Source organism: Pinus tabuliformis, chromosome X, assembly GCF_031772625.1.
Source record: "Pinus tabuliformis cultivar Carrire ecotype Pingquan chromosome X, CPIR1, whole genome shotgun sequence".
Lineage (NCBI taxonomy): Eukaryota > Viridiplantae > Streptophyta > Pinopsida > Pinales > Pinaceae > Pinus > Pinus tabuliformis.
The window spans coordinates 579,827,620-579,899,708 of NC_142308.1; positions in this window are offsets into that span (position 1 = coordinate 579,827,620).

A 72,089-nucleotide genomic window follows, 5' to 3' on the forward strand; every position below is an offset into this window, starting at 1 on the left:
GATCTTGAAGTACTTGATAAAAAATTGTTAAAACAACATAAGGCCCCACAAGAATCACCTATGGAGTTTTTGGAGTGCTTCCGTCTATTCATGTTTGAAGCCCTGAAAAGTTAGATGAAATTTCAATATCTCATGGATAGATTTGAATATTGCCCTATACAATCTGTCAATCCCAAGAAGAAGTTCAAGGTTAAACCCCACTCAACATACTTCAATGATGGAGTTGTACAATCACATTTGGACACGCTCATTGTCAAAAGTGTCTATCTGCCATCCCCTCATCAAACAGCTCCACCATCGCAGAGTGATATGGGAGAGCATGCACACATATCTGTTCAACCATCACATCCTCCTGACATTGCTCCTTTTGATTTTTGCATAGACTTGATTGTGAGTCCCATACGTCATCACATGTATTTTGTACCTCAACCTCCATCCTTGTATTCTAATCATCCTTAGGATTACAGTATCTTGTGTTCTTCCGCTCTGGACTCTACACCTGTTTTGAACAAGGATCGATCTATCGATGGAGTTGGTGTTGCACAACTAACATGTGCTGGCATTCATGAGGAGTATGACTGGGAGCTTGAACAACCACCGGCATCAAAGGACCATCCCTATCTATCTGTACCTCCATTTCTTCCTGACCTCCTTGGTGATCTTGTCATCTCAGATTTTTCATGTGTATCTCTATCCATGGAAGCACCCATTGTTGACCATACGCAAGACACACTAGATGTCAGTCCATCATCCGACAACATAGAGGACCAATCATTCTTTCAACATCCACTTGATTTTTCATTCATTTTTTCTGGAAACATAGAGGATGAACATCCTTGCTTCTCATCTACCCCTCTATGCAATTCATCGAATCATGAGGATGCCGACCAACATCGTGGATTTTCTGATATTGGTTGTCATGATCTCTATACCTCATCATTCGATCATGATGTTGATTCACCCATTGTAAATATATCTAAGCCACTGGTTTATGATGATTCATATGTCAATGAAGATGAAACTGCCAAGACTATCGAGGCACTTCAACCTGAGTTGATGGTTATGTTAGGCCCTCGCTGTCCTGAGGTTGGTTTCACTTCTAATCAAGAAATTGTTCAAACATGAAAGGCTCCTCATCACTCATATGTATGCATTGAAGACCAATCTAGCACTCATATTTCACTTCCTCCAATCGAACTACATGATCCCATTTCTCATGCATTAGAGGAATCTTACCATGCAAGCACACTTGTGCAATGTAAGTGGACTACCTTCCTCACATGTACTTGCATATCATAGTCACAATTGTGCATATTCTTAACATATGCACATAGTGTCACACATGAAAGGCTCCTCATCACTCATTTTTATGCATTGAAGATCAATCTAACACTCATATTTCACTTCCTCCAATCGAACTACATGATCCCATTGCTCATTCATTGGAGGAATCTTACCCAACAAGCACACTTGTGAAACATAAGTGGAATACCTTCCTCACGTATGCTTGCATAACACAGTCACAAATGTGCATATGCTTAACATCTACATGTAATGGCACACAACATCATGGTATGTCAATGGACTGCATGTCGTGCACATTCGCTCATCTTTATTCTGTGGATGCTTGTAAGCTCAAAGCGTGTCTACCTTAATTGTTATATCTTTCACAATTGTTGGTCCACACAACCTTGTTTCTCGTGGAGCATGCCTTCACCAACATCTGCCAACCAATGCGCCAGTGGCTGCATTGGAAATATCACTTCACGTGATCCGGGCCATGCATCGTTAGCTTAGGAGTAGGAGCAGTGTTTTCTTTCATTTTGTTTGCTGGCATGCCTGTTTACTTTCTTGCTTTTCTTGTTTGTTTGTTTGCTTTCTTTTTTACTTACTCACTTTGCATGTATTTCTGCTTCCGCTTTGCTTTGTAATTTGTTTGCTTATTTTGTTCATAGGTTAGTTTCGCATGAAACCGTGTATGACCCTTGAAACAAGTTGGGTAAAGTACAAGAGGCCTTGTACAACTATCACTACTTGGTTATCTGTCATCCTGCCTCTGTATGAAGAACTTGTTACTTTTAGGCCATGATATTTCGATGGAAAATACGTATTGTTCAAAGTGAACCTTTGTGAAAACACAATGCTTGTGTGCGAACTAGTGTCACCTACTTTAGTCATTTGTTTTTGGGTTAACCCTTGTTAGTTCAGTCAAGTAGAGTAAGGTGAGGGGGAAAACCTTAAGAGGCACGTCAGAGGTATATAATAAACTAATTCTCTAAAGGAACAACCTCTTTTGCTCTCAATAATTCAGGACCCCTCTTCTGCCTCTGGAATGAATAAGTGTTATGCACAGTTATGAAAAAATTAAAAAAAATGAAAAGTGAAAAATGAAAAAAATAAAAATTGAATAAGGTGAAAGAAGATAAAGGCTTCCTGTGTAGAGAGGTGATGCAAGTAGCTCCACCAGGGTACTGACCAGGCTCGTAGGTAGTGGAGCGATGCTTGTGTTCCTGCGTGACTCCGTTGAGGTACTATCGAGGACTGTTGGCAGTGGAGCAACACCAAAGATGAAAATAAGGCTCTGACGACTATATTGTTTGTGCACCAATATACCCCTCAACCCTAATCAAAACTAATGTGTTGCCTTGGATTGGAATGTGTGTCAATCAACCAAGATCTTGGCAGATACTACATCTTACAATCAAGCTAGTGTGAAACCAAGATGAACTGAGAACTGAACAATACGTCCGGAGGTGTTAGACTCGCTTTTCATGAACAAGGTCCATTCAGAGAGCTGGAGTTCTACGAGTGTGTCACCAAGTGTTGTAGTAGCTACAACCACCCTCCGAAATTTTTCGTTAGCTTTCTTTTGAGCCTCCCTGCCAACCTTTCACAACAGCATGTATTGCTTTGTCAAGTACACAAGCTTTAGTGATTTTATTGTAGAATGATAGCCTGTCCATCAAAGTTTGTTGCATCCCCCTCAAAGGATGCTTCACCAGACTTGGTCCAACTGCAGGCTGAGCAGCTGCCTCAAGAAATTGTGTAATTATGGAGGGGAACCAACCTTCCCTCCAAAAATTGTGCAATTCTCTCTGGCAGTGTGCTGGGCTCTAAAATTAGGCAAATCTGCCTATCACTGTTCACTGGAAAAATTGCGCAATTCCTCCTAGCAGGATTACTCAGCCCAAAAATTGCGCAATTCTAGGTAACAGTTAGCTACTCTGCCCAGAAATTGTGCAATCCCTCTTGGTAGCCAACCCAGCTCCCTCCTAGAAATTTGCATTTTTTCCTCCCAGTTGAGTAGACTATTGCATGTGATGTTGATTTGACCGGGTCCCTCCAAGACCGAGAAAAACTGATTTGTATGCATGGGCTTCTTCTCCCAAGGCAGCATGCAAAGGCATCCCTTGATTCAGGGATCTACTTTTAGCAACTGGAGGTTGCATGCAAGGATCATTTTAGAAATCTCCCACCAAGTGTCTCTCTTCCTAGATTTGTGGCATGTGTGTCACATCTTCGATTTTATCAAAACTCATGAACCAGATGCTGTAGAGCTCATTCCTCACATTGACCTTGTAGCTCTGACATCCCACATTGCATCTAGGAGTCATCAGCACATTCAACTCAATAGTTTTGGGGTAAGCCTGACTTCCATGTCTTGTTTTGAATTTTTGTTGATTTTTGTGTTTTTCTTTGTGTGATTGATGTCTGCTGGATTTCAGTGAGTGCTTGCTGTCGTTTTGATGCATGTTAGTTTGAAGAAGCACTATTTCAGTTTTCCTTCACATCTCACTGTAGTCGCATGCATGACACTGTTTTGCAAGGAATGAGCTTTGCCTTCCCTCTATAAATTGTGCAAGTCTAGCCATGCACTAACCTCCAGGCATGCATTGTGTAATTCTTGGAGGAACTGTCCTATTGACCCGAGAAACTACACAATGCAGTTTGTTGGTTGCATGTCACTAATGACTGAAATTGTAAATTGTGTAGTTTCAGTCCTCAGCAAGTCAGGTTGGATTGTGCATTGCATAGTTCCAGCAGCCAGTCAGCCTCCTAATAGCTTGGACTATTCCTTGTGCAGTTTTGGCAGTCAGTTTCCCTCCCTCTCTGCGGAAATTGCGCAATCTTCACGATTAATTACATAGGTATGTTGCAAGTTAGTCCTCAAGTTTGTTTGGAATTTTGACTGATATATTGTTTTCCATGAGTGTTTCTATGTCTCTAGGCATCACACATGTTTGTTTGTCTCTCAGCCGCACAAGTACAATGGCCTTCAGGAGAGCAGAGTCAAAGACACTATTAAGAGTGCAATTGGGGATGAAGTCAACCAAGTATTAATGAACTTGCTTATCCATGAAGACATCAAGTTTTTCATGGACAAGTACATCAAGATAAATAGCAATGAAATCACAGCAAGGAGCAACATCAATAGCAAGAGGAAGGTTTGGCAGCATAGAGGCAGAGAAAAGTTGCAAGTTCAAAGCAGATCCACTCATGACAAGAGTAGCTTTGGAGATTGAGGCTATGAGGTGACGGTGCGACATGAAGGTCGCACGACGACAGAGAATGGAACAAAGAAGGAGTTTCATGTGATGAAGAAGCAACTCAAGGAAGAACATGAGCTGCACAAATGTGAGATGAGTTGTAGCAGGAACAGGTACAACAGGGGGCGCAACATGCACAGACGGATGAAATTGTGCTCGTACAAGTTATAGGTCCATCCCAGTAGTTGGCATGGAGCAAACAAGGTGAGAAGTGTTTTTGATTGCATGCAAGGGAACTCTATAGCATGCATGTCATTGTGCACACGCATGTGATCCCACCCACTCGGAACACACTAAGGTGAAGACAAGAAGCAAGTCCAACTGGAGCTGAAAATGTATTTTGACAGGTTGATGCACACGACCACCAACACATGCTTGGAGATCAGCACAAACACTATGCATCAACATGTTGCCGGTCCGGTCACACCCAGGATGACCATGTACATCCTATCAGACGAGTTGGATGGAGGATCCATATCATCATATCCAGATGCAATGGAGACAAGAGCTCGCTTCAACAAGATGTCACCATTGAGTGCACGAACACCATTACGGACGAACAATCTTGGCATCAGCTCACCACCTTTGACCATCACAAGCATGTCAAAGAGTTGGTCTCACCACAACGGTCTAAGTGTCAGTGATGTCTTGCATGGCTTTCTCAATCCATTTTGTCTCATAGGGGCACATGTGCATTATAATGTAACATCTTGTCAAGTGGAACTTCAAGTGTCGATAGTTGGATGTAACAATCATAGAGGATTAAGAGTCATGAGGGTAGATGAACTGTCACACAGGGGAATGTCAAGGGCCACCCAACCCTTTGCTATAAATATTCCCTCATAACTCATTGTAAATGCTTTTGGTCAGCCAAGCTTCGATAGGAGTATCTTAGAGAAAACTTGGACAATATTGTAACGTGCCTTGGCTTCTCCACTATGTAGAGCTAGTATATCTCTTTGGAGGAGCAAGTAGTTGTGGTTGTAACGTTCCACTATTGGAACTAGTGGTTGGACATGGATGTATTGTATGATTGGAACTTACACTTAATAATATAACATAGCCAACACATTTCATGCATATGCTATATTGTATTCTATGCTATCTATGCTATCTGGTTTACTCTAAATGATATATGTATTTGTTTGCTTACACATGCATGTATGTACTATTCTGTATAAATATGTATGAATATTTTTGAATTGTGTTGTTGGTTTAACCATCACTTTGGATTACTCGCTAACTTGATTTCCATCTTGTGATGCATCTTTGCCCGTGTGTTCCCTTCCAAGCTGAGTACTATTACTGGTTTCCAAGGGGCACACTCACCTCACCCTCATTGTGTTAGAACCTCTCATGTACCTTCCTTGACTTACTGTAGCTGTCATACCCTTGCTACTAATAAAGACATCTTACTTTCCTCTGTGTGAAACCACAGTCAAGGCATTACCGTACGACCCACTGTTGGGACTCCTACACCAAACGGTCTGAGGTATAATTGGGAATTCTTACCAGGGAGATCCCCTGACATGTTGGCGGTTCTAGCACCATCAACATAACTTATTCATCCCAAGAAACCATTCTTTTTCATCCAGTGACTTCTTCATTTCCCCATCAAATTTTGGTGACTTTTCTTTCTTGAACTCGTATGGAAAATATCCCGTATCACTCCTCCTATAAGGATGATAATGATGATGACCATGATACCTCTTTGAACTAGAACTAGAATAATTCCACGTCCACTACCTCTCCTATCAAGTGTATCCAAGAATATGTCATCTCTATCCAACTTGTGCCCACCATGTGACTTGCTACCATATTCTCCATTAGTCCTATCCTCCTTCCCATGATTGGTTCTAAATGTTCCTTGTGTTTGCAAGTCTAACCAGCTCTAAAGAATAATTGCATTGACTTCTACTTGTTTCTCCTATGCTCTAGAAATTCTCTCTTTTCATTGAATGATTTGGTCATTATCTTCTTTGCAGCTCCTTATTTCTGCCTTCAAACTTGTCATAGTGTTTGTTATGTTAGGAGAATATCCCTCACCACGCTTCTCATATGATATATAGGGAGAATCTCGTGAGTTGTAGTCTACCATCTTGCTAGTCATCTTTGATATTTTCTTCCAGCAATGTATATCATGTCAGATAAGCCAAATCATTAGCAAACCAACGTACTTAAATTTAGTTTAGGGAGGATATATTATCTGCAAGATCAATCAGATTAGCACAATACATGTATAATCATAATCATCACAATATACAGATGTAATCTTAATTTCCTTCCAGTTACCATGCATAATACCACAATTATAACACCAACTAGGTACTATTCATAACAAACATACACAATTGACATACATTCATGACAACACATCTTAAAAACAACATCATCAACTTATGTTAGGTCCCTATAATACTAGTGATTCCCCCATTACTATTGTCATTGTAGCACTTATAGTTATTATTGTGCCCCTATTGTCCCCATATTGTTATTAGTGTGGCCCATATAAACCCAGTATTGTTATTGTTGTGCCCTTATGTTATTACTATTATGTTGGCTTGATTATATTGTGACTCCCTTATACTCCTATATATAGAAGGGAGATTTAGTCATTTGTATCATCCAAGAATTTTTTGTTTGTGTAATGTAAAGGGGTTTTCCCCCTTGAAGAGGCTGAATTATAAGGCGTTGATCCATCTTTTCTATTTTTTTGTCAGTTGGTTTCATAACATTTGGTATTAGAGCTTTGGATTCTAGTGTTTCGCTATTCCAAATAGGTCATCGTGGAATTTGTGCTATAACATTTTTTTGCGATGTTTCATAAGCTAAAAAAAACCCATTTTAGCATAAATCGTTCTGAACTTTGGTCCTGGATTTTAGAGTTTGTCTCGCTATATTTTCGGAGATATGATTTGAGGAAGTTAAGGTTTTGCAGAATCCTGAATTACATTCCAAACAGGTGAGCTGGGAAAAATCATCATAACTTTCGTTCTGAGCATCAGATTGAATTTTCGTAAAATGTTTCAGAAAGAGGACGACATTTAGTTTTCTTTATATTAGTTTCCCATACTAAGGGACACGTGGCACTTCATACAAGTTCGCTCTACTGAACTAGTCTATAATCAGGTCACCGTGGGATATTTTGCATAACTCTTCCTTGGAGAATCCAATCTTGATTAGACTTGTGGGGTTAGAAAGAGGACTCAAAGGGCTACTGTAGGATGTGATTTAAAATATTCAAGATCTGTAGTTACAGAGATACAATAGATTCAATATTGAGCTCTTACAAAGTGAAAAAAAAGTGTGTAGTTTTTTTTAAATTTTGCATAAGATTGGTTTTAAAAATTAGTTTGAAGGAATTCAAAGGGAATAGTGAAGATTTATTAGCATTAATTGATGACCCGAAGAAAGGAAATGGAAACACCTAGTAAGCAACCTGAAATCTCTAGCATGACTTGTGAAGAAGAGGAAGAAATGCAACATGATATATCAAAATTACAAGACCAAGTACAACAAATTTCACTCTCACAAAAGGTAAATGAAGCCAAGATGAATGGCATGGAATATATAATATGGATGGCATGGAAGCTAAGATAAATGGCATGGATGCTAAGATGAATGTCATGGACGCTAAGATGGAAGAATTGAAGATAAATTTGAATAAGTTGCTACAAGAAATGGTTACTAAAGGTGAAAGGGTAGTAAAGGAAACTCATGATGAGAACAAAAGAAATGTTAATCATGATTTCATAGACTATAATGTTGGATTGAAGGCCCACCATGTTGAAAAATTCAATATGAGGAAGTTTGATGGCAAGGATCCTAGAACATGGATACTACATATGGAGCAAATTTTCGATCTCCATAATTTGAAAAACACACAAAAGGTACGTATTGCAGCTTTATATTTGGAACCAAATTTGTTTGTATGGTATCGATGGCTTTGATCTCATAAATAAAATGTCACTTGGGAAATTTTTAGGGAAGAAATGATAGCACATTATGAGGATACAAAAAGAAACACCTTTTTTAGCCAATTGATAAATCCCAAACAAAAGGGTTCAATGATGGAGCACATTGAGGACTTCCAAAAATTGAACAAAAGGGTAAAACATATTCTAGAGGAGCATAGGATTGATGTGTTCATAGGGACTTTAAATAATAATATCCAACATGAGGTTCACCTTTGGGAAACTGATTCATTGGAGAAGGCATTCAGGTTAGCAAGAAAAATGGAAGGCAAAATTATGGAAAACAGGAAGCCTACCACTCACAAATATAAAGATGGTATCAAGAAAAATGGAAGGCAAGATTATGGAAACCAGGAAGCCTACCACTCACAAATATAAAGATGGAAGTGTTTTTTCCCCTAGCCTTCCACAACCTACAAGGTTGACACCACAAAAATTGGGAGAAAAAAGAGCAAAAGGGCTTTGTTACAGTTGTGATAGAAAATACACTAAAGGTCATAAGTGTGTTGAGAAGAAATTATTCTATGTAGATTGTGAAGAGGAGGAAGAAAAGGAACAAGAAATGTCAAAAGAAGAGGATATACTCTAGGAACAAACCCTAGATAAAGAAGAAATGAATCTGATCATATCTTGTAATGCATTGGCTGGAATTACCACTCCTCAAACTATCAAGATAGAAGGACATATCAAAAAGAAAAAGGTAATAGTGTTGATTGATTCGGGAAGTACCCATAATGTTATTCATTATAATATAGGCAAGGAATTGAATTCCTTCCTATATCCAGCACCAAAGTGTCAAGTGATGGTTTCAAGTGGAGGAACCATAAATTGCTTTGGAAAGTTCCATAATATCAAGCTATCCATGGGAGAATATGTATTGAATAGCTCAATGCTTTCCACTCCAATGGGTGGTGCTGATGTTGTACTAGGAGTCCAATGGCTACAATCCTTAGGTACAATATCTTTTAATTTTCAAGAACTTTTCATGAAATTTTGTACGGAAAGAAAGGAAGTTGAATGAAGGGGTATTGCAGGGAAACCAGGAATGATAATCAGCTCTAACGGTATTGCAAAGCTTCTAAAGAAGCAAAAATGAGGCGTAATTGCACAATAATGTTCGCTAGAGGTTCCCACATCGAAATCATCTATTTCTCCAGATCTCCAAAAAGTCTTGGACAATCATTCCAAGGTATTTGAGACTCCCAAAGGCCTCCCACCTATTCATGATCATGATCATGCTATTCATTTGATTCCAGGAAGTGTTCCTCCAAACATCAGGTCATACAGATATCCCTATGCCCAAAAGAGTGAAATTGAACGTATGGTTGCAGAAATGCTAGAGGCTGGTATAATTCAACCTAGTCAAAGTTCTTTCTCTACTCCAGTAGCATTGGTGAACAAGAAGGATTGATCATGGCGCATGTCTTCGGATTATAGGGAGCTCAACAAGCTCACTATTAAAGATAAATTTCCCATTCCTGTCATTGATGAATTATTGGATGAATTGCATGGATCAATTTACTTCACCAAATTGGATCTTCGTTCAGGATATCATCAAATTAGAATGAAGATAGAAGACATTTTGAAAATGACATTTAGAACTCATGAGGGTCATTATGAATTTTTGGTCATGCCTTTTGGCCTTACCAATGCACCTTCTACATTTCAAGGTTTGATGAATTGCATTTTCAAACCCTTCCTTAGATTATTTGTGTTAGTATTTTTTTGATGATATAGTAATCTACAACAGGTCTTGGAAGGGTCATTTTCAACATGTTGACAGAGTGCTCAAACTATTAGAGGAGAAACAATTATATGCAAAAAGCTCCAAATGTTTCTTTGGAGTACAAGAGGTGGAATATCTGGGTCATATTGTATCTCATGAAGGTGTTAAGGTAGACCCTAGCAAAATTAAATCCATTAAGGAATGGAAAATCCCTACATCCATAAAGCATCTGTGAAGATTTCTAGGGTTGACAGGGTATTATCACAAGTTTGTTAAGAATTATGGGAGAATAGCAGCACCTCTAACAACATTATCGAAGAAAGATGCATTTTGATGGGCTCTAGAAGAAACAAAGGCCTTCAAACATCATAAAGAGGAAATGTTCCAAACACCGTCTTAGCTATGCCAGACTTCACAAAAACCTTTATTATGGAATGTGATGCTTCAGGAAATGGATTTGGTGCTATATTAATGCAAGATGAAAGACCAATTGCTTTTGAAAGTCATCGAATCAAAGGAAAGCATTTATATAAAGCTATTTATGAGAAGGAAATGTTGGCAATACTACATGCACTTAAGAAATAGCAACGTTGCCTAATGGGAAGACACTTCAAGGTAAAAACAGATCAAAAACAGATCATGATAGTCTTAAATACTTTTTAGAACAAAGATTATCCTTTGAAGAACAACAAAAATGGGTCACAAAAATGTTGGGTTATCAATTTGAAATCATCAACAAAAAAGGGAAGCAAAATGTTGTGGCAGATGCACTCTCAAGAAAGGATGAGGGTGTGGAAGCATTGTTGTGTTCCATTTCTATTATCCAACCAGATTGGATAAAAAAATCAAGGGATGAATGGAAGAATGAAGAAGAAGTGTGGGAACTCATTCAAAAGTTACAACAAGATCCCAATACATCTGATACATTAAACTAGAAAAATGATTCGTTATGGTACAAAGATCGCTTATACCTATGTAATAATTCCCAATTCAAACAAAAGATTCTTATGGAATTGCAAACTTCTCCCTTAGGAGGGCACTCAGGATTTTTAAAAGCTTACCATAGGGTTAAGAAGGAATTTTTTTGGATGGCCTTAAATCGGATATTTAAAAGTTTGTGGTGGAATTTTTAGGTTTTCCAACAAAATAAAGTTGAAACAATTAAGACCCCAGGTCTATTACAACCTTTATCCATTCCAAGCCAATGTTGGTAGGAGGTTTCAATGGATTTTATCAGAGGTTTACCCAAGTCTGAAGGAAAGAGCGTCATCATGGTGGTAATTGACATACTTACCAAGTATGCAGACTTTTGTGCATTATTGCATCCATTTAAAGCCAATACAAATTCTACTGCATTTATGGAAAAAATTCAAAATCTACATGGAAACCAAAACATTATTGTAAGCGATAGAGATCCCATTTTCCCTAAAAAAATTTGGACAAAATTATTTTCTTATCTCGGTACTTAGTTAGTTCATAGCTCAATGTCTTATCATCCTCAATAGGATGGGAAAACTGAGATATTAAACAAATGTATGGAAGGATATCTTCATTATTTTGTATATGATAAACAGACACAATGGGTCAAATGGTTTCCTTTGGCTGAATGGTGCTATATCACTTCCTTCCATACTGCAGAAAAAATGACCCCATTTATGGCACTTTATGGATATCATCCACCATCCATCACATCATATTTAAGAGAAAATTCTAAGGTTCAAGAAGTGGAACATCACATCGAGCATCAACAACAAGTTCTCCAACTCTTAAAGGATAACCTCATGTTGGCCCAAAATAGAATGAAACAACAGGGAGATCAACATCACAATGAAAGAAGTTTTGATGTAGGTGACTGGGTATTCCTACGGCTAGAACCATATAAACAAATGTACCTCAAGCAAGATAAGAAGGATAATAAATTATCACCAAAGTATTATGGTCCATAGAAGGTGTTGCAAAAGATTGGTACTATGGCATACAAATTGGAGCTTCCTGCAACTTCCCGAGTGCACCCAGTTTTCGACATTTCATGTTTAAAGAAGGTTATAGGTGACAAGATCCCAGTTCAAACAATATTGCCAGAACTTGACGAGGAAGGAAAAATCATATTGGAACCAGAAGCAGTCTCAGAAACAAGAACTTGACAGCTACAAAATCGATCAATTTCGGAGTATCTCATCAAGTGGAATAACTTATCGGTTGAAGATTCCACATGGGAGGATGAGAATTTTATATAGAAGCATCCTAAACTACTCAAGCATTGAGTACAACGATTTTCGGAAGGAGAGGGGCATGTTAGGTCTGTATAATACTAGTGATTCCCCCATTACTATTGTCATTGTAGCCCTTATTTTTATTATTGTGCCCCTATTGTCCCCATATTGTTATTAGTGTGCCCCATAGAAACCCACTATTGTTATTTTTGTGCCCTTATGTTATTACTGTTATGTTAGCTTGATTATATTGTGACCCCTTATAATCCTATATATAGAAGGAAGTTTTATTCATTTGTATCATCCAAGAATTGTTCATTTGTGTAATGTAAAGGAGGTTGACCCCTCTAAGACGCTGAATTCTAAGGCATTGATCTATATTTTCTATCTTTTTGTGAGCTGGTTTCATAACAACTTATGCATGACATCACAATGATAAATGTGAAAAACACCATGCATACAAAACAAGCATATAGGCTAAAAGCATAAGGGCATATATGAAATCGACATTTACACATGACAACACTTTCATCCAAGGAGAACAGAAACCAGACATCACCCAAGGAGAACAAAACCATGCTCTCTTACCACTCTGTAACACCCTCCTCCCACATTTACACAAGCTAACTGAACAACTAGGGTAAACATGTGATGAATAGTTACTATGATATGATTCAACTCCCTATTTATAGTTAAGTAAGTGGAACCAACAAAACAAAAACCAATCTTCCCTTCCTCGGGAGCTACAAAACTTTCAGGAGACAACCGACCCTTCCAGGTGCCCAACCCTCCAAACAACTTATCATTTTTCTAATCTAGAGCCCCAACCAGTCACATGACAAGCCATGCATGTGATTGAGACCATCCATTCACACCCATAGCAAGGTATGCATGTGACTGTGGCTTTTCTCAGGTAGTTTTGTGCCAATGACCCTGGATTCTCTGCCACTTTTTAGGGCCAAGACTGAGGCTACTTCCCAAAACTTCATGAAACTTATAGAAAATATAATTAACTCTGAGATAAGGTTAATAATGCAAACACTTGGCCAAGGAATTGATCTTACCCCTACTAGCCATGACATACATTTCTTCAAACATAACCCAAAGATGTAATCTATAGGTCATAACAACAGATATGAACATAGGGATCTCATACTTATCTGAGAATCGTCAAGGTGGATTGATATGTCCTCCCAATAGTTTCATTGTTATCTATTAGGTCATTCATTCATTATTATTTCATCAACTAACCAAAACATGATTAGAGCCATACATCGATGTTATCATAAAACATGCTCATAACTAACAAATAACTAGAGATATATCAATCATGAAATAACTATTAAAGCCACATAATGACAAGCACATTTACTCATGAAAAATACCAAAGGAAAAGGACATCTTATTAACATATGAAAATCCAACCAAGTGAGGGACATCCACATACCACCCGACCATATATTTGGCTGAACCAAATCTCTCTTCAGCCAATCACCCCCACGCTAAATTTTAAGAATGAATGTGGGCTATCATGGAATAAATCAAACAAAATCAAACTAGGGCTTTCAAAAGCCAAACCAACTCAATCTTAAAGTAGTGATTCCACTTCATGGTCGGATATCACTAACCATCACTAGATTGGTCTCTACCCAAACAGTCTAGGGCTCCAAAGCATTTGTACCAACCAAGTCTTCAAGGACTAGTAACTCAACCCACAACTCTTGTCGAGCTCTAGAGTGTTTGCCCAACCAGGGCTTCTAGGACTAGTATCTCAACCCACCAAGGGATCCAGAGCATTTTTCCAACCAAGGCTTCTATTATTAGTAACTCAACCCAAGTTGTTACAAGGCTTCCAAATCATTTTTGTAACCAAGGCTACAGGAACTAGTAACTCAAGCCATAGCCAAAGGAACATGAGCACCAACGAGAAAAAAGAAGAAGATAAAACCCACAAAACCATGGCTATCCAGGAAATGACAAGGCTAAGAAAAACCACTATCAATTCAGGAAATCCTCCATGCTAATGACAGATCATAACCAAGAAACCACATGCATGTGCAATTCATCCCAAAACTAGCAAGGAAAGCATACATACAATTTGGTACCTGCAAGCAAAACCCATTGTAGTTGCTAATCATGATGTCCTCTTACACTTTCCTACATTTCCTTTTCTTCCTTGCTCCAAATACCAAGCATGCCACACTCCTCCAAGAGTGCTCCAAGGAATTCTACGTGTCCAAGAGTATGAGAGAGAGAGAATAGAATAGAGATATCTCCAAGCTAAAACTGACAAAAATATTATCACACTGAAAAAAGGTTGTGCGCTAATCCTCAGAAGTCGCCTTTTTATCAATGAGGCCTCTATTTTATTCATTTTTCCATTATTTTCCTTCATTTTTTTCCTCACATGAAATTTGTGAACTTTCACCTTCCTTTCTCTTATTTCCATTATTTTTATAAATAAAATGGCAATTAATGCTTTATGCCTTTCCAAAGCTTTTTCCATTGCCTTTTCCAATTTCCATAGTCGTTAATTAATCACAAGTGATCCCCATTGCTATGCTTTTGCCCAACATTAAACTTGAAATATGTGTCCCATGACCTTGGTTATTATTTTGCCTTTATTAACTTTATTATATGGATTTTTTACTGGAGATGTTACAAAATATAGCTAAATTAAAGTAAAAATAAATAAATACATAAATAATTTATCAATAGTTTATATTAATTTAACAATACACTTCATTAATTAAACTAGACCTTTTCCCCACTCCCCAAACGTAGGGAAAATCTTTAAGACAAGCATGATGATCCCACATAAGAAAATAGTTGATCTAGTTTTGACCTCTGGAGCCCTAGAAAACCTAAAATCCTTATCCGCAAAGACCACCTTTATTATGAAAACTCTATGAAAAAATAATAAGGTATGATGCAAAGATCTATTCTTAGGGAACATTTTTTAAATAATTGGTAAATAATGAACTAATTCATGGTCAACCTTGGTTTCCATTGTGTTATCTCCATCGATTAATACAAATTTGTACAATTTTTATTTCTAGTAAAGTTATTAGTATGTCCCATTAGTACATCCACTACCAAATATATTAGCTAACATTAAGAGAGTAAGGAGAATTTTGCAAGATTGTAGTATCAAGAGAGTAATACATTGGTTGGTTTCCGGAATAAAGGAAATATAGGGTGAGAAATGTTGGGTTTGAAACCTCCAGAGGAAATTGTGTGAGAACCTATGTACCCAAAAACAAAAATTATTAGTTCCATAATAAAACCTTTGGAAGTAATAGGAGAAAACATAGAAATAAAACCCAGTGAGTTTGTTGTTTACCAATTAATTTTCTGTAGATAGTGTATGAATTCTTCACTATGAATTAGGAAACCCGTAAGGCTAATGGTATGAGAAAATTAGCAAAGAAAACTAGAGGAGTCGAGACAGAGAGGCAGGCTCTCCTTGGTCTCTAGCAGAGCCCAATGGCCAAAATAAAAATTGAGAAAAGAGGTAAATCTAGGGTAGTATATCCTAATCATATGACACCCCAACTCCTTTACACCATTTGATCTCCTTCTGTGATATCAACTGTTTAAAATTCAAGCCGATGTGATGGAAGTGAGGTGTAACAAATCATAAGGGACCACATGGTAGAATCATATGGCCAGAATGAGGTCTGAGTGTACCACCTTCAATTTCACAAGCCAACACTAAGGTAAGTCATATGATTTAATACAAAGGAGTAAAAGGGAGGATGTAAGTAATTATGAAACCCATGACATATATTAATTTGATGATACATTGAATGAACTAAACCAGATCATTACACACTAAGACCAAACCCAATAAAATGCATAAAAAATAATATTAAAACAATTTTAAAAATAAATTAATTTGTTTTTCTAATGTTAACTTTATACAATGCAATCCAATTTTTAAGGAAACATAAAAATAATTGATGGTCAAAGGGATCATCCATTTTTATTATGTAGGTAGAGATAATGAAATGGATCATCCCTTTGACTATCAATTATTTTTATGTTTTACTTAATATTAGATTGCATTGTATAAAGTTAACATTAGAAAAACAAATTAATTTATATTTTAAAATATTTTAGTTTTATATTTCATGCATTTGATTGGGTGTGGTCTTATTTTGTCATTATTTGGTTTCATTAATGCATTTTACCATCAAATTAATATATGCCACGGGTTTCACTGTTACTTTCGTCCTCCCATTTACTTCTTTGTATTAAATTATAAGATTGACCTTAGTTCTAGCTTATGATATTGATGGTGGTATGCTCGCACCTCATGATGGCCATGTGATTCCACCACGTTGTCCCTTACAAGTTTTTACACCTCACATCCGTCACATGGACCTAGAGTTTAAACGGCTGAGGTCGCACGAGGAAATCGAACAATATAAAGGAGTTGTGGCAGCATATCATTAGGGTAGAATACCATGACTCTATGTCTTTTCTCATTTTTTACTTTAGCCACCAGTTCTTTACTAGAGACTGAGGAGAGCCTACCTCTCTGTCCTGGCTCCTGTAGCTTGACTTTCTAAAGCTTTCATATCATTATCCTTATAGGTTTCCTAATTCATAGAGAATAATTTAGATGTTATCTAGAACGAATTAATTGGTAAGCAATGAACTTACTGGGTTTTCTTTATGTTTTTTATCCTCTTAGTTCTAGAGTTTTTATTATGGCCCTGGAAATTTTTATTTTTAGGTACATAGTTCCTCAGACAATTTCTTATGGAGGTTTCAAACCAAGTATTTCTCACCCTCTATTTCCTTTGTTCCAGTAACCAAAATGCATTACTCCCAGATACTACAATATTTTAAACTTCTCCTTACTCTCTTAATATTAGCTAATATCTATGTGTAGAAATTCCTTGTAGATTCAAACTGCTAATTGTAATTTACTAAAAAATAGACTTGAATCTACTCTACTCATCAATGGAAATGATTAAACGATTGTGAAATCATGAAGCATACAAGAGAAAGAATTCAATCAACACATTACACAATGATCTCTCGGGGAAAGCCACAACTAAAAACCCTTGCTATCTATATATTTCTTTAGTCAAAAAATATGAGAAGATGAGCAACATTTGCATTATCTCTATTTGTCTCACTACTTCCTAGACAAGCCTAGGACAATACTTAACCAAATTTTGGCTTTCCCAAGTCCCTATTTCCTTGTTGTATTTCCTTTGGAGTTAGCCTCTTATTAGTTAGGGAAATTTCTCAATATGAATTGCGCAATCCTCATAGGTCTTCCTCTGACTTCATACCCCACCTATACAATTCATACGATTACACAACTGATAGTACAGTGTCCCTGAACTTCAATCTCAACTGAGTAACTCTCATATCTGACATGCATGAGTTATTTATGAGTGAATCCTTAGTTAACTAGTTTAACACATGAATCAACACCCCATTGTCTGACCTCCTATTAGTTCCTCCATCAATTGGAACTAGTTTAACTGACTTTAACTCAGTTAAACTGAATTAATTAATTATAACTCAAAATAAACTCAACCAAGGATCCTATAATGTAGGAGACACTCTACATGGCTCTAGTTAAACCCTCAACTCAAATTAACTGAACGAACTATGTCAATTTTAACCCAGTTAACTCGTACAAGTTGTCTTGTGATGTGGAATTACAATTTTATTCGTAATTTAATTCAAGGACAAAATTAAATTAGGATTTTCTTGTGGCATTTTCAACACTTTGGAAGTGGATGTACTAACATCATTCATTCTATCAAGTATTCATTTCCTTGTAGCATATTTTCCCGTTCTTGATGATTATCTATGTATTGGATACATCTCTGACCATTGTTTGGTGAATGCAACAAATCTCAGGAAGTATCCCTATGATTAAGTTATACATCCAATTTCCACGAGTCTACACACTCAAAAATTCCTAAATAGCCACGCGAATGACCAATGATAAGTCTCATTACAGGTACGTTGGAGAGAATCTAGAATCTATGCCTTTGTGGAGAGTTATTTTCACTTAGTATATTTTGTTCAATTTTGAAGTGAATGATAGGGTAATTACAAGTTATTTAAAGCGGCGAGCTCCCAATGTTTAAGGGTTCCCTCTAATGCTAGTCCAGATTTTGTTTTGCTACAGAGGAGAAATTCCATTGTAATGCTTTTTGCATGTGAAATTGTCATTCATGTAAGTTAATTTTATTCGTAAGTTGGGTTTCCTTCTGATTCTTCTAGGTTATCCCTTATCTGGCTTTGGTTATTTGTATTTAGTAGTTTTAGCTCGTAGTCATTTCATTTTATAGAAAAATAACCTCCTTGTCATTCTTAGTCTTATTAACCTCTCATATATGGCCACCTATTAAATTGTTTAGTACTATGTTCCATATTTCTCTGTTTTACAATTGTATGCCACCAAATCCTATGGAAAGTTCAGGAAATCATATTTTACCTGCAAAATTCTCCAATATTTTACCTAGGATTTGAAGTCCAACACAAAATTAGTTATATTTCTTTACAAAATAAATGCCTATGTTAATCTTTTGTTTTCACCATAAAATATGTTATTTTTATCTGTATAATAAACTTTTAATTCATAGTCCATCTTTCATTGAGAAATTTTGTTGGAGAGTTTCATCCATATTGTCTTTTTTCTTCAAAATTTATTTGGCTTTTGAATTTAAAGTTTAAACATTTGTATTTGATTCCTCAAGGATCCTCAAGAAGAGAGTGATTCAAGCGATTCTAAAATCAAGGAATTCCACATTGATTCCTTGAGTGACTATAGTCATAATTGTAAAGTGTTTGGATATTTAATCAACATGAGTGATAAATTAGAAGGTTGACTCTGAAGATTCAGGGTTTCATCAAGAAAACTTCTATCAGTTCCTCCATAGGGATATGCTTGTCTATCTTTCTTTTGATTACTTTGAACAAGCATCGTTGTTGGGCATGGAATCCCCCCACAACATGTTTTGGGGCTTAAATCCCAAGTTTTGGTCAAAGGTTTTGTAAGACTCCGCAATTTGCGGGCGCGGAGCGCGAAGTATAGGATAAGTCATAGGGTTGTCTGCCCTAAAATATTGTAATATAATGTAAAGTCATGTTGGCCTACCCATGGTCTGTGGACCATGGGATTGTATAAATGGAGCGAGGCTCTAAGTTGTAAAGATGATGAATAAGAGAAAATAATACGAATGGTTCGAGCTTAGAGTAGGAGTTTAAGTGTATTGGGTCGTAGTAGTAGGAAGAGGCTCTATAACTGAGTGCACAGAGGCCTAGTAGAGTTCACAGCTGAGTGCGCAGGGCAGTGCCGAGTCTGTAATCCGGATCGAAGAATAATAAAGAGAAGTTGATTCACATTTCTATGTATCTGCTGTGCATTGCCTTCTTTACATTTGTACAGTTTTATTTATCGCGGGCACTGATATGATTGCTAAATATGTTGTAATAATCATTATTCTTACATAAATAAGTTGAGTAATCGGATAATAACAGATTAATTAGCAAGGAACTTGGGTATTATATGGGTTGTGCCCCGAGTAGGGCTGCGCAGAAGCGGCATCGCAGGTTGCAAAGGGATTGTAATTGTGCGTAGCAACGGGTCAAACCACGGACCTTCAGAAGCTCATTAGACATCCCCAGGGTGAGGAAACCTGGTTCTGGCACCCTCCCATACTACTTCAGGTGAGACCTCAGTCCGCAGTCCGCAGACTATTGACAAAAGGGCCAATAGTACTGGGATTTGCTTGGCTAAATCACCTCTAAAGCTGGGTTAGGCCCATACAAGCCAACAAATGGTTCTGTTGTTAGGACTGGGATCTGCATAAGGGATGTTTGATGTCGTGCTGCTGGAATCAACAAAGAAAGAAATTTAAGGGTGGTTGGACAAGAAGATTCAGGAGTTTGCGGCGCAGGAAAATAGAGATCTGTGAGTATCTAAGGAATAGTGGTTGGAGCACTACTTGTATACGGAAATCCACAAAATTTTCTTTACATCCTTTCCATCTGAGCTTTACAAGTGGATCGTGAAGTTAGCAGACAACCAGGGAAGGTGTAGGTTTGACAAACCAATAGTGTGGACTCCATAATTGGTGTGCAAAATAGAAGCGTCAAGAGATAAGATCGCATGAGCTGTGGACCATTGGCTCAACCGAATAATAGGAGGATTTATCACTGCGTTTGTGGTAGACACGACCGTCAGCTATAGTGAGTCGGAGTGACGTTTCCTCAAGGGACCATGAGGTAAGTATATTGAATCTTTGAACACTTGGATTAAGATGCTATTGTGTGAAAAGCAGGTTATGCGAATAAATTAATGTTTGGGACTACACAAAGCAGGAAGATCTACAAAAGCGAAAGTAGTGAAGAGTTGGAAACCATTCCCTTAATTTCACCCTCGCGGGAAAGTGAGGAAGAGCTCGCGAAAGTTTATCCGAGAAGCGTTGTCAATTTGATAAGGCAGCATATTCCACATTTACCAACTCTACCCACACTGCCACCCATCTCACCCCCCTCGCTTCCATATCCACCCACCCCACCTCCCCCACGACTGTAGTTCAATATGGCAAGTGCGATCAAGCTACTGGTATTCAGAGGAATGGGAAATGAAGATCTATACCGATTTTGGTTCGTGGTAAGAGCAGTATTGGAAGCACAAGGCATCAGGATGATAATATTAAAAAGGCTATGCAGGTGAGTGTGTTACAGGATCGAGAATTAACGTGGTATATCAAGCATTCTAATGACCACCCAAACGCAGGTATTGCGGAGATCCAAGCTGCGCTGAAAAATGAATTTAGCAAGCCAAAATCAGAAATACAATCAATCATCGGGTTTAAAGAGATCGCGATGCTCTCGGGTGAAACCCCCTAGATCCTAGACCAAAGGCTAAAGAGTACGATCTGCAAAGCCAATATGACATTAACAGATGCACAACATCGTGCATGGTTTGTGGCCTCACTTACGCCACACTTAAGGATGGAGCTGTCATAGCAAAAACTGTCCACCCAGGTCGAAGCGTTGGAAATCGAAATGAGATTACATGAGACCCCTATACAAGACCCTGGGTTAGGAGTCCAACAAATCCACATGCAATTGCAAAATTTGTGTCTGGAAATGTAAAGTTTGAAATAGGACAAGACACCTCGGTTGGAGGTGCACGAGGAAGTATGGTGCATAAAATGCAAAGGCCAAGGGCGTGATAAGGACCATTGTCCAGTGTTCACGAACTACTTGGCTAGAGGAGGGTCAATGTCGTTAAGACTAGAGGCACAGGTAGGCTGAGCGTGGCATCTTCACTATGGTGCGCGATCTTCCAGTTAGGAGGAAAACACACTACGGATAATTGTCATCTATTGCAGAAGTATATGTAGACGTCCCAGCAATTGTTTTGTAATTTCTGTAGGTCGATAGGCCATGATGAACATACTTGCCGAAGCTACGAACTAATGATGGATCGGAATCCTGCCTATAGGGCGCAAACCAAAACACAAGCCCTCAACCCAAATGCAGGGATGACGTGCACTAGATTTCAGGGATGTGGTCAAGGTCGAGGTGGAATGGGACCAGGAAGGGGTTGCAACCAACTAATTTGTTATAATTGCGGAGGGCGAGGGCACTATGCCCACGATTGTATGAGCCTAACACAGACATCATGTTGGTACTATACTTAGTTTGATCATGAGCCAGAAGATTGCCCTTCGTTGATAGTGAGGATGCAAAAGGGGGTACTCCAGCCCCCTCCAACTTAGAATGTACAAATGATGAGGTTTGAGCCGCGCGACGAAAACCCAAATGTAAACATGATGCTTAGGAGCAGTATGGCCATGGTAAATGATAAAGGAAAACAACCAGAACAAAGTGCATGGGTTCGCAAGGCTCTTACAAAGGAACCCAAGTTTGATTTAGAACACGCGAAGGAGACATTCATGGAAGCTAAGAAGAGCTTCACAGAGGCCTCCACTTCAAGTAGTAAGGATCAACTAGAACCAGGGATGGATTCTTCAATGCTCACTACCTTTTTGGAGACATGCATGAAACTGCTGTGGATAGTAAGGTAGTCAAAGGACTACAGGAACTTATCACTAGGTGCGTGGGGTCAGGAGAACTGTACATGGTCTGGAAACTTGGAAAGCATGCATTGTGCACAGGAAGGGAAATGAGGTTGACTGCGCAAATCGGTGGGTATGAAATGGATGAGGTAATCCTAGATTTGGGTTCGGATGCGAATGTACTACCAAAGAAAACATGGGAACACATGGGCAGACCCACACTACAATGGTCCCCTATTCAGTTACGAATGGTGAACCAACAGAATATTTTGCCCATGGGAAGATTGCAAGGGGTAACAGTCGATATTGAAGGTGCGAGCGTGCAGGCGGATTTTAAAGTAATAGAGATTGTTGATGACAGTAATCCCTATCTTGCGCTACTAGGAATATACTGGGCCACCGATATGAATGGAGTCATAAATATGAAGAAGTGAAAAATGATCTTTGAGAAAAAGTCACTATGCATAGTAGTACTGCTAGATCCAGCCGAAGGAGCGCGATACAATGAACCGGTGCACGATGATGATAGTGATGACAATCTCGATTGTATTTACAAGATAACTGCGTGAGAACAGGATTGGGTGAATCCGACTGCAGATGGAAGAATTTCGTGGGAGTGCGAAAGCTCCTGCACTTCATATTCAGATGAAGAGGTAGAGCGATGGCAGAACTAGCTGCATGAAATAACGACACTAAATTGCAACATGATGACTAGATCATTGTGTTGCATGACAACAGAGGCAAGGGAGCTGCCAACATATGACAGATTAACAGTGGTGGATGAATTTCTGAGAAAATTTGTAAACGTAGTACCAGAATAGCAATGGTTCGATGCGCTAAAGTGGGCACTGTGCGCAACACCTGCACGATGGTGGGGTACACATCAAGGAAAACTCTAGGACTGGAGTAGATGCAGAAGGATGATGCGCCTACGTTTTGGAAAACCCCAGCTCTAAACGAGGGCTAATCAATTGGGGTGGAACAACTTGCGTGCCAACCTTTCTCGATGGGTAGAGACATATGCTATACAGCCTGCACAAGCGCACACCATCCCCAAAATAGAGAAACGTAACAAACCATAGCAGCAGGAAAGGTGAAGCATGCTACCAATTCTCCACAACGAAGCCTTCGATAGGGTGTGCAGAGTACTGAGAAAGGTTCACCAAGCGAAACAAACTGATTGGGACCTACGCATGGCAATGGTTCAATGGGCCTATAGGACCATGTGTAAAACCCTGAATGCAAAGACGATTCCTAAGGTGCGAAACATAGTAGAGACCATAATTTATGAAGAGAGTACAAAAAGGAATCCGCACGTACTGGCTCCCACAGTAGTGATAGTGAGCGATGACCAGGGGGAAGAAATCACACATCTAAGCGAGGTTGATCATATAAGGATTGAGGAAGCCATCTAGCGAGAGAACCTTAGACTTCACAAACTCGAAAATGATCAGATATGCTTGAGGGAGAAAAGTATTCTGATGGACACTGAGATCAGGAGGCTGGAAAACAAGATCACACAAGCATGTCTCGTCGATAAACCAAGGATAACAAGGCAAGATACGGATGATCACACCACTACATTAGAAGAGTGTTGTCGAGAATTTATGACTCTGTTGCCATGAATACAACTATACCTCACCAAACGCAGTAACCAGGGAAGCGCATTACATGCAGTAGAATGTGCGGCGGCAGTGGTCACGCAGGCAATTGAGGTGTTTCCATGGACTATACTGGAAGATGAGTTGAAGTCTCGCATAGGTGGTGCAACCACCTGACTAGCCATAGGGAGCACAGTCTCGACACTCCAAGCAGTTGAAAGAGAGTGGGACTATAAAAGAGTCTATTTGGGAGCAGCGTGATGAGGGAGGTGTGCGCATAATCAACATGACACAAGGTTCACACCCACGCATAGGGGGCTGCACTGCCGCATGGGTAGGCTGGGAAGTAACCGTTGGTGTCACTATTCATGACGAGATGTCCAATTTAAGGCAAAAGGGAGCGAGCAGTGGGCATTTAAGATACGAATTAAGGGCAAGATTTGGGGCAATCTGCCACCAAGGAAGCATTGATGGCCCAGAATTGGGGGGAATAGTTGAATAAAAATACAATATGGATGAAACTCTCCTACAAAATTTCTCAATGAAATATGGAATATGAATTAAAATTTTATTTGGCTTTTGAATTTAAAGTTTAAACATTTGTATTTGATGCCTCAAGACTCCTCAAGAAGAGAGTGATTCAAGCGATTCTAAAATCAAGGAATTCCACATTGATTCCTTGAGTGACTATAGTGATAATCGTAAAGTGTTTGGACCTTTAATCAACATGAGTGATAGATTAGAAGGTTGACTCTGAATATTCATGGTTTGATCAAGAAAACTTCTATTAGTTCCTCCATAAGGATATGCTTGGCTATCTTTCTTTCAAGTACTTTGAACAAACATCGCCTTATGAAGGAGTGTCACTAGTCCTTGTTGCTTGGTTTAAATATAGCTAAATTAGAGTAAAAAACAATAAAGGCAAAATATTTCATCAATTTAACGGAAATTTTTGATGGTACAATGCATTATTACCATTAAATTAATATAAATTATTGATGAAATATTTATGGTTTTATTGTTTTCTACTTTAATTTAGCTATATTTAAACTAAGCAACAAGGATTGGTGGCACTCTATTATAACACGATCCCCACTCAAAGTTCTCAAAAGAAAGATAGCCAAGGCTATCTCTATGGCATAATTGAAAATAGTTTTCTTGATCAAGCCCTGAATCTTTAGAGACGACATCCTAACCTTTTGATGTCACACTCGTTTTGATTAAAGATACAAACATTTTTTCATTATCACTGAAGTCACTCTAGGAATCAATGTTGGATTCCTTGATTTAAAAACCACTTGAATCATTCTCTTCTCAAGGATTCCTGAGGCATAAGATACAGATGTTTAAAATTTAAATTCAAAATCCAAATAAATTTTAAATAAGAAAATCAACGTGGATCAAAATTTCTTGCAAAATTTCTCAATGAGAGATGAACTATGAACTAAAAGTTTTATTATGTAGATAACAAAAACAAAACAAATTTTATAGTGAAAACAAAATATCAACACATACATTTATTTTGCAAATAAACATAACATATTTTGTTTTGGACTTCAAATCCTAGGTAAAATATTAGTGAAATTTGTAGGGAAATATGATTAGGTAAACTTTCTATAGGATTCGGTGGTATACAATTGAAGAGGAGAGAGATATGGAACATAGTATTATACAATTTAATAGGTTACCATATTTGACAGGTTAATAAGCTTAATGTTTTGTAAAATAAAATGAACAAGAATTAAAACTACTAAATATAAAGAGCAAGAGACAGATAAGGGAAAACCTAGACGAATAAAAACGAACCATGACTTATGAAGAATATTTACTTACATGAATGATAATTTCACATGAAAAAAACTTTACAAAGGAATTTCCCACTTGTAGCAAAACAGAATCAAGAACAGGATTAGAGAGAACCCTTAAACAGTGAAAGGTAGTTCATTTCTTTAATTAACCCACAATTACCCTATCAATTGCTAGAAATTGAAGGAAGTAGAATGAGTGAAAAGAACTCTCAAAAAAGGAATAGATTCTCCCCAGTGTACATATAACGAGACTCATCTTTGGTCATTTGCATGGTCATTCATGCAGTTTTTAGTTTGTAGACTCATGGAAAAATGGATGTAGAACTTAATTGCAGGGATACTTCCTCAGAGCCACCACATTAAGTAAACCATGCTCAGATAGAGGAACATATCCAGTGCAATGATAATTGTAAAGAATAGGAAAATATGCTACAAAGAAATGAATACTTATCAGTATAAAGGTTGGGCTCTACATTATAGCTTCCATATCCTCGGAATGAAGACTTGAATGTGATCATTCTTCTTATTATTCTACTTCAAATATCTCAATGCACTTAGCTACCACTTCTTCTTTGCCTATTCAATGCATTATATAAAGATAATAAAATTATTAAAGATACTCAATAAAAAAATACAATATGTACCATGAAATTTACATTAACCAATGTCCATGATGGTTAACGCCAACTTATTGCAATTTGATGATGTTTTATTGCCATATCAGACAATAGTTTTATTAACTTTGCACCATGACAGTCAAGGATAGAGAAAGTTCTAGTGGAAAGAGTTGATGATTATACCAATGGGTTCTAGTGCCATAATTTCACACTTCATGCCTTGTTCCTACAAAGCTATGAACCCCAATATTACATACGAATCTAATTCTAGTTGTAACATTTCCTAGGAAATGTAGGAAACATTGTTGATGACTCAACTCATTCCTTTGTTGGCTTTGACACTCCTACTCTTGATGACCATGATATCATAGTCATTGTTGGCTCACATGGTGGTCTTTATCCAGATATTGGAGCTAGAACCTATGTCTTAGCTATCAAATTTCTTAAGCTCTAGTCTGCAAATATTGTTCTATTAATGGATAGAAAGTGTGTTATAGATTCCCTCAGCTTGGGCTGATTTTACGAGGCCATAATAATCACTATGCCCACCACAAAATTATTGCAACCACTAAATGGAAATGGAATCCAAGTTGGTAGTAGATATTAGTGGCATCCAAGTTGGTAGCAGATATTAATAAGTGGACAAGGTTATCCTTTCCTGACACTTTATTTTTTCCAGGTGTTTCATTGTTTAGTTTTCATATTATCGTTTTCATTATTTCACTATTTAAAGTCTAGTTTTATTCCACTGGAGTATGATTGTAAAATGGAATCAAAGTATGTTACATTTATGGCCACTAAATTGTACAAAATAGTTTATAACTCTTTATTTTTTTACATCATTCAAAAAATAGACACAAATTTGTGCCTTTTTTTTTGGATATTTAAAAGTTTTTTTTCTTTAGCATCATTCACATAATAAACACAAATTTATGTCTTATTTTGGATATTTGAAAGAAAAAAATGCCCCTTTCAATGTACCATTAATTTGTGATAATGGGATGTATAAATGCAATCTGTAGAACAAATATATGAGGCATGTCATTACTAGTTGGTCTTCATTGAAGGTATGAATTTAAAAGAGAGGTTTCAAGAAAGAGCCTTGTCATTACTAGTTGGTATGCATTGAAGGTACAAATATCATAGAGGGGTCTCAACAAAAAAGCCCTATATTGGAAATGCATGTCATCACAATAAGCTATATATGCACAATGCAAGTCAACAATTATTACTTTAAGATAACCCCTTTAAAGTTATTTCTCATTGCATTCTCTTAAGGAAGTGACTGGCTACCTGAATGGTGCATAATATCTTTTTTGGTTTGCTCTACAGTTACAAATATTAAAGAGAAGTCTCAACAAGGAGCCCTAGGGTAGTGAGGCTTGTCATTACAAGAAGTGATATTTATCTGGATTTATGAAGGAATGAAATCAAATATATATTTAAAATAAAAGCACAAATATACAACGAAACTAAACTTCAATTAATAAATAGCAAACATTGAAAATTGTTATCATACAAAATTAAAGCAAACTAGCTTGAGCGATGATAACTTATCTCCAAGAAGAGATGTGATGGATACATCCTTCTGAACTCTACTAAAATGAGTATTGGAGGCTTTTTTATCATTAAGAAACAATAATAATACCTAAACATAAAAAAAAAGTAACCTTAGGAGATGAAGTGCCAAAATCTATGGGCCTCGATGGGGTTAGCTAGAATGCCAACTACTCAGGATCGTAACTTTGTATATAATCTTTGTTTGGGGCACATGATAGCCCATTAGGATGATCTATCAAAGGAAAAAAAATAAACTGCAAACATGATCTTTGATACATGTTTTCCTATTTCGCCAAAAAATGTCGTTTAGGGAATCAAAATGGCTCCAGAAGTTCACGACCAAAAAACTGCCAAAAATAGGAAACTACCAAAATAGGAAATTGTGATGAAAAATAGGAAATTGATAGGAAAAAAATGTTGGGGGTACAAGTATAATAGGCGGGTAGCCACCAATATCCACCCATATGAGTCCTCCCCCTTAGGAAGTAATGGTCCCCACTACATTGAGTGCATACATGAGGTGAGGAAACTTTTGTTGAACTTGGTCCTTGGTGAGCCACTTTCCTTGGTGTAGGAGTTGACCGGATTTGACAAATTGATATAGTTGTAGCCTCTATTGGAAAGTGTTCTTAATTTGTGTTTCCATGATCTTATTAGCTGCGGCCTATTCAATTCAATTTTGGTTGAGCTCTATTGGTGTCAGTTGCTCGACAATGTCTGATGTATGCAACAATGGTGGAAAGTATGGCCAAATGTAGTCCACATTTAATACTTGGTGTAGGCAAGGGAAGGTGGGGGGGAGGGTACTTAGCTCAAAATCGTTGTCACCAAAACCTTGGCAACAGTGTAAGGCCTATATCAAAGTGTTCAAAGCTTCTGATGGGCACTAGCATGGCATTCCTCCAGTGAATGTAACCAATCCTTGTTGCCCACTTGAAACTTATGTGGCACTTGATGCTAGTAATGAAGTTGATTGTACTTAGTATTGGCTTTATCTAGGATATCATGAACCTACTAGTAGATGTGATAGGTGCATTCAATTAACTTGATGGATCTATCAACTTCAAATTGAACATGTACAAATTCTTCTTGTGTAGTTGCAAGAGGAATTGTGACATCAATGAGAAACAATAGTTGAAATCTAAGGCCCGCCTCAAAGGGGTCATGGCCACATGCTATGGAGAGCTATATTGCATCTATGTTTCACATAGGGGAGACTCTCATTTGATGTTCTTAGATTCTTAGAGTTGTACATGTGTAGTATGAGCACTATCATCCTTTTGATGACCTCTGTTTGACCATTAGTATGGGGTGGAATGCAGTCGACATGGTGAGCTTGGTGTCCAATAATGACTAGAGGCTCAACCAGAATGTGCTTAAGAACTTGATATCTTGATCTAATATAATGGTCTTATGGATCCAAAAATGTACCCACATGTGTTCTAATAAGATATTGGTAATGGATTCTACTATGATACTCTTCTTGGAGATAGCCAAAATGGCCATCTTAGAAAATCTATCAATGACCACAAACAGATAGTCATTACCATGGTTGGTAGAAGGAAGGTTAGATAGATAGTCCATGGATATGGATTCCCAAGGTCGGTTAGGAGTAGGAAGAAGGGTGTACAAGCCTTGTGTCTTAATGTTTGTCTTGGCGATGGCATAGGCAATGTAGGATCTGAAATATTTTCCAACATCCTGCCAGATTTTTGGCGAATAAAAATACTTTTTTCATATTTCCACTGTCTTCTCCGCATCAAATTTCCCCGTTACCCGACTATAATGTGCCTCTAAAATCATCTTGGAACGATCCCTTGAAGGAACACAAAGGTGTCCTAGATAGCACAATAGTGCATCGTGAAGGTTAATGTTTAGAATTTTTTTTCCATCCATCAACATCTTGTATGTGGTGAGGAATTATGGATCATTTTTGTATAGTTGCGACCATCTAGAGTTCTCATGCACACAAGAGTTGATAACTATGCTAAGTTCCACAATTGGGGGCCAATTGAGGTAGTTTGCAATGTGATTGGTGCTACCCTTCTTGTATTTAATTTCTAAATTGAATTGTTACATATATGTGGACCATTTCTGATGGTGGTCATTCTGCAAAATCCCTCGTGTCTACATAAATTGAAGATTTTGGTGATTCATGTGTATGATCTTCTCCTTCCCTAGAATATGATGTTTCCGTTTCTGACATGCCTGCATGATAGGATACATTTCCCTATCATAGGTGGGATACCCTCAAGTAGTATCAGAGTGTCTCACTGTGATGGGCGACTTGGTTCCCTTGCTAAGTGAGTATTGCACTAATAGCATAATTGAAGGAATATGTCTCAATCTCAAATGGTTATTTCAGGTTTGGAAATATGAGTACTCGTGCAGAGAAAAGGCGATGTTTTATTTCAATTAATGCCTTCTATTATGACTCGGATTGAAAAATTACCTTTTTCTCCACCCCTTGTAACTTTACTTAAGGGCCAAGTGATATGAGAGAACCAAACATGGATCTTCAATAAAAATTAGCAAGGCCCAAAAAATTGTGAAGCTCTATTAGAGTTGTCAGGGCTGGCCAATACTGAATGAATTTGATCTTAGCTGGATCCACATGCACACCTTGATTATCAATTATGTAGCTCAAATATTGGCTCTAATCCATACCAAAGGATAAATTATCCATGTTGGCACATATATTGTGCTGCCACAGGGGTTGAAGGACATGTCGAATATGTTGCAAGTGCTCTTCCAAAATTTTGTTGAACATGAGGATATCATCCAAATATACAACCATGAATGAGTTGGTGAAAGGTTGCAAGATGTTATCCATCAATCTCATAAAAGTTGTGGGGGAATTTTTCAACTCTAATGGCATGACCAACCACTCAAAGATACCCTCATTGGACTTGAAGGTGGTCTTCCATAAGTCCATGGGTTCTATGGAACTTGGTGATAGATGAACTTCAAATCAATCTTGCTAAACTACTTAACCCCCTTGAGCTGGTTAGGAAGGTCATCAATCTGTGGGATTGGGTATTTGTTCCTCACTATGATTTAGTTCAGTGTGTGATAATTAATGTAGAGTCTCTAGGTCCCATCATTCTTCTGTATGAGTACAATTGGCCTCCCATAAGGAGAGGAACTTGGTTGGATGTGCCCTTTCTGTAAAAAGTCCTAGATGTACAACTTGATTTCCTCATTTTCTAGAAGAGAGAAGTGATAGATTGGCCCAATACGTCGAGGTGCACTGGGGTCATATTGATCGAATACTTAATCTGATAGTTTAAAGGTAACCCATGGGTGAGGAGAAGATGTCCTTGTACTCTTCCGTGACCTTATCCACATGCTTCTACTATGGGGAGGAGCCATTTATGGAGGGGATGGATGTGACCACGATCTTCCCCTTACTTTGATAGTGAATTAGGAAGAAAACAAATTTGCAAGTCTAGGAGATGATCTTTCCACATTACTTAACAGTTATAAGATAAATGGTAGTAGGAAAAACTACCTCCACTATCTTCTATAGTTTTTTATCGAAATTAATAATAATAGTACAAGGTCTTGACTCACACATGACATGATGCTTCCATAAGTATTGTTGGCCTAATAAAACATCACAAACTTCAAGGGGAGAAACATCACACAATACATCATCAGTGAAAGGTTTGAGGTTGTAGGGTAGGCGACACTCATGGCCGACGTGAAGATCTTGCCCTTAGTGGAGCCACCTGATGGTGTATGGCTATGAGTGTGGTGTTTTTAACAGGCCCAATTGCTTAATGCCCTTTATTGATATGTGGTTATTTTGACTCCCACTATCAATAATGAACTACAATAGAGCATCCTTCACCCACATCTATGAGCGGAAGAGATGCTCAACCTCTTCTAGATCTTCTGGATCACTTTCCTTGGCCTTAGTGATGGAAACGATGGTGCTTGGTTCTGCATCATTGATTTTTTCCCCTTCTTAGGTTTTGGTTCAAAGTATGAACATGCATCTGACTCTAAAGATTTTAGCTCAACCACAGTGACTTCTTTGCACGACATTCATTTTTTTTGGGAGTGGGGATCTTGTGGAGTTCACATGACTTCCCTGCTTTTCTTCCTCTTCCCATTTCTATTATCTATTTGCAACTTTGATTGGTTGTCCTAGGATGTTCCACCGTGGATGTATCCTTTTATCTATGCTTTGCGGGTTCCCTTTCCTTGCTTCAAATTTGTCAATCCAAATCCTCACTCTGTTTAATATTCTGCTCGATATTGACAACATATTGGTATGTTTCACCAAGGGAGAATATATCCAGGAACTTTTTTTATGCCTGTATGTATTTGTGTAGAAGGCCATGATACTTGAGTACCAAATGTAACTCATAGTTTGTTGTAGATCTAACCCAAAATATATGAGAATAGAAATAAACCCAAGAATAACAAGATAGCTCTGATCCCAATTTTTATAGCTCTGATACCACTTGTTGTAGCTCTGATACCACTTGTTATAGATCTAATACCAAAATATAAATATACCCAAGAATAACAAGATAGAAATATATAGAAATGCTTCTTTATTGATCAAACCCTTAAGGTAGGGCAACACCATACATCCACTCCTTAAGGAAGGAGAACACTCCACAAGCCATATGCCTGTTCATACAATAATCCTTTACTATCCTCCAAGTGGAGTCTCTAGCCTCTATATAGGCCCCATACATACAATACCATGGGTCATTACCATGGTTCCCTCATACCATCAAACTAATACCATGGGCCCATTACATTATTATTAACTACTTGTGGTCCCTTACATTACATGGGTTAACCACCTTATTTATTACTGTGGCCCATCCCATTATTACATTATTACCTTGGGTACCTCCCTTGGTACCCCATATTATCCCCCCTAGGTATATAACATTCCACCCCCCTAAGCATGTTTCGTCCCCGAAACATGGGAAGAACACAAATAATAAGATCTACTCAAAAGAGTAGTCCACTAATACCATGCACGTGCATCTAGCCATCCAAGAGAAAGGTGAATCCTCAATCTCGCTAGTGCCTCGCTCGCTTGAGATGGAAGTTGACCGTGGCAGCTCTTCTGTGTTGATGTGTAGTAGGTGGATCTTCTCTCCTCACTATCCATCATGTGACTACATGGTTTCCATCTTGATGGTTGTCTTGCGGGGTGATGTGGGTGATGATATGTTGAAGTTTTAACCCACGATGTCTTTTTCTTTAATTCACCCTGCTGTGGTGCCTGTTTTGGTGTCTTCTTTTCCAATATGACTTCAACGACTGAACCCTCATCAGATGTGTCAGTACCTGTAACATGTTCTGCTTCAGCCTTTGTTTGTGTTTGATTGTCGACCATCAACTGCTCATCATCTGATATGTCAGTCCCTGGAACATCTTCTGCGTCAACCTCCTTGGACTCTACCTGCTTATTAATGGAAATATCCTCTAATGTAATTTTCTTCTTTTTATACCATAGCTTCAGGAATTTCTTCTGCACATTAATATTGTGTACCCACAAATTCCATCCAAGGATATCCCAAAACCACATCCATATTATCCATCTCTGAAGCATAAAAATCACCATGCAACACATACTTATCCATAAAAAGCTGCAAATCCTTATAAATTTGAACAACCTCATCATCAACCTGTGTACTTTCAATTTGTTTAGCTTGAACTTGCAATTTGTTTGCCAAATTAACATTGATGAAATTATGCTTGCAACTAGGATTTATAGAAACAATGATTTTCTCTTTCTGAATCGATCCATGAACCTGCAATAAGGATATACCAGTAGGAAATAACCCCACATGTTTCCCCTTATCTTGTTTTCTAGTCTGAGACCATTTGTCCATAAGGAGTTTTTCGATTTCTTCATTCGATATTTTGGTCAAGGCTATATAGCCCAGTGAGTTCCACCATATGGCGGCCTCTTCTGTCAAAAAAACTGGTACCATAAACTTCCACCTCTCCTCAAATATTTTATTTAGGTTGTGTATGAATTCTTCAATAGTAGGGCTATCATCTTTTCCAGTAAAAGTTTCCATGAAGAGGGTTTGAAAAAAAATTCACTTACTTTGCCGAAAATTTGAAATTGTCACAGTTTCGTCAATATTGCTCAGAATCTCTATTATAACTTGTTTTTAGAAATGGAACAATCATTCTGCATCTGCTCGTGTGGTAGAAATCTTGATCCAGGCACTTGAGATTTCAGATCTGTGCTGCAACTCTTCCGCCGTCACCAAAATTTCTGCAAAAAAGAGCTGATTTTAAATCAGCGATATCTGCCTCATCCGGACTCCGATTCGACTGATTTGTTTTTTGAAATTGGGTATTTTTTCCCAAAGAATCCAGATCTGTGATTAGATTTTGTAGATCTTGTACCAGAACGTCTATATCTGCGCCGCAAAATCGCTTCCCTGAAAATTGTCTGCAACCCCACTGATTTTTAGATCAGTGATATCTCCTTCCTCCGGACTTCGATTCAACTGATTTTTTTTTTGAATTTGACTATTTTTGCACAAAGAATCCAGATATGTAATTATATTTTATAGATCTTGCACCAAAATGTATAGATCTGACCTGCAAAGTCACCGCCCCGAAACCCTGCAAAAAAAAAAAAGAAAAAAATTCTCCACTTTTGTGCCCAAGAAAGAGCTCTGATACCAATTGTTGTAGATCTAACCCAAAATATATGAGAATAGAAATAAACCCAAGAATAACAAGATAGCTTTGATCCCAATTGTTATAGCTCTGATACCACTTATTGTAGCTCTGATACCACTTGTTATAGATCTAATACCAAAATATAAATATAACCAAGAATAACAAGATAGAAATATATAGAAATGCTTCTTTATTAATCAAACCCTTAAGGTAGGGCAACACCATACATTCACTCCTTAAGGAAGGAGAACACTCCACAAGCCATATGCCTGTTCATACAATAATCCTTTACTATCCTCCAAGTGGAGTCTCTAGCCTCTATATAGGCCCCATACATACAATACCATGGGTCATTACCATGGTTCCCTCATACCATCAAACTAATACCATGGGCCCATTACATTATTATTAACTACTTGTGGTCCCTTACATTACATGGGTTAACCACCTTATTTATTACTATGGCCCATCCCATTATTACATTATTACCTTGGGTACCTCCCTTGGTACCCCATATTATCCCCCCTAGGTATATAACATAGTCCTTGATACCTAATTTCGTCTATAGGGTATGAAAGATATTCATGAGCTTCAGCACTTCTGGGTCCCTTTCCTACCATAGAGTGTTCCATTTTATGTATTTTTCTTCATAGCTCCCAATAGTGTAATACTATTCCTTAACAACATCTAAAAAAGAGTCCCATGATGGTGCAGCTAAAAATAGTGAGGATTCCTCCTCAACCCTTTGCTCCCAGTAAGCTTCCCATCAGCCCTTGACATGCGGGCAACCTTGTGGAGTGCAAAAGTAATATTTTCTTTGTTAGAAAAATTATGGACCAAGAAATATACTCCCAACATATTTAACCATTTATCTAGAACATTTGCATTTATTTGGCCTTCAAATATAGGAATGCAAAAATTAACTTGTACCTTAAAGGGGTTGGTGCCTTTGAAGTGACTATTGGATGAAGATGCATCACCCATTGGTATCTATCGAAGGATATTGGAGAAATTATCCATCATCTCGTTCCTTTGTCACTCAAGGGTTTCTTCAATCAACAATTTGACTATCTCTTTCTCCCTCATCTTTCTTTTCTTCTTCCATGGGAAGTTGTCGGGGTGAGTGAGGTTGGCCTTGCAAGGACTCAAGTAGTTTGAGTCCCAACTCCTTACACCCCGACATTGTTGGGGACATGCATAGAAAAATAGAGAAAGAGTAGACCAATCTGATACCACTAATACATATTTAGGAACGAATGAAATTAAATACAAATTTAAAAGATAAACATAGACATACAACGAAACTGAACTGCAATTAATAAATAACAAATGTTGAAAGTTTTTTATATCCAGAATGAAGGAAAACTAGCTCCAGTGGTGGTAGCTTATCCTTTAGAAGAGATGTGAAGGATAGAGACCTTCTGAAATCTATTACAATGAGGCTCAAATAAATTTTTTATCATGAAGAAACAATGAGAAACCCTAAACATTAAAAAAATTAACCCTAAGAGATGAATCACCAAAAGCTATGGGCCCTGATGAGGTTAGTTGGAAGTTCAAACTCTCATAGTCATAATTTTTGCATGGGACCTTTGTTTGGAATGCATGATATCCCATTAGAAATTTCTATCTGAGGACAACAAATTTTGACTACAAACATTGATATTCAAACCATGTTTACACGTTTCCCCAAAAAATGTCATTTAGGGCCTCAAAATACCTCCAGAAGTTCAAGACCCAAAAAATCAGAAAAAAGAACAATGTCAAAATAAGAAACTATGCTAAAAAATAGTAAAGTGATAGAAAATAGTGTTAGTGGTCCAAGTGGAATAGGTGGGTGACCACCAATGTCCACTTGGATCAATTATGCACCATACAACTTGTCAATCATTGCCTTAAGAAAACACATTGAGCAAGAAATTTTAAAGGGGTTTTCTTAAGGCTTGTCATTACAGTAGGCTGTATATGCACAATGCAACTCACCAATAATTTCTTTGAGAGAACCCCTTCAAAAGTGTATTCTCATTGCATTCTCTTAAGGGAATGATTGGCTACATGTATGGTGCATTATTATCAGCATGTCATGATTAGTTGTTCTACATGGAAGGTACAAATATCAACGAGAGATCTCAACTAAAGAAACTAAAGAAAATATTAAGAGCCCTGTAGATTTTTAATGTTTTCTTGTTTAATACATAAATATGTAGATAATCATTTCTTGCACAAAACCATAAATGCCCAAGTTGGAACCATGAATAAAGTTCCTTATTAACCTAGTAGAGGAGCAAGAAAAAACATTATACATGTAAAACCATGAAGTAAAAATGAGAAATAGCAATCATTACACATTTAATACCATGAAAGTAAAAATGAGAACTATATGGTTTATAGGAGCAAGAAAAAACATTATACATGTAAAACCATGAAGGAAAAATGAGAAATAGCAATCATTACACATTTAAAACCATGAAAGTAAAAATGAGAATTATATGGTTGATATCTTTGCACCCTATATAAGTGGGCTTATTCATGATTCTATCCCACCCAACCATGGTTTCCCGGAGGAAATGATTATGAACCAATGATGTTCTTAAGCTTTTTTCATGATAAAGTTGTCAAAGTTCTTAGAATATTTTTAAGGAAAAGAATATAGTTTCCTAGATTCACATTGATTTTTGACGGCCAAGACTCAAGCCAACTTATGCTTTATCACACCCCAATTAGTTGAGCCTAATTGTCCTTAAAAATACTTCTTGAGATATGAGTCAGAACCATGCTTTCATGCATATAATTTTGGATTCCATTCATACAATTATATTGGAAATGACATGCATTTAATTTTGATACATCTATTTTATAATTTTGGATTCCATTCATACAATTATATTAGAAATGACATGCATTTAATTTTGATAAATCTATTTTAGTATACATACATATAGGAGATGATAATTTTCATTTGATCCATTATGACATTGAATGCTTGAAAATGGAAAGGTTATGGTGAGAGCTCTTGTGGAATTTGGAGTCACTTCCACATGGAAACAAGTGAGTAGAGATGTATGTATGATTCCATGACATAAATAACATTTCCTTGCACCTGGAGCACCTAAAGTGGTTCTAGCTATGCTTGTATGACATATACATACATATAGGAGATGATAATTTTCATTTTATCCATTATGACATTGAATGCTTGAAAATGGAAAGGTTATGGTGAGAGCTCTTGTGGAATTTGGAGTCACTTCCACATGGAAACAAGTGAGTAGAGATGTATGTATGATTCCATGACATAAATAACATTTCCTTCCACCTGGAGCACCTAAAGTGGTTCTGTCTATGCTTGTATGACATATGATTGCACAACACCTTCCATGTAGCTTCATATATCTAATCAATTTTGTTTATCCTATGGTTAGCAATCCATACATATATTTAATTATTTCCAAGAAAATAAAAATGAATATTGGTTTAGATATGACCATATGACTATGTATATTTATCAAGAATAAAATTCTTTGAACAAGGGAAGGAATTTGTGTGAGGCTAATTTGTGGTTGCATGTCATCCATACATAAGTATCATTTCTTTAGTGCACAATATGTAGGGGAAGGTGGCACCCCCTTGGAATATTTTCATGCATCTCCAAACACTTGATTCTATCATATATTGATGTTAAATACCGTTCCCACCACATACTTATTATTATACAACATGCAAATTGGTTTGATGTGGATATGCAATTCATAACATTTATCCTCTATCCTATCACGTATCAATTCACATATACTTGAAATCAATGTTTCCAAAACATATATTAAATAGCATAAACTTTTTCATGTTACAAGATTCATTTATCAATGTGTGAGTGTGTACATGGAAATTTTGTTTGAACTAATTGATATTAACTTGGCTAACATTGCTAATTGTCAGGGATTTTCGTCTAAAAATGGTTTGATCTCAATAGAAATTATATCTATATCTATATATATCTATATATATATATATATATATATATATATATATATATATATATATATATATATATATATAAGTGGATCAATACCCACCCCCATGTTATATATATATATATATATATATATAGATAACACAAGTGGATCAATACCCACCCCCATGTCCTCCTAGAGAGTCACAATAATAATGCTTTCCACCTCAATTTGAATATTGGCTAGCATTGCTCAATATGGTTTACAGGCTATTGAGTTTTTCTTGGAAATAAATTTATGTGATCCTCACTAACAACAATATTTATGTTTTAATTAACAATCTCTCTCTCTCTCTCTCTCTCTCTATATATATATATATATATATATATATATATATATATCTGTGTGTTTGTGTGGAAGCCCCATTACTGTGCTTTCAAAACAATGTTGTAGCAACAAGGTTTGGAGGACTTAGATGTCTCTTATTTTAGAGTGACAGGTGCAAGCAAATGCTAAATATGTCATGTGTGGGTGTCGAGAAAAAAATTTGTGAGTACTAGAGATAGTCAAAATTCCTCAAGGGGGTATTTATTTGTAGGTTATCCAACATGGATGGAGGATGGAATTAGAGACATAAAGTATTTTGCAAGGAGCATGATAGAAAAACAACTAGTGGATTGTGAGGCTGACATATCAGATATGGAGGTAATATTTGGACCTTAGTCTGACTTTACTACATTTTCTAATCTTAGTGATTTTGGAGAAGTATCATTAGATGGATCAAAGAGTCTAGGTGATGAGCTCATTAAGGTGGTAGTGCAAAGAGGAAAGGTGGTGAATTAAGATTCTAGAGTGGTGTCCCATCCTTGCGTAGAGGAAACCTTGTAGGTTTTCCTATCTTCCATTGAAGCTTCTAAGTTGGGGTTCAAACAAATGCCTCAAGAGTCCAGAAAAACAAAGGGGTGAAGATAAAGAAAGGTAAGGTGAAAATGGTGGTGGGAAGAGATTTATCCATAGAAGACATCCTAGAAGATTTTGAAAAAGAAGTAGTGGGGAGGTTTTGTGATATATTTATTTCGGCAAAATTTTGGGAATAGTTGATAGATAATTAGGAGGCTCTCTTAGAGAATTCCTCATCCTCTTAGGTTTGATATAGGGGGGTGATTTTTACTTTTTCACTCTTAAGTGGGTGTAGATAAGGTATTAGGATTATAATGTGCTTAGGGTTGTTCAAGGTTGATATTTTATCAGTGATATATAAATTTGGAGCTTTTAAAATATTCAATCACAAAGTATCAGTTTTGGGCCATCTTGCTTGGTTTACCCTTGCTTCTTTTGGGAGTTGAGATTCCAAAATCATTTGGGAATAAGTTAGAGTGATTCATTGGGCTATAATAAAATTGGAATCAAAGGAGAGAAAATGGGATAAGTTTTGTTAAACCGGGTCCCTAGACAATCATAAGTCTGAGACCACATATACATGAGTTGTAAATCTTATCCTTGATGAGGTATTGTAATGATCCAATTGATGTACTATAAATTCAAATCATGAGATTAATACAATGGATGAAAGAATGGATTAACGATTTTTCTACCACTTTGCTTGTTTAATTCTTAACATGTTATTATAGAAAGGCTAAGAAAAGTTGATGATAATAGAGAACCTTAAGCCTTAAGAGTCTGATAGGTTCACTAGGGTAGTTTTCCATGCGAGGTGGGATTCAACAAGATCATGTAATTAAATAGGAACAATTTAGTGCACATCAACTACATTCTCAAAGCAAGCAAGAAAATCTATTTAAATTTTGGTTTATAGATTTGACCTTAAATCTTCTTTTTCAAAGTGTTTTTTGTTTGTTTGTTTGATTATATAGCTACATAATCTAAATGAGTTTCTAAGTGTGAGTGAGGGCACTAGTATTTGAGATCTATTGACTATCCTTGCATGAGATTGTGATTGCCAAGAAAATAGGATACCCTAGCAAATGAAAAAGAAGGTCAAGATTATGAGTTTATTGTGATTTCGAATATGCCAAACTACCCCCATGTGTGGGATTTATATCTATGATCAAATATTCATTTTAGATCTTTTGTATATATCCAAAATAAGGGACAAGTTATAAACTACATTTATTTTGAGTCTAGCCACTTCAATTTCTTTTAAACACAACACAAACAACCCTATTATTTGTTTCTTGTTATTTATCTTGCACTATTTTTTCACATGTTTATGATTTACAGTGAATAAGAGAATGGCTTAAGGATTTTTCTGCCAGATTTCTTGTTTAATTCTTAACATGGTATTATAGAAAGGTTAAGAAAAGTTGATAAACATTGATAATAATATAGCACCTTGAGCCTTAAGAGATTGATAAGTTCAATAAGGTAGTTTTCCATGGGAGGTGATATTCAACAAGACCATGTAATTCAATAGGAACAATTTCAGTGCACATCAACTACATCCTGAAAGCAAGCAAGCAATTATGTTCAAACATTGGTTTACATATTTGACCTTAAATTTTCTTTCGTAAAGTTTCTATTTGTTTGTTTGTTTGATTATATAGCTACATAATACAAATGAGTTTCTCAAATGTGAGAAAATTCACTAGTATTTGAGATCTATTGACATCCATTGCATGAGATTGTGATTGTCAAGAAAAGATGATATGCTAACAAATGACAAAGAAGGTCAAGATTATGAGGTTCTTTTGATTTCAAATATGCTAAACTACCCCCATGTGTGGGATTGATCTCCATGTTCAAATATTCATTTCAAATCTTTGCTATATATCCAAAATTGGGGAAAAATTCTAAACCACATTTGTTTTGAGTCTAGTCACTCTAATATCTTTTAAACACGACCCCAAAAACCCTATTATTTGTTTCATCTGCTTTCTCTTGCACTATTTTTTGACATGTTTATGATTTCTTGAATGATATTCAATGCTACATCTATTCTACTTGTTCAATTTCTTATTTAGGTTTTCCATATTCTTACCTCACTCAACACTTTATTCTTGGGATTAACCTAATCTTCTATTTAGTCTTTGTATTTCCTATTATTACCCTTGGTATTTTTGTCTTCTCAATTACAGATATATAAATTCTATCATTTGTGATTTTTTTTTATTGGTGACATTTTTCCCATGGGATCTATTATTTTTAAACAATGCTATAATTTTGTGATAAGAAAAGGTAGGGTGTTGTCGAAGTATCTGAACTATAAATATCAAATTTTTTTGTTAATCACTTCGCCTCTTCGTGAGTTATTTTTCTCCAACCATTATTGCCAATGTATTTCCATTACATTGATTTTCCAAGTTACAAACCCGTAAGATTACATGAAATTAAAGGTTCTAGATGTTTTCTTATTGAAGGAGTTCAATACACCCATCAAACATACAATATGGATGTGAGAGTGATGTTTGATATAGATCTACAACGAATTATTTTGACCCTCTATATCGTGTTCTTGTTTTTGAAGAATAGCAATGTTGACTTGCGAGAATTTAATCCACATAGGTATAAAGAGTAAATTGGTATGTTAGTTGGCCGCATTCATAGATCTAATGGATACATTGACACATCTGAGAAAAATCAGTGCCCATGTCCATGCCTAGCTGAAGACATCCTTTGCTATTCCATTTTCACAAAAAAATGTTCTCAACATTATAGCACACAATAGTGTAGTCTCTCCCATGGATTTTTACACTAGTTGGAGGATCTCACATTCAATAAAATTTCAATTTTTTCTTTCCATCTGAAACATGCTACAATGTGTTTTCATATCTACTCAATGATCAACACATACACAAAACATAGAAAATAAGCCCCAAGCATAATAAAGATCACTTAGAAATCAATTGAAATGACTTTTATTAGAGGTAGTTAGTTTACTCATTGGTCTTTGTTTATCCAACATGGGAAAAATACTAAAGTCTTATTACTTTATATTTGAAAATTTTTGTCTTCTATAAAATAGAAAAGACCCATGTGATTTACTCCATAAGGGCATTGTAAGATTTGTGTGAAAGGGGTTCCTACTTCATACATGAATGCATGGAGGATAGTTTTTTGAAAAAGGTGCATGGAGGAGACATTCATTTTTTTAAATGAGCTTTAAGACTATTTTATGAAGAGGGGGAAATATATGACAACTTTAAAGGCTAGATCACCCAATTTTTATCATTCTAAAATCCAAAGAGATCATTTTATTCAATATAATAATGAGATATTTTTTTTGTGGTGATCATATCTTAGAATCATCCTTAAATCAAATAAGGGGGTCTAAGGATTGTTGTTCTTTTGTACAATTTTCTAATATCTTGCATGCATGACACTTTATTTTGTGTTTAGTTTTGGAGGTCAAGTGAGTCAATCATTTTCATCAAAATTCAATTCATTGTATTCACACTTTAGGGTACATGATTAGTAGTATCTGACACCCTAAGGTGACTCAAAATAAAATGAGCATGACAAATAAGCATATAATCAAGTGAGTGAGCACAAGCAAGCATGAGAAAAATGGGTAAATGAGGAAAACATTTACACATATCCGGAAATAAAAAATTTACAAGATAAATAACAAACAAAACATAATTGATCGCATCGTTTATACACTACAATCTACAAATGAAGTTAAAATTGAGCTAGATATGAAGGATCAATTACTTCATGCTCTAAAAAAATTAGGTGAAAACCAAGATCAAATTGATAACATTCTTCATGCAATATCTATAGCCAAGGTCAATGAAATTTGTGACATAAAGGATACCATACAAAAAAATAATGCAATTTGTGATACAAATGAACTCATCTAGAATGTTGATGCAAGTTGTGACACATAGGAGATACTAGAAATGATTGATGTGACAAATGATATAAAGCATCTTATCCAAACATTTCATGCAACATATGAAATATATGAAATCGTACAAATGGTATGCACTTGTGACACATACAACATAATGTGATTGGTTGATGCTCATTGCAATACAGAATATGAGATGCATATAGAATCATACAATGAATATTAATCAAAAGAACAAACAAAAAATGACAATAATAGAAAATGTGAAGAAGAAAAAGAAAATATCAAAAAATTTCCAAGTATGTTTGTTACACCTTGAGATGAGTATTCATTCAATAGAAATTGACAAGGCTTGGAATATTAAAAAGAAGCAACTTGCATATTTTGAATTACTCCAAACCAATTCATTTTGTAGGCACAAATTGTTTTGAAGATGTCTAGAATGTTGAAAACAAATGCCAACATTATCAAAGAGCTGGTCACATTAACAGTTAATGTTTTGATCCCCATTCTTGGTGTCATTGTGGAAAGATAAATCACTTACAAGAAAATTGTCGAAAGTAGAAGCATGCTATGAAGATAGTTAATTATTGATGGATAAATTCTTGGATATGGAATCTAAAAGTAGAGAAGTTGCATTGATCTTACCACCTAGTTAAGATAGAGGTAAAGAAACAAGAAAAAATAAGAAAAGGAAAAAGTAAGAAAATATGTAGAAATTGTTCCATATGAATTTGGGCATGCCCCAAATCCAATTATATATGTTCTCCAAAGTCAAATATGGTACTCTTCACACCTCAAAGGGGGAGAACAATGATAAAAGAAACTCTCCTACACTTTTAACTGGGGGGAGTAAATTGATGAAGTGATGAAGGTTAGTCGTAAACTAGAACCCATCACTCTATTCAAATAAAATTGGTTAATGGTCATCCAAAAAAACCAAATCGTTCAAGTGAATATGGTTAATGTTAAACGAAAAACCACCCTTCAAATCAAATTGGCTAGTATTCATCCAAAACCACTACATTGTTTAAGTGAAAATGGCTAATGGTAAACCATAAACCACTTGTATCCATGGAAAATGGTTAGTGGCCAGCCAAAAAAACCACCAAATGAATTAAATACTGTTAGAATTCAACCAAAAAATCCACCACATAAAGAATCCAAATTTCTAGCTTGGATCCTTTCAAGAATGAAATATCGAAAAAATTCTCACCCTACACATGATAGGGGTGAATATTAGATATTAGGATTCAGTATTTGAAGTCTAATCAATCAATCAAGCTTCAGTCAACATTTAGAAATTCCAATATCACAATAGTCTTCTCAAAAATAATCATTTCAGTTATTCATTCAAAATATTCAGACATAACAACCTTTCACTTCTAACTATTGGTTTTTTTCATGCATATATTCATCAAATCTCAGTTCAGTACTTTCGAATTGAATATGAAAAAATATGGGACTTGTGATTGAGGTATGGAATGTTAGGCTATTAATCCTTACAAAATTACAAAGATTGAGAGCACATTGACACGAGTTATAAACCCTATCATTGATGAGGTATTGTCATGATCCATTGACAAGTTGTCATTGAGGTCTAGATCTAGAATGGTCCAATTGATGTATTATAAATTCAAAGCATGAGATAAATACACAAGCTAAGAAAATGGATTAAGGCCTTTTTCTCCATTTTTCTTGTGTTATCTTTCTTTCTTAATTATTAATAGGGTTCATGTCTAGTTGGAATTGCATGGAGGCTTGGTAGAAAATATTCAACCTTAAGATGTTGTAGTTTCATGGTGCCATGAGATTGATTACTGATGATTTCCATTATGATGCTATGGTTTTCATGAGATAAGACATTTCATTAGCTCATGTAGTATGATAACGTCTGGAACTAAAAGGAAATGTTAGGTCGAGAAAGAGGTTGGTAATCAATTGGTTGAGAGCAATGTGAAAGTACCACCTCTAGTATCAAAAAATGATGCTAAGTAGGTCAAGGGTTTGAATAAGGTAGACAGGGAGCGAGAAAACGAGGGTTAGTGCTAAAAATAAATCTTCCTTAGTCATCCTAGTGGACATGTATTTTGGTAAGGATTTATCCTCGTCTTCTAATACTACATCTAATTCTTCAAAAATAATAATTAAAATATTCTTTTTGTATTACTTTACATGAGAATAATAATGAAATTAAATTGGACGCTTCGATTTTTTTTTAATCCCTTAAGCCTCCCTCTTTTTTGGGGGGCCTATGCTCATATGTGGGAAGTGGTTGGAGTTTGGGTTTTCTTATCATGTGTCAAAGGTTGAAGGTCCTTCTCCTAACCTAGAATGTCATGTATTGAGGTACAATCCACCTCTAGTCTCTGTTAATCCCTCCTCAACCAATCTTCTTTTATGAATAAGAGTTATGAAGTGCATTTGAATTTTAAAAAAAAAAAAATGGAAGGTCATCCTTCCTGGTGAGGTGTGGGGAACGAAGGTTCCTTCCCCCATAGTTGAGTGGAAATCCCATTTTTCTATAGCTCAACAAAAAGTAGCTTTGGAGATTAAAAGAGGTAAAAAATCCACCATTCATAGGGTTCCTAGAAGAATATTGGCCCTAGGCTCAAATCCCTCATGAAGTGCCTCTCTTTTAGTTCTAGAGGGGTACGGGGTACACAAAATATTTTTTCCCTTGAATAACCCGTAAAAGAGAAAGGTATAGATTTTGTTTTAATTCAAGAGACAATGATTGCAAGTGGTAAATTTAGAGTTGTAATTGAAGGTTGGATTAGCGTTTGGTCGTGGGTTGGTATTTTATTATTTTGGAAGATGAAGGTATTTTTGGTGGTCTTCTCACACCTTTGAGTTAAAAATTGCAAGCTATTTACTTTGAACATTTACATTCATCCTTATCTATGGTTTTAAAGGTTAAAGAGTTAGATATTTACCTAAAATTATTAAAATTTCATGGTCCATATGGGGATCAATTTTTTTTTCAGGGATTCAGTGATGGAATGACAAATTATGGAAAGTGAACACATTCTAATTAGTGGGGATTTAAAATTTACTCCTTCCTTATGAAATTTTTGGAAATTTAACCAAGAAAAGGTCTATTGGAGAATTATTTCCATCATTTAATGGAAATGCACAAACTGGTGCAAAAGGAGCCAATAAAGATGGTTCTAACTTGGAGGAATTTCAGGGAAAATGAGGATTCAATTTCTAAGAGGATTGATTTTTTTTAATCTCAAAAGTTATGGTGGAGGGTACTTTATTAACAAAATATTTTGTATATATAGGAGGAATATAATATAATTGTTTGAAAATGTTCAAAATGGCTAAGGAAGATCCGATACCAAGTATCCCGGCTAAATTCAATCCTCAATTGTTATTGGAATCTAAATATAAGAAGTTAGTGGAATAAAATTGGAGACATATTTCTGAGGATGATACCTCCTCTTATATGTAGCAATTTTCATATAACACTGGTTAGATTAAATCCAAGTCTAGGGAATGGAAAAACAATATAATCTTATGCAAAAGTAATATACTCTTAAGTAACTGGCTCAAGCAAGAGAGGTTGGATTAAAAATAAACACATTGTATTATGGACATTAGTTTGATATGTTTTTAGATGAGAACATATCCAATATTTGTAATTTATAAGTTGTGCATCACAATGTTCTCTCGAAACTTGAGGTGTCTCAGATGCTAAAAGGCTATGTGATCTGGATTACAAAAGGGGATATCAATACAATTTTCTTTTATCACATTTCTAACAATAGGAAAGATGTTTAAAAAAACATGGGAGATGAGGAATGTGGAATGAAGAAGATGGGGTGGAAGAATATTTCAACGAAAAATGGAGTTAGGGGTGAATTATTTCAGGGCTTCATTTCAAGAACCTAGAGGATGCCCTATTAAGGAAATAATGCAAATTTCGAGGCTCATATTGAGATCCATTTTAGAAGAGATTAATAATAGTATGGAGGAGGTAATAAACGTGCTTCTCCCTCTTAAAAAGGGAAAACATTTGGTGTCATATGTACTCATAGTAGAATTTTATGTGGAATTTTACAATCTAGTTAAAGATGATATGATAAAGACTATTTTTGAATATCAAAGATTAGGGAAAATGTTGATTTATCTCAACTCAACATATTTGGATCTCATTTTGAAAAAAGTGGGAAGCGATCTGCTAAACATTATTTGTGAATCCCAAAAATTAGCGAAAATGTTAATGTTAGTCTATTTCTTGAATAGGGGTTAGAAAAAATCCTTTCCCTATGGTGGTTCTAGTAGGCTAACAACAATGTGAAGGTTAAAAAAATAAAATTGGTAATAATGATTATGCTTAGAATATATTTGTGTAATTCTAAAAAACATAACATAAAATGTGTAGTGAAAAACATAATATGGAAACTTAATAATATTACTACACATCCATACCTAATGAACAAGCTTTCTCTTAATGAAAATATATCACTTGTGGATAAAGGTACATTAATGTGGATCACAATATCATCCTCCTTGGGAGGGTTATTTCTATCCACTTTCAATCACTATACTCGTTCCTTCCTTTAGAATTATGTAGAGATACTTTTAGACCAAAAAACCTTCTCATAGCATGAACCACTAGTGGCCTTCACCCCTCTGCATGGGCTATCAAAACTTATCAGATAATTCTCTCCCCTTTTGACATCAATGGAAAAGGGCTACAAGCTGATTCTTCCCCCCCATACAATCATGAACTGTCAATGATGAGGGCTTAGATGTTGATGTGCATTCTGATCTACATACATCTCTTCAAGGACTTATCATTGTTGCTTCTCTATAAATTGGACATATGTGATATGCTCCCCCTGAAAATATATTGCCTCTGATTTGAATGCCTCCAGTTTTTAAAACCTTGTTATTGTTGGCTGAAAACTTCTCTTTCCTATGCATATTTTGTATCAATTAAAAACAAAATTGATACCAATTAAACTGCTCATGGTATTACTTCTATTGCAAATACCAATCAATGATAATGCATTTCGACTTGCTCTTCACTGCTACTGATGCTTCATCCCTATGCTCATTTCTTTTAAGCATCTTAAACACTTCTCCCCTTGAGATCATACTTCTACAATAGGGATTGTTTCTTCAATAATACTAATTGCACCAAACATTTGATAAAAATTGGACAATGTACCAGGCAAACTCTTATATCCTCTTTTTTTCTCAAAATAAATGTTCATGTTGGGTCCCTATAATACTAGTGATTACCCCATTACTATTATAGTTATACCCCTTATTTATATTTTTGTGCCCTTATTACCCCCTTATTGTTATTTTTGTGCCCCATAGAATCCCTCTATTGTTATTTGTGTGGCTTTATATTATTATTGTTAGGTCGGCTGGATTATATTGTGACTCCTTAGACTCTTATATATAGAAAGGAGGTTTTGTCATTTGAATCATCCAAGAATTGTTAATTTATGTAATGTAAAGGAGGCTTCCCCCTCGAAGAGGCTGAATTCTAAGGCGTTGATCTATCTTTTCTTGAGCTGGTTTCATAACATTTGGTATCAGAGCTTTGGATTCTACGGTTTCGCTGCTCCAAACAGGTCATCGTGGAATTTTCGCTATAACGTTTTTTTTGTAACGTTTCAGAAGTCTCAAAAAAACCCATTTGAGAAGAAATTACGCTGAACAGTGGGTCCGAATTTTAGATCTTTTCGTGCGATATGTTCGGAGATATGATCTGAGGAATTTGGTCTTTTTGCAGACTCCTGAATTACATTCAAAACAGGTGACCTGGGGAAAATTGTCATAACTTTCTCTCTGGAAATCAGATTAAAATTTCATAAGAAGGTATAGAAAGAGGACGGACTGTAGTTTCTTGTATATTATGTTCAAAACTAAATATCAAAAATTGTACACGTGGCACTTCATACAACTTCGCTCTTCTGGAAAGGTCTATAATAAGGTCATCTTGGGAGATTGTGCATAACTCTTCCTTGGAGAATCCAATTTGGATCAGACTGGTGGCATTGGAAAGAGGACACAGAGAGCTACTACAGGTCACAAATTTAGAACTAGATGATTGGAAAGTACAGAGATACATTAGAGGCAATATCGAGCTCCTACAAAGTAAAAAAAGGTGTGTAGATTTTTTTAAATTTTTGCTTAAGCTTGGTTTGAAAATTTATTTTGAAGGAATTCAAAGGGCATAGTAGAGCATTATTATCGGTAACTGATGCCCCGAAGAAAGAAAATGCAAACACCTAGTAAGGAACCTTAAAGCTCTAGCATGACTCATGAAGAAGAGGAAGAAATGCTACATGATATATCAAAATTACAAGAACAAGTGCAACAAATGTCACGCTCACAAAAGTTACCAGATGCTAAGATAAATGGTGTGGAAGCTAAGATAAATGGTGTGGAAGCTAAGATGGACAATTTGAAGATAGATTTGAACACAAATTTGAAGACAGGCATGGCAGATTTGAAGACAGATTTGACAAATTTTCTACAAGAAATACTTACTAATGGTGAAAAGGTAGTAAAGGAAACTCATGATGAGAACAAAAGAAATGTTAATCATGATTCCATAGACGCTAATGTTGGATCGAAGAATCGCCATATTCCAAAAATTGATATGAGGAAGTTTGATGGCAAGGATCTTGCCACATGGATATTACAGATGGAGCAATTCTTCGATCTCAATAATGTGCAAAACGCACAAAAGGTACGTATGGCAACTGTATATTTGGAACCAAATCAGTTTGTATGGTATCAATGGCTTTGTTCTCGTAAACAATTTATCACTTGGGCAATTTTTACGGAAGAATTGATAGCACATTATGAGGACACAAAAAGCAACACTTTTTTTAGCCAATTGATAAGTCTCAAACAAAAGGGTTCAATAATGGAGCACATTGAGGAGTTCCAAAAATTGAACATAAGGGTAAAAGATATTCCAGAGGAGCATAGGATTGATGTGTTCATAGGGTCTTTAAAGGATAATATCCAACATGATGTTCGCCTTTGGGAACCTGATTCATTAGAGAAGGCATTCAGGTTAGCAAGAAAAATGGAAAGCAAAATTATGGCAACTAGGAAGCATACCACTCACAACTATAAAGATGGAAGTGTTGTTGCCCCTAGTCTTCCACAACCTACAAGGTTGACACCACAACAATTGGAAGAAAAAAGAGCAAAAGGGCTTTGTTACAATTGTGATAGCAAATACACAAAAGGTCATAAGTGTGCTGAGAAGAAATTATTCTACATAGATTGTGAAGAGGAAGAAGAAAAGGAGCAAGAAAGGTCAAAAGAAGAGGATATATTCCAGGAACAAAGCCTAGATGAAGAACAAATAAATCCGACCATATCTTGTAATGCATTGGTAGGAATTACCACTCCTCAAACCATCAAGATAGAATGACAAATCAAGAAGAAAAAGGTAATAGTGTTGATTGATTCAAGAAGCACCCACAATTTTATTCCTTGTAGGGTAGCAAAAGAATTGAACTGCTTCCTATATCCAGCACCAGAGTGTCAAGTGATGATTGCAAATGGACGAACAATAAATTTCTCTGGAAAGTGCCATAATATCAAGCTATCCATGGGAGAATATGTATTGACTAGCCCAATGCTTTCCATTCCAATGGGAGGTGCCGATGTTGTACTAGGAGTCCAATGGCTACAATCCTTGGGTACAATAGCTTTTGATTTTCAAGAACTTTTCATGAAATTTTCTGTGGAAGGAAAGGAAGTTGAATTAAGGGGTATTGCAGGGAAACCAGGAAATATAATCAGCTCTAATGGCATGACTAAGCTTCTAAAAAGGGAGAAAAGAGGTGTAATTTCACAATTATGTTCGCTAGATGTTTCCACATTGGAATCATCTATTGCTCCAGATCTCCAAAAAGTCATGGACAATCATTCCAAGGTATTTGAGACTCCCAAAGGTCTCCCACCTATGCGTGATCATGATCATGCTATTCATCTGATTCCAGGAAGTGTTCCTCCAAACATTAGGCCGTATAGATATCCCTATGTCCAAAAAAGTGAAATTGAACGTATGGTTGCAGAAATGCTAGAGGCTAGTATAATTCAACCGAGTCAAAGTTCTTTCTCAGCTCCAGTAGTATTGGTACACAAGAAGGATGGATCATGGCGCATGTTTCCAGATTATAGGGAGCTCAACAAGCTCACTATTAAAGATAAGTTCCCCATTCCTGTCATTGATGAATTACTGGATGAATTGCATGGATCAATTTACTTCACCAATTTGGATCTTCGTTCGGGATATCATCAAATTAGAATGAAGATTGAAGACATTCCGAAAACAGCATTTAGAACTCATGAGGGTCATTATGAATTTTTGGTCATGCCTTTTGGCCTTACCAATGTACCTTCAACATTTCAAGGTTTGATGAATTCAATTTTCAAACCATTCCTTAGAAAATTTGTGTTAGTATTTTTTGACGATATACTAATCTACAACAAGTCTTGGAAGGATCATGTTGAACATGTTGACAGGGTGCTACAACTATTGGAGGAGAAACAATTATATGCAAAAAGATCCAAATGTTTCTTTGGAGTCCAGGAGGTGGAATATTTGGGTCATATTGTATCTCATGAAGGAGTTAAGGTAGACCCTAGAAAAATTAAAGCCATTAAGGAATGGAAAATCCCCACATCCGTGAAGCATCTACGAGGATTTCTTGGGTTGACAGGGTATTATCGCAAGTTTGTTAAGAATTATGGGAGAATAACAGCACCTCTAACAACATTATTGAAGAAAGATTCATTTTCATGGACTCCGGAAGCACCAGTCTTAGCTACACCGGACTTCACAAAAACCTTTATTATGGAATGTGATGCTTCAGGAAATGGAATTGGTGCTGTTCTAATGCAAGATGAAAGACCCATTACTTTTGAAAGTCGTCCAATCAAGGGAATGTTTTTAAGCAAAGCTATTTATGAGAAGGAAATGTTGGCAATACTCCATGCACTTAAGAAATGGCGACCCTACCTAATGGGAAGACACTTCAATGTAAAAACGGCTCATGATAGCCTTAAATACTTTTTAGAACAAAGATTATCCTCTGAAGAGCAAGAAAAGTGGGTCACAAAGATGATGGGTTATGACGTTGAAATCATCTACAAAAAAGGGAAGCAAAATGTGGTGGCAGATGCACTCTCAAGAAAGGATGAGGATGTGGAAGCATTGTTGTGTGCCATTTCTATTATCCAACCATATTGGATAAACGAAGCAAGGGAGGAATGGAAGAATGACGAAGAAGTGTGGGCACTTATTCGAAAGCTACAACAAGATTCCAGTACTTCTGATACATTTAGCTGGAAAAATGATTCGTTATGGTACAAAGATCGCTTATACCTCTGTAAGAATTCCCAGCTAAAACAAAATATTCTTATGGAATTGCACACTTCTCCCTTAGGAGGGCACTCAGGATTTTTAAAAACTTACCACAGGGTTAAGAAGGAATTTTTTTGGGATGGCCTTAAATCAGATATTCAAAAGTTTGTGGCGGAATGTTTGCTTTGCCAACAAAATAAAGTTGAAACAATTAAGACACCGGGTCTATTACAACCTTTATCCATTCCAAGCCAACATTGGGAGGAGGTTTCAATGGATTTTATCACAGGTTTACCCAAGTTTGAGGGAAAGAGTGTCATCATGGTGGTAGTTGACAGACTTACCAAGTATGCACACTTTTGTGCATTATCACACCCATTTAAAGCCAGTACAGTTTCTACTGCATTTATGGAAACAGTTCAAAAGCTACATGGAAACCCAAAGATTATTGTAAGTGACAGAGATCCCATTTTCACTGGAAATTTTTGGACAGAATTATTTTCTTGTCTTGGTACTCAGTTAGCTCATAGCTCATATTATCATCCTCAATCTGATGGGCAAACTGAGATAGTAAATAAATGTTTGGAAGGATATCTTCGTTGCTTTGTATGTGATAAACAGACACAATGGGTTAAAGGGTTGCCTATGGCTAAATGGTGGTATAACACTTCCTTCCATACAACAACAAAAATGACCCCATTTATGGCACTTTATGGGTATCAAACACCATCCATCACATCATATTTAAGAGAAAATTCTAAGGTTCAGGAAGTGGAACATCACATCGAACATCAACAAAGGGTCCTCCAACTCTTAAAGGATAACCTCGTGTTGGCACAAAATAGAATGAAACAATAGGCAGATCAACATCGCAATGAAAGAAGTTTTGATGTAGGTGATTGGGTATTCCTATGGCTACAACCATATAAGCAAATATCCCTAAAGCAAGCTAAGAAGGATAATAAACTATCACCAAAGTATTATGGTCTGTACAAGGTGTTGCAAAAGATTGGTACTATGGCATACAAATTGGAGCTTCCTGCAGCTTCTCGATTGCACCCAGTTTTCCATGTTTCATGTTTAAAGAAGGTTATAGGCGACAAGCTCCCAATTCAAACAATATTGCCAGAACTTGACAAGGAGGAAAAATTATATTAGAACCGGAAGCAGTCACAGAAACAAGAACTCGACAGCTATGAAATCGATCAATTTCAGAGTATCTTATCAAGTGGAAGAACTTATCCACTGAAGATTCCACATGGGAGGATGAGAATTTTATGCAGAAGTATCCAGAATTACTTAAGCGTTGAGGACAACACTTTTTTGAAGGAGAGGGGCATGTTGGGTCCCTATAATACTAGTGATTACCCCATTACTATTATAGTTATACCCCTTATTTATATTGTTGTGCCCCTATTACCCCCTTATTGTTATTTCTGTGCCCCATAGAATCTCTCTATTGTTATTTTTGTGGCTTTATATTATTATTGTTAGGTCGGCTAGATTATATTGTGACTCCTTAGACTCCTATATATAGAAAGGAGGTTTTGTCATTTGAATCATCCAAGAATTGTTCATTTATGTAATGTAAAGGAGGTTGCCCCCTCGAAGAGGCTGAATTCTAAGGCATTGATCTATCGTTTCTATCTTTTCTTGAGCTGGTTTCATAACAGTTCATTTGCACAAACATATTTTCTCCATATCAACCCAAGACTACCAATTTACATAGAGATACCAATTGAAGGTTAAAGGACATGCAAAGCTTGAACCAATTGTGTTTCATGAACAAAAGACTGCTAGGCATAGTCAAACTCATAACTTAAATGAAATAAGGGTATTTCACCCAAGATGGAAACCTTTCATTTCCTTAGAAATCTCTCTTCTTGAGGTTGATGATCATTTCCTGTTAATGATTACTAAATCATCTCCCCTTGAGCCAATTCTTTTTTATCTCTTTCATCTGTTTCCTCTCTTTTGCATGGGGACTGATCCCGTGGACTTGATTTCACTGTGGGCTTCCTATCATTCCACACTTATGCTGCATCCCATATTCTTCTTCCCACAACATAAGCTATCATTGTGTACTCCCCCTGAACTCATGTCGGCTGCACTTCTCCTCTCTCTTTCAATTCTAATACATTTTGAATAAACAAATACATCACGGTAATTAGCATGGGGCTCAGTGATACCTTCATTGTTCAGATTCTTCTCAGTTGTATGATATATTCTGCTTGTATTTAACTTATTTTCTCCCTTGAGACCATTCTCTTCCTTTACTGAAGAGAAACAGAGGATATACTCCCCCTAAGAAGATCATTCTCCTTCTTCTTCCAAACTTTCAAAGGCCGAGTCCTAGTAGAATAATTAACATCTAGCTTCTTATTTTCCCATATCCAGGCTTTCTCTTGGCCACTGATGGTTGGAGGGAACTCCAAATTTTTTTTCCTCTTTATTCACCCAATTCCTCTTGCTTCCTTTTTTCTTTGTTTACAAGGATATATTTACTAGGTTGTTGTTGCCCCCTTTCCTTACTTTATTTAGAAAGTCATTTTGACATAGAGCACTGAATAAAAACTTGGCTCCCTTTTCTCTCTTATCTCTTCTCAACTTCACTGGCTGACTTGCTTCCTTTTGTTGCATTATCTGTGATATGAGCTTCATTCCGTTATGTTTAAAATTCACTACCTTGTGCCCAAAATTTCCATAGATGTAGAATTTGATTTGGCCTAGGAATGGGGCAAAGGAATTGCTATCATTAACAAAAATATTATCAAGGTCACTACTCCTACCAACATGCATCCTCCTAGCCACTTTACACATTCTTGGGTTGTTTCTACCCAACATATCTTGTTGTGTTGCATGCCATCTACAGTCTATGGCTTTATGTCCAAAAGTATCGCAAGAAGAACAATAACCATAAAAAGGATTTTGAGGACTGAAGATATCTTTTATTTGAGGGATTTTTCCTTGAGGAGTAAAGGACCTATGCTGGTTCTTCATGTTCCTTCCATGGTAGTTTTCATTACTTCCTTGCATTCTATCTTGTTGTTGCATGGCTCTCTTTTACTGCTTAGCATTTTGTTGTTGTTTCTTTCCTTGTTGTTGGAGTTCAAAAAATTATTTTCCTTTGTTGTTCTTAGAACCTCAAGCTTCCTTTACCTGGGAATTTAAACCTTTAGCCTTTGAAATCTTGGAGGTTGTTCTTTCTTTGAAATCCAAACCATCCTTGATGAGAGGGGATATTTTCTTGGAAATCATCTCATCCAAGACTTTCTTTTCTCTCTTCAAGATTTTGATATTGAGACAACTCTTTATTTGACTTTTCTAAGTTGTGTCTCAATGGGACTACTTCAATATATAGTGTCTCGCAATAAGCTTCTTTCTTACTTAGTTGATTGGTCAACATGCCACTCAACGTGCTAGTTGTTCGAATAAAGAATTACTAAGGGGGGGGGGGGGGGGGTGAATCAGTAATAGTGAGATTCTTAAATATTTTTCCTAAATATGCTTTTAGTCCTTTTTATTTTTTGTTGATTATAAGTACATTCATTCATAAAGAGAGTGAGCACCAAGTTTAAGAATTCATATGTTCATACAAACAATCACATGAGAAACATGCACATTTGGACACTGATGTTTTCACATGGAAAACCAGAGGGAAAAAACCACCAAATTATTGTTTGTTTATGATGTAAATTAAGCACCAACTTAATTACATCAATTTGTTTGTGAGAACTAACTCATAGGAGGCACCGACCCCCTTAGGTTAGCAATCACCAACTTTCCAAGAGGCACCAACCTCTTCTTAATGTAGGCTGCTCTTTTCGTTGTTCTATTTTTTTATACAATTTTCAAACTTAAAACAAAGGCATATACAATTATGGAAAATACCAATCAGGTTGGTTACAGAAACAACTTCTGCTCTTGGTCCACTATTGTTCCACAGAATCCCTTTGGTCTCATACAACTTCTCTTCACATGTTTCTCACAATGACATATCCTCAACACTCTTCCTTCTCTGGCACAAGCTCTCTACTGCACACTATTTAGCTCTGCTTTCACTGTTCTTCTAACATCACTCACTCTGCTCTAATTGTTCTTCTCACAACACTCACTCTTCTCTCGCTATTCTTCTCTCATCACTCACTCTTCTCTCATTGTTCTTATCACAACACTCACTTTTCTCATGTTTTTCTTCTCATAATACTCACTCTGCTCTCACTACTCAGCACAACTACAATACACTCTACTCCACCATTTCTAGATGGAAATCGACAATTTTGATCCTCTAATGCACACTCCACAATGTTTTCTATGTTTCCTATGTCCATAATACCTGAGTGAACCTCAGTATGGCTCCTTCTGTTGTTATTGTGTCTGCTGGTTGAAATTTGTCATGGCATTAAACATAAAAATGGGCTTTCAATTTCCTCACCGAATCCCTATGTAATCCACCATACTCGGATCTTAATCTCAATCCACCTGCACACTCTACCATGAGTTCCCATGCTTATTAATTTCTCCACAGATATTGAAAGTACTCAAGAATGGCCACTCTGTTCCTCATTTAAATATACTAGACATGCACACGAAGCAACCGATTGATTTGTCCATTTATTCAGTTCTTATCTATGAATTGTTGTCCTCATTTCCTTGTCTCAACGATTTTTGTAGATCTAGTTGACTTCACAAACCAACTCCATCGATATGCATTTAATATTCATCTATCGGCCATTCATCCATTTAACTCACTATATTGTTTCACCGGAGACCCAACATACCGTAACTCAAACAAAAGAAATGTTATGATATTACACAACTTTGATACCCTTAGCTCCCTTGGCGCTTAGCTCCCTATGCATATTCTTTCTCATAAGACTGAGACTATGACTGTCAGCTTACATTACCACTCTAGTGATATATCAAATCCCCTTTGTATTGTTACTTATGCAAAGTGTCAATTGCATCTGAGCTCCCTCTGTTTAGCCCTTGGTTCCTTTGATCTCCATGCGACAATGTTCTAGATAATATAGGAGACCCCCTTTATTGTAGCTTTTTCAAATTCCATTTTCACAGGAGTTATGATCACCTCATCCTTTGATATGCTCACCTCCAAGATGACATCATGCCTATGTCATTTCACCACGTGGCACCTTCTGAGTGGTGAAACTTTGCACCTTGATTTTCCCCAATGGGCCACTGAAAATGCAAAAACAAGTTGCCATGTGTCCACTTCACTGCCACATCATGCTGACATCAGGTGCCATTATAGCTTCTCAGAGCCAATAACATGTCACCATGTGTCCTACCAGAGGAGAGAGAAGGGGTCCCGACATGCCTTGGTTTTTCAATGAAAAACTTTGTATTTCTACACCTTTGCAAACCTCGACACTTTCAAAGAGTTGCAATCTATAAGGACTTACGAAGTTATAGTATTTTTCTATCCTCCAAACTCTGATATCAACCCTTTGATGCTCCTATGGCCCTATGCTTTGGGGTTTTCATATTCTCCAACCTTCGATACAACGTACTTCATTGTTCTAATATTGGGCCCCAATGTGTTCCAAGGTTCTGATATTCCAATCTCTAATATAGCCTGCTCTGATCTACTGACTTATGATATTTCGGCTTGCATAGGACTTTAAGACCCTAACTTCAGCAATTCATAAATTTTGATCTGGGAGGCCATTCTCAAAATTCCACACATCGTTGGAAATCTCGTTTAGAGCACTCACAAATGGAGAGGTTCTGATGTAGGCTTTGAGCCCATCTTCTACCTATGAAACAACTTAAAACTCTATGTCATTATTTTCTCATGAAATCTTGAACTCCCAACCACCATATTCATTATTTTATGGGTTCTCTAGTAAGCCTGCTACTATGATGATTCTCTACAGAGCACCGTAGCAACCATGGGATTCCTCCTGGACTCCCAATAACCATAGTTATCATTTTATGGCTTTTTAATAAGCCTGCATCTACCATAGGATTCCTCCTAGACTCCCAATCACCATGCCAATCCAGTTGACATCAATTCCAACACAATCATAACCACTAGCCATCTAGTCACTGCCAATTGTCCAAAACTCTTCCCCTTTGGGATTGATGGCAACACCACAAGCTCCCTCTTAATCTAGGCATGGTATTTTCTGATGCCCGAGTAATATTCTCCCCCTTTGGAATCAATGGAAAAGAAATATTTTTGAATACTCCCACTAAACCACTACAACCTACTCCTCCATTGATCCCACATGTTGAGTGGCTGCCAAGACCTACCAAAATGAAGTCATTTGGAAGGAGGAGCCGTAACTCTTATCTATTGGCTGAGATATTCAAAGGATTCTCTTGCCAGTGGCTTAGTAAAAATATCCGCCTTGATCTTTAGTGGCCATGTATTCAAGTCTATCAACATTGGCTACAACTTGTTCCCTTAAGAAATGGATCTTGATAGGAATATGCTTAGTCTTTGAATGCATGACTGGAATTTTGGAGATGTTGATGGAACTTGTTTTATCACACATAATTGGTATAGGATCAGTTATCTCTACCTAAATATCCTTTAAATTCTACATCATCCATAGACACCAAACATTTCCCCAAGAAGGAAGCTACAAGAGAGGTGATTTTATTTTCATCAAGATTGTCATGCTAATCAGCTTTAGTGTAGGCCTTCAACTTAAATTATTTTCTCTTAGCATACCAGAATCCATATTTTGTTGTTCCTTGAATATATTTGAAAATCATTTTGACAACAACAACATGAATTTCACGCAGGAACATCTAAAATATGGCTACAAGATTCACAACTTACATTATGTCTGGCCTCGAATTTATAAGATATCACAAGCTTCCTATCATGGATCTGTATTCAGTATGATTTACCAGTGTTGTCTCATCTTCCTTGCACAATTTGTAGCCTGTAGTCATAGGTGTGCTCATTGGCTTGCAATATTCTAGCCCAAAATTCTTCAGAGTTTTCCTTTGAGATGTTTCAATTGGGAGATAAACGCTCCTTGTGGAGACTGAGAGATTTGCAAACACAGGGAGAAAGGAAAAATCTCCATGGACATTTCGAACTTTGTCTACATACATTTTTTGAATTGATGCCCCAATTGTTATATGTCACTGCCAAATATTGTATCATCCACATAAACTAATACAATTACTAGATGGTTGCCTTCAAACTTTATTTATAAATTGTTGTCAATCATACCTTTTCTAAAGCCTTTTTGTTGAAGGTAATTATCTAGCCTTTTGTACCAAGATTTGGAAGTTTTTTTTAGTGCATATAGAACCCTTTTCAATTTGAATAAAAACCCTTCATCTGTGGTGAGTATAAATCCTTCTTGTTGCTCAATGTAAACTTCTTCCAAATCTCCATTGAGAAATGCAGACTTCACATCCATATTATATAACTTGATGTTTTTATGATAGGAAAGAGAAAGAAAGATTATGAAAGCTTCCAATCTTGCTACTGGTGCAAATGTTTCCTCGAAATCTACCCCTTATATTTGGGCATACCCTTTGTATACCAATCAAGCCTTGTTCCAAATTAATTGACCTAACTCATTTAGCTTGTTTATGAAAACCAATTTGGTTCCAATAACATTTTTCTCTTTAGGCCTTGGAACAATATCCCAAGTGTCATTCTTTTCAATCTGGTCAAGTTCTTAATTCATAGCTTTCACCTAGGACTTGTCCTCACTTGCTTGGCTGATATTCTTGGGTTCAATCTGTGACAAAAAAGCTAGACCTACATAACTTTTATTGCCAACAAGTTTTATCCTGGTCTGAACATTGTGTCTTTGATCTCCAAGTATCTAAATCTTAGGATGAATAACATCTAAAAATGGGATGCTTAATGTACGCTAGTAATATTCCCTCATCAGTGCAAGAGTCGAGCTTTCCAAGATTCTTATCATCCCGTTTGATAAATAATTTTCTCCCAAACACCTTGAGGTGATTAAATGATGCATATATTTCCTTCCACACCTCATAGGGAATTTTATTACTATTAGGTATGAGTTGAGTTATGTTTGATAGATACATTACTGCCTGAGTTGCCTATCCCCAAAATATGCGAGACACATATGCTTCATCTGACATTGCTCTGTCCATTTCCTTGATTGTTCTATTCTTTCTCTCCACTACTCCATTTTTTTGTGGACTTCTAGCCACTGAGTATTACCTCCTGATGTAATGATCTTCATAAAATTATTCAAACTCTCTTGAAGTGTACTCTCCTCCTCTGTCTGATCTTAAGAATTTTATCTTTAAGTCTTTCTCATTTTCTAATTGAGCTTTAAATTTTTTAAAATGCTTAAATTCTTATGAATTTTCTTTTAAGAGTATAATACAAGTGGCACTAGTAAAATCATCAGTGAGCAACATGAAATACCTTTCTCCTTTTGGGGTTTTTTTCTCTATTTGGGCCACAAATATCTGTGTTAATAAGCTCCAATGATCTAGATGAGGAGAACTCTTTTGACTTGAAATGAGTCCTAGTATGCTTGCCAAATTGACATGACTTGCAGATTGAGTTATTAGGTCTTGAAAGTCTTGGTAATCCTCTCATAGCTCCCATCTTTCTAACTTTTATCAAAATGTCAAAATTCATATGCCCAAGCCTCTTGTGCCACAATCGTGCTTCATTTTTTTTCTTTAAATAGCACTTAACCCTAGAATCATGAAACCCATATACATTATTGTGGGTTCAACTTTCTTTTCCCCCCATCTTTCCATTCTTCATGTTGTGGATCTCGTAGTCTTTGGATTGAATGGTCACATCATATCCATTATCACACATTTGGCTAACATTAATCATGTTGTGCTTGATGCCTTCCACATACATCACATTTTTTTCCTTTGTATTTTGATCAAGACTAACTATGTCTTTACCCTTGATTCTTGTTGGAGCATTGTTTCTGAAGGTGACATTGTTTCCTTTTTCGTTTTCTTTTAGTGAAAAAAAAATGCTCTTATCCCCGGTCATATGCTTGGAACAACCACTATCCAAATACCATATTTTCTCCTAATTATGGGATAATAGAGCGAGTCCACACTACATTCTCTTTTTAATCTTTCATTTCTAGTTCCCCTTATCCTTTTGGATAGTTGACTGTCTAATATTTTGGGACTTAGATAAGTATTCAAACCTTCTTCTGCACTCACTTTATTTGTGCCCAAAATTATTACATCTTAAGCATTCCACTTTGTTTAATGGGGGGGAGAAGACATTTCGATCTTTGAGAGGAGAGTTTTGAGATCTAAAATTCTGATACTTATTATATCTAGGATTTTCATCTCTTTCAACTTTGATACTTACACAATCAACAACTTTATGTCCAAAGATATGACACTTATGACAATGAACATAAAATAAATAGGCATGCCTATTGTTGGAAGTCTTATAATATTGTACATGAAGGTACCTTGGTTGTCTGGTTGCTTGATTCATTCTCCATTGATGATGTCCTCTTTTCCCTACTGCTCTTTTGTCTTAATTGATTCTTTATTGATGCTTCTTTGCATAGCTCTGTAGTTATTTGAATCATGTGGACCTGAAGTTTATATTCTCCATAGAATATTCATGTGTCTTTGAGTATCCCATACATGTTTTGATTCATAAGGGCCTTTGGCTATTTAGAATATGATCTAGTTTCCTCGTGCCTTCCACAATTTTTTCACTTAAAACCTTCTGATTGGTATTTATTCCCTCAAGATTCGTTCTTAAAGAGATAACCTCTACTTCAAGACTCTATCATTTCTCTTCCCATTCATGGATAAAGTCTTGAAGAACCTCGTACGTTCATTTAGCTTCTTCCAGTTTGACTTTCAAAGACATAATATCATATTTGCATGTCTTTGAGATCATTTCATTCCTTAACTTGAGAAACTCTTGTTTTAATTGTTTTTTCTCTTCTTCTAGTTTCTCATACATTCCTTGTTTTTATTCTAGTATAATGACTAAAATATATTTTCTCTTGATAACTTCTTCAAGTTTTTCTTTTTCATAATAAAGCTCCTCATTATCAGAGTTATACATACCTTCTTCAACATGTTTTAGTTGTTCCTTCAGCTGCTTATTTTTTTTCCTTGCTTTCTTTAACTCACCAAGAGCATTGATGAGTTCCCCTTCAAGGTCCACTATTCCTTCTTATTCTTCTTCCTCTTCAGATTCCATAGTAATTTGTTTCTTGGAGTATGTTCCAAAAACCATAAGTAAATACTTATCTAAATCATCCTCCAAAGTGTTTTCATTGTATGACTCTAGTGCTGAGCTATCCTATTTGGAGTAGAACACCTTTTTCTTATAGAAATTTTTATTCTAATGTTTCTAAGACTTATTTCCAAATTTCTAATCATCTTCATTTTCAACTTTTTCTTTGTAAGGGAATTTGAACAAAAAATATCCAACTTTTCCACAATCAAAACATTTAAAGTTGAACTTCCCTTTATATTTTCCTTAGCCACGCTTTAGTTTCCTGGCTAATTGAGCCAACTCCTAATCATATTCACAATTGGAGTAGTCTTGATGATATTTTTTCTCCCTTGGCCTTTTAGGATACTTTGAATGTTTCTTCCTTAGGTTCAGACTTCTCTCTTCCTACTCTAATCCCATAGGTTGTGAGAGTACCATGCAGTTGGTCCATATTGAGATCCTTTGAATTATCCATTTCTTTAATAGTTGAGACTTTGGCATTAAATCTCATTGCGAAAGATCTTAAGATTTTCTGAACAATCATCTCTTCCTTGACCTCTTCACAAAGTCCTCTAATCATATTGGTTACTTCATCAAATCTAAGGAAGTATTCTTCTATTCTTTCATCTTCACTCATTCTCAAGCTGTCAAAACCCATGACTTTTGTCATCTCCTTCATGACTTTGATTAGGATTTACCCACACTTCCTTAGTAGACTTCAGTGCATAACCTTTAAAAGTTCTGATTGAATATGACTAAAGAGAATGGAATTCTTGGCGTTATCATTATTTCCATATATTTTTTTCCCATTTGAATTAGTGGGAGGAATATTAGGGACATTGTAGTCAACTAGCACTAAAGTCCAAACATCTACTCCTAAGGACATAAGATACGCTTCCATCCTTACTTTCCATAAGGAATAGTTTGCCCCATCAAAGGTTGGTATTCTGCTTAAGTAAGCCTCTTGACTCTCTTTCTTAGACATAATTTGTATAGATCTACCTTCCAGTGGTTAGACTATTTCTGAAGGAACCTCACTCTGATACCAAATGTTGGATTAAGGAATTATGAAGAGGGGGGGTGAATCAATAATAGTGAGATTCTTAAATATTTTTCTGAATATGATTTTAGTCCTTTTTATTTTCTATTTTTTATGAGAGCATTCATTCATAAATAAAGTGAGCATCAAATTCAAGAATTCATATGTTCATATAGATAATCACATGAGTAGCACACACATTTTGACACTAGTGTTTTCATGTGGAAACCGAGAGGGAAAAACCAACAAATTGTTGTTTGTTTATGATGTAAATCAAACACCTACTTAATTACATCAGTTTGTGATAAACCACTCGTAGGCTACAACCTTCTCTTTCCATTGTTTTACTATTTCATACAATTTTCAAACTGAAAAAAGAGGCATATACAATTATGGAAAATACCAATCAGGTTGGTTGTAGAAAAAAATTCTGCTCTTTTCCACTATTGTTCCACAAACTCCCTTTCATCTCATACAACTTCTCTTCGCTTGCTACTCACATCAACATATCCTCAGCAATGTTCCTTCTATTGCATAGACTCTCTTCTGCACACTCTTCATCTCTTCTCTCATTGTTCATCTCACAACAATCACTCTGCTCTCGTTGTTCTTCTCACATCACTCACTCAAATCTCGTTGTTCTTCTCATAAAACTCACTCTGCACAATGTTGTCTGTGTTTCATATGTCCATGCTGCCCGAATGTACCTCAACATGGCTTCTTTTTCTATTGTTGTGTCTGGTGGTTGAACTATGTCATGACATTAAACACAAAAATGGGATTTCTAGTTCATCATTGACTCCTTGTGTAATCCAACATATTGGGATTTTAATCTCAGTCCACCTGCACATTCTACTGTGACTTCACATGCTTATTCATATCTCCACAGAGCTTGAAATTACTTAGGAATGGCCACTTTGTTCCTCATTTAAATATACTAGACGTGCATGTGAAGAAACTAATCACTTTCTCCATTTCTTCAATTTTTCTATGTGAGCTATTGTCCTTGTTGCCTTGTCTCAACACTTTTTGTAGATCCAACTTAATTAATAAACCAAATTTCCTCGATCTGCATTTAATCTTCAGCTTTTGACCCATTCATCCATTTAACTCACTGTATTATTTCATCGGAGCCCCAACATATTGTAACTCAAACAAAAGAAATGGTATGATATTGCACAACTCCGATACCCTTAGCCCCCTTGGATCTTAGCTCCCTAAGCATCTTATTTCTCATAATATTGGGATTGTGACTAATCGAGGTGGATGCTATGGCCACCCACCTGTTCCACTTGGACCCCCACCACTGTCTCTTTCAGTTTTTCAGTTTCTTTAATTGTAGCACAGTTTATTATTTTTGGTAGTTTTTTAGGTCCTAAACTTCCGGAGTCGTTTTGAGGCCCTAAATGATGTTTTTTAGGAAATCAGGGAAAACACAAGGTTATGTCTCATACTTACCATGAGAAAGTCGTATTCCTTGGATATATATTTCTAACAAGGTATTGTGCGCATCAAATGGAAATCGTATGCCAAAGTTACGACCTCGGGAAGTTGATGTAGCAATTTACCCAAACAGGGCCCATAATTTTGGTGCTTCATCTTCTAGGGTTAGGTTTTTGGATGCTTAGGTTTTTCCATTATTTCTCAATAATAAATAGGTCTTTGAGTCTCATTGTAACACATTTCAGAGGCATGTAGCCACCACGTCTCTTCTTAGAGATAAGCTACCATCGCCTGAGCTAGTTTATTTCCATTTTGTTTGTAAGCTCATTTTAGTATTTGATATTAATGAAATGAAGTGGTATTTCTACTACATCTCCATATTTATGGTGATATCTGTAATTTGGTGCATTCATGTTTAATTTTGTATTAGTGTTGCCAAAGTTGTCCGCTCTTTCTCAGTTTTTCTTTGCATGTCCCCAACGAGCTCAGGATGTAAGGAGTTAGGGCTCGAATTCGTCGAACCTTTGCAAGACCAACCTCGCAAACCCAAACGATATCTCATGGTGGAATAGAATAAAGATGAGGGGGCAAGATATCCTTTCAAAATCTTTCTCAAAGAAGTCATTGAGCGATAGAGGAATGCGATAATGGACAATGTTTCCTAGATCCTTCAATGGCTACCCAAAGGCGCTACATCTCCTTCCAAAAACTACTCTAGATGCGCCACACCCTTCAAGGTACAAGTTATTTTTGAAATCCCCATATTTGAAGGTCAGATAGACGTAGATGCTATAGATAAATTGTTAAATCTCTTAGAAGTATATTTTTTTGTTCGTGATTTTTCCAGCTGGGAAAATATTACTTTTTCACTTCTCAAAGTCGCCCCCCACGTAAAGGACTGGTGGGAAACCTACTATGAGAAGAAGGACGAAAGTACACCCTCACTATTTTCAGCCACACCCACTTGGAATTCATTTTGAGATGCCATCAAGAGGCAATACTACCCTACTGGGAGCTATGAGGATAAATACATAAAGTGGACCACGTTGCGGCAGGGAAGGGGCCAATATGTGCTGGAGTTTACCATTTTTTTCATACCCTTCACACAAATTTGGGTATCAAGGATTCTAAACGGAATTTGGTACTCAAGTACTGCGACTGTCTACATAGGTACATAGATAATGAGATGGAGTTCCTGGACATCTCCTCGCTCGTCACAACATACTGATACGTTATGAATATTGAGCATAAGTTTAAACAGAAAAAGCGAGACTTTAGATCTGTGAATCTATAGCAAGGGAAAATTACAAAGCCAAGGTTGGGAAACTCAAGATAACTTGTCGTGGCCGCAAGAAAATAACAACACCACAAAGGAAAATAAGGACACGAGAAAGTGGTGTGAGTTCCATAAGAGCTCCACTGACAACACAAGTGAGTGTTGGGCTAAGCAGTCACTAGTGGCTGAGCTGAAGGCTTCCAAATCAGACGCACGTTCTGACTCTAAGTCAGAACCTGATAAGGGGGATGACAAAGGGAAGAATATCATTGAAGTGAAGCCTAGTGCCACCATGGCCACCACCAAGATCTAGAATATTGAGCCTGAAGATCCACAGGAGGGGGAACACCTCTTCCACTCATAGATGTGGTTGAAGGGTTCTCCACTGCAGTTCATTGTTGATAGCGGGAGCTAAAAGAATCTCATTTCAGCAGAGGGCGTGAAGCGGCTAGGCCTACTGAATATAATACATCCACAGCCATACAGCATCAGGTGGCTACAACAAGGATGAGATCTTTGCATCAACCAATAGTGTTGCCTTCCCTACAGCATCAAGCCCTTCATGGATGAGGTACTATGTGATGTTTCTCCCCTTGAAGTTTGCGATGTATTATTAGGATAACCATACTTGTGGAAGAAGCATGTTGTATATGAGTCTAGACCTCACTCTATTATTATTTATTTGGGTAATAAGTTATAAAGGATACTGGAGGTAGCCTTGCCTACTGCCATCTCTTTGATCTCTGCTAAGAAATGCAGTAAGATCATCTCCCAAACTAGGAAATTTGTTTTCTTTTTTATTTGCTCTCAAAGTAAGGTATTTTACATGTCAAAAAGAGATCATATGCTAAAGTTATGACCCTAGGAAGTTGATGTACCAATTTACCCAAATGAGGCCCATAGTTTTTGCACTTAATCTCCTAGGGTTATGTTTTTGGATGTTTAGTGTTTTCCATTATTTCTCAATAATAAATAGGCCTTCAGAGGCATGTAGACACCACATCTCTTCTCAGAGATAAGCTACCATCATCCGAGCTAATTTATTTCCATTTTGTTTGTAAGCTTACTTCGGTATTTGATATTAACGAAAGGAAGTGTTATTTCTGCTACATCTCTATATTTATGGTTATATTTGTAATTTGTTGAATTCTTGTTTAAGTTCATATTAGTGATCACCGGCTTAGCTTACCACTCTAGTGATATATCAGAGCCCCTTTGTATCGTAACTTCTGCAAAGTCTCGATTACATCTTAGCTTCCTCTACTTAGTGCTTGGTTCCTTTAAGCTCCATACAACCATGTGCCAGATAATATTAGAGCCCCCCTTTTATTGTAACTTTTTCAAACACCATTTTCAAAATAGTTAAAATGTCATCATCCTCTAATATGCTGACCTTCGGGGTGACATCATGCCTACATCATTTCACCACATGGCGCCCTTCTAGTGGTGACACGTGTCCCCTTGATTTTCACCAATGGGCCACTGAAAATGCCAAAACAAGTTTCGATGTGTTCACCACACTGCCACATCATGTTGATGTCAGTTTCCATTGTAGCTTCTTAGAGCCAATCACATGCTATCATGTGTCCTACCAAAGGAGAAAGAAGGTTTTGATATTCTCCAACCTCCAATACAACCTACTCCAATGTTTTGATATTGGGCCTCAATGAGTTCAAAGGTTCTGATATTCTAATCTCCAATATAACCTGCTTTAATCTGCTAACCTTCGATATTTCAACCTACTTAGGACTTCAACAACCTAACTTTGGCAGTTCATAACTTTTGATCTATGAGGCCACTTTTAGACTCCCACACACTGTTGGAAATATCTTTCAGAGCATTCTCTAATGGAGAAGGTCCTATGTAGGCTTTAAGCCTGTCTGTTACATACAAAATGACTGCAATTTCTCTGTCATTATTTTCTCATGGAATCCTGAAATCCCAACCACCATAGTCATTATTTAATGGCTTCTCTAGTAAGCCTACTACTATAATGATTCTCTACAGAGCACCACAACAACCATGGGATTCTTCCTCGACTCCCAAACACCATAGTCATCATTTTATGTATTTTCAAAATCCTGCAGCTACCATATGATTCCTCCTGGACTCCCAATCACCATTCTAATTTGTTTGAAATCAATGCCAACATAATCAAAACCACTAGCCATCCATTCGCTACCAACTATCCAACAATATTCCCCTTTAGGATTGATGGAAACACCATAAGTTCCCCCTGAAGCTAAGCATGGTATTTTCCAATGCCCCAATACTCTTCTCCCCCTTTGGCATCAGTGGAAAATATTTGTTCTTGAATACTCTCCCTAAACCACTGTAACCTACTCCTCCATTGATCTCTCATACTGAGTGGCTTCCAACACCTACCAAAATGAATTCATTTGGAAGGAGGAGTCATAACTCTTATCTACTAGCTAAGATATTTAAAGGGTTCTCTTACCAGTGATTCAGAAAATATATCTAAAACTTTATCTTTAGTGGCCACGTTTTCAAGTCTAACAACATTGGTTGCAACTTATTCCCTTAAGAAACGGAACTACATAGGAATATGCTTAGTCTTTGAATGCATGCCTGGATTTTGGAGATGCTAATGGAAGCTGTATTATCACACATAATATGAATAGGATCAATTATATCTACCTAAATATCTTTTAAAGTCTTCTTCATCCATATAATATATGTGCAATATGTAGCAACATCAATATACTCTGCTTCATCAATCGATAAAGAAATGGAGGCTTGTTTCTTGTTGACCCATGACACCAAGCATTTACCCAAGAAGAAAGCTGCACCAGAGGTGTTTTTCCTGTTATCAAGACTTCCAGCCCAATCAGCATCAGTGTAGACCTTCAACTTAAATAATTTTCTCTTAGAATACCACAATCCATATTCTATCATTCCTTGAAGATATTTGAAAATCCTTTTGACAACAACAACACGGGTTTCACGCGGGAAGGCCTTAAATCTGGCCACAAGACACACAATTTGCATTATGTTTGACCTTGACGCTGTAAGATACCTATGATGCTACTTAATGTTGATCTTTGATATAGTGGTATACTTGATGTTTCACTAACATATATCATTTTGGATATCTTTATCCCATAAATAAGGTCAGCAACTTGATTCTAGTAGATGGTAACTTGACACTACTTGTTAGTGAAAAGAATGACATCCATGATGATAGAAGTATAATAATGAGATTGACACTCATGGTCTTTTGTTGACCATGGTTATGTTTTGATGTGTTTTAGTAATTATGGCATATGATACAATTGAATGTGTTGACTTGATGGATTGAGTTATGTGACAAAGAAGTAATGCATGTGATCATGATTCTTGAAGTCTACTCTTATTAGCTCTTTAATACTAACCCTTGATGATAGATTGATGTCATGATGAAATAGCTGATGATAACATATATGACCATGATGAATATGTGGATATAGTCTAATTTTATGATCTAACAGATTTGTTGATGCATGATAGCATTATAGACAAGTTGATGGCATGAATGAAGATGACTGAAGTGGATTCCCATTCAGAGGGAGAACCTCTCCATAAGATCCATTTTCCTATTTACATTTGCATTATATACTGTTTACTGTTAAAATATGATTTATGGGATTGAATAGACAAATATTTGACATTGATGATATTCAGCTAAGTTATGATCTGAGGTGATAAAATTTTCTCTTAATTTAAGCCTCAGTCAGACAAAAGAAAGCCTACAGGTGCAATTGTAGCCTCCCAGCTACAAAAGCAATCTCAAGGGTGCAACCGAGGCACTGAGATAGTTCTGGGCATATCGAACTATAGTTGCTCACTTACGGTGCTTCAAAGAGCAAATGGGAAGCCTCATTCACTTGAATAACATCATTAAGGGTGCGACTATAATTGATCCATAAACTTTCATGGATATTCCACTGGATAGTTTGTCACAAACAAACTAATAATAATATATTAAAACTCTAAAAATTCTACACTATTATAGTTTAATAAACTTTCAAATCTATGGATTTAACTATAATTAGTGCATGCATGTGAATATAAATTATGTAGAAAAGTAGAGAACGACAAAATAGTCTCACACACACATAAGATATAAGATATTCTCTCTGGGAAACCCTTTCGGGATAAAACCCAGCTGGAAGGTGAGGCCGCTTCGCTCTTTTTCTCTATCTGGAAATATGGCTGTAGGTACAAAGAAGTAATGCCTGTGGCCCATGGGTTGCTATAGTGAATAGATCCTCTTTGTTTTCTCTACATCCTATCTCTCTTGGCTATATTTTCCCAACTATGGAATGAAATTCTCTCGAAAGAACAAAATTCATCTTCCTCCTAGTGGCCCGGTTATAACACAACCTGATAGCCTACTAGTGGTTAAGTTTGACAACATGAACTCTTAACTAGAATTACAAAATAGATTCTTCTAGAGTGTTTTACATCAAAAAAATGGGGCTATCCCATTTTCCATGAATAAAGGGAGCTGACATGGAATCCTCATGAACTATAGGTGTGAAACAAGAGAGTCAACTTCTGAGTCGCGTAACTTTTGCATACAAACTATGATTGACACACTTTTTATGCCGTTGGAAATATATTTGTGTGTAGAATAACATGAAAAGGTGTTGTTCCAAATATGCAAATTTTTAACCCCACAAAATTTTTTTTTGATGCCTTAAAATTCTCTCAAAAGGTTTCAGACCCTATTTCGCCAAACTGGGTCCCACTGATAAAAATGGTCCCATGAGTTGATTCCTTCACTTTTTCCACTCCAAATGAATCAAAATGGATGAAAAACAATATAATGATCTAATTCGGATCGAACATCCCCATTTTGGGAGGATTTTGGTTCCCAAAATATTTTAATGAAGAAGGTGAGGAAATTTTTCCTCTACCTTTTCTCTAGTGTATCATTTAGATTTTCCTGGAAGTTGTCCCTTAAATCCAATCTGCTAAAGATCATGCTGCCCCTATGTTGTAGTTGTAGACCTCTTCTGCAAGATTGTATATTCTGTCAACTCTTCTTGAGTGTCTAGTGCCAAATCCTCCACAGAAGGTAGGACTTGTTCCTCTTCCTTATCTAACATGGAAGGCTCATAGAGTTTCAAATTCTCTACATTGAAAACTAAGTCAAAGCACATCTGTGGTGGTAAACTGAGTCGATAAGAATTATCACCCACCTTTTCTAGTA